The following is a 72,089-nucleotide window of genomic DNA, read 5'->3' as shown; positions in this document are numbered from 1 at the left end:
CCCTTGTTTGCAGTTTATATGCTATGGACTTATCTGGATCTTTCTCTATCAGTAAAGGAAAAGGAAAGAGATTTCCTTGTTAAAATGGGCTTGCAGCTCACCTTTCTGGTCAAGGTTTCTGGATCTTTGCACTCCCTAGTCAGAATTCTTGATGTTTGTTTAGCTAGTTTTACAATCCACCATTTGCATTTTGACTATATTTCCAGACACAGGCTTTCTGATCCTTTCAAGATTCAGTTTTCCCATTTTCTGTTCTCATCCTGATCTCTTGGTCTTAATTCTTTCAGATTGTTTCTTGTGTTTGTAATGATAGATTGCTTTTTGGTTACCATCCATTCTGTTGTAGTTTGACAGAGATTGATCTAGACCTGACAGCTAGTCACATAACTCCTTGTATCTTGGACCCACTTATCTATTTGCTTCTTTTTTATTTCTTTTTTAAAATTTTATTTTGCTTCTTAATAGTATTTTATTTTTTCAAATACATGCTAAGATACTTTTCAACAGTCACCTTTGCAAAACCTTATGTTCTAAAATTTTCTCTCTCTCTTCAAGACAGCAAACAATCTGATGCACATTAAACATGTGCAATCCATCTAAACATATTTCCATATTTGTCATGCTGCACAAGAAAAATCAGAATAAAATAAAAAAGAACATGAGAAACAAACAACAGCAACAAAAAGGTGAAAATACTATGCTATGATTCACATTCAGTTTCCATAGTTTTCCCTCTGGATGTGAGTAGCATTTTTCATGACAAATCTTTTGGAATTTTCTTTACTCACCTCATTGTTGAAAAAAGCCAAAATTCATCACAATTTATCATTGTATAATCTTGCTATTACTGTGTCCAGTGTTCTCTTAGTTGTGCTCACTTCACTTAGCAGTATATATAAGTCTTTTCAGGCTTTTCTGAAAGCAGCTTGCTTATCATTTCTTATAGAACAATGACATTCCATAACATTCATATACCATAACTTATTCAGCCATTTTCCAACTGATGGGCATCCACTCAGTTTCCAGTTCCTTGCCACTACAAAAAAGGACTGCTACAAACATTTTTGCATACGTGGGTTCCAATTTTTTTTAGGGCCAAGTGGGACATGAAAGAGTCATGGGGACTCAGTGGTTCTTATGAAAGGGGACTGGTAACTTATGTGAAGTATAAATAAGACAATATTAAATAAGTGCCACATTTTAAGAAAGATATTTACAAACTACAGTGGTTTATTAGGGGTCTGACTGATTAGGGGTCTAGGTACTATGCTATATGATGATTGAAAGAAACTTGGAACATTTCACCTAGAGAACAAAAGATTTAGGGAGGACAAGATAAAAGTCTTCAAATATTTGAAAGTCTATTAGTGGAAAAGGGACAGTAGACATGCTCTTTTGGTTTCAGAAGGTACAACTAGGAGTAATTGCAGAGCAGATATATTTTTAGTTTGATATAAGGAAAACTTCCTAACAGTTTTGCTGTTGTTCAGATGTTTTTCAGTAATGTTCAACTCTTTGTGATCCCATTAGTGTTTTCTTGGCAGAGATTTTGAGTAGTTGGCTATTTCCTTCTCCAGTTCATTTTACAGATGAGGAAACTGAGACATGTAGGATAAGTGACTTGCTCAGGGACACATCTAGGAAGTATCTGAGGCTGGATTTGAACTCACAAAGATGAGTCTTCCTGACTCTTGTCCTGGCACCCTATCTATTGTGTCATCTAGTTGTTCTTTCTTAAAATTAGATTGATTTAATAGTAAAATAGTAAGAATTGGAAGGTAGTAGTTTCCCTTAATTTTCTCCTCTGTATATGTGTGTTTATGTGTATTCACACATGTATATATGTATATATGTGTGTGTGTATGTGAAGTATGTGTATATGTATATATTATGTGTGTATATAGCTCTCTCTCTTCTCTGTCTCTCTCTTTCTCTGTCTCTGTCTCTCCTCTTTGTGTTTTTCTCTTCTCTCTACTTCTTTCTCTTTCTCCTCTATTACTGTTTGTCTCTTTCTCTTTCTCTGTCTCTGCTTCTTTCTGTCTCTGTCTGTTTATATCTCTCTCCCTCTCTTTCTCTCAATATTATAATACATCTATTGCCTACCATAGGGTTATCATGAGGAAAATGTTATATAGGTGTGTGGAACTGTTATCTTTATTTCTGACTGGGGTAGGGGGCAGCAACATCTTGAAATTATTTAATAGAATTTGAACTGAATCTTGAAGGATAAGTAAGGTTTCAACTGACAGAGAGCTAAGAGGTAAATGCATTCCAAGTATAAATGATGGTGTGCACAAAAGCATGCAGATGGGCACAAATTCCACACAGTGGAGCTCTTTGTATAGTAGGATTTTGGCCCAGGGCAACAAATTTAAATCTAGTTCTTAACCTCCTGTTGTACCCTCTTTGGCATTCTAGGGAAGCCTATGGGAAGCCTTCTTAAAATAATGTTTTTAGATACATAAAGAACATAGCTTCACAAAGGAAAGCTAATTTTTTTGAATCACAGTTATAAAAATGTATTTAAAAGTTCATGAGCCTTAGATAATGAAATCTTGATAGCAGAACCTTCCTGGAATACTTCCTCAACTCTCTTCCACTCCCCAGTTCTCTTTCATATCCTTTCAGTCTGAAGTCATATTTTATTCAGCTTGTTTCTCTATCCAAGACTGAACCTCAAGTGAGTTGACTTTTGCCTTGGTCCAGGTGAAAATTTTCCTAGCTGATTCATACTAACATTCGTTAATGTGATTTTCCTTGCTAGATAAAGGCTAGACATCTAATAGATTCCCTCTAAGGATGACATACAAATCAGAGCAGGTTTGGGCATGGATCCAAACAGTTTTAAGGAATATTTCATTTCCTCAGGAGGCAAGGACCTCTTGATCTTTGAATGAATCTAGAAGAGGGATAGAAACATTTATTTGATTGTGGTTCACCTGAATATTTTGTTTTTCTTCCTATTCATCAGCTGAAAACTCCGTGAGAAAGGCTATGATATATGAAGACATGATACAGGCCAAAGCTGTGAACAAGTCTCCAGTGAAGGTGGAGACTAGAAGGAATGGTGTTTCAGCATTTGTGAAAGCCAGAACACATAGAAAGCTCCAGAGGAAGCTTTTCCCAGATACAGCTCTTTTCAAAAAGTGGGGCGATAACTTGACCAATGCCCAGCAGATCCAAGCCTTCATACTCTTCTCCCTGTATGGTTACAATGCTTACCTCAGTGACCACCTGCCATTCAATCGATCCATTCCAGACACTCGTCCTCTCAGGTACATTAGAAATGGTATTGGTTTACCCATCTCTAAGCAGCCTCTTTTTAATTAGCGGCTAAATTTTTAGGGAAGTAGAGAAAATGGTTTGAAGAACAAGTAGAGTAGTAGAGCATGGCCTCTGGTTATCCCGGAACTATTTTGTTTCCTATTTTAGTGAGGAGTAAATGAAGATTTACCTTCAAAATTACACAGAAGGTAGAAAAATACGGAAAATTCATAAGGTGACAGAGATTTTAGAGTAGTTAAGATCTCTGAAATTGAGCAGACTGAAGCATACTATTTTCATTTGTTGTTGTTTTTTCTTTCTTTCTTGGGTTCTGTTTCTTTTCACAAATTGACTAATGTGGAAATATGTTAAAAAAAAAAAAAAAGGAAAGTAAACATCCACTGAAATATAAATAATCTCTCCCTCATGACCAGAGAGATTTAGATTAGCAAAAACATATAGACAAATTCCTTGGCTGTCACAGTTTGAATTTTTTATCTAGAAATGCATAGAAATTGTGCTTGTATGACTGAGATACTATTCAATTATGCCTTTTAATTGAGGGAGATGAATTAGATGACTTTTGGAGGTGCCTCCAAACTCCCAAATTACATAAAAATTACAAGATCTTTTACAGGTGTCTTGAAAAGAAGTACCCCCAACAACTTCCAACCCTCAGTGTTGTTATCTCATTTATGGATGAAGCTCTGTCTATTTTACAACGGGCCATTACCAGTATCATCCATAGAACCCCTTCTCACCTGCTGAAAGAGCTCATCCTTGTGGATGATTTTAGCTCAAATGGTAAGTGAAAATTGTCTTTGGAAAGGGCTAGAACTAATTAACTAGAGTTAGCTAAAAGAGAATGCTGGGGAGATAGAGAACACTAATGTGAATATGTAATGGTACCTGTTCATATTGAGTTCATTTTAATGAATTCCTATCTATGGGAAGGATCCTCTAGGAGTTTACAGAAGGGGAGAGATATAAGGGAAGAGGTATTGAACTGGTCACTTGCCAATCAGGATTCCCAGGAAAGGAGTACAAACAACATAATTAGAAAAGAGTTATACAGATTATTTGTTCAACAAATCAAGAAACAAAAAAAGAAAGGCAATATGGCCTCTGGATAATTAGAGAACTTATCTTAAAGTGAGGACCTAGATTCAAGTCTTATCTTTGACAAACAGTGACTGTGCTATCCTAGAAATCTCAATGTTCTCGACAACTCTCTAGTGCTATAGGGTACAACAAAAAGTGTCAGCTCTCATGGATAGAGGTTTTTTGTTTTTTATAATTTGTTTCTTATACCAACGAACGATTGGTTGTTCATTTAATTTCTACTGTTATTCAGTCATTCAGTCATATTCGATTCTTTGTGACTCCATGGACAGCACTGTCTCCCACTATCTGTTGAAGTCAATCCAAGTTAATATTCATTGCTTCCTTGACAATATCTTACCCCTCTGCCATTCTCTTCTCCTTTTGCCTTCAATCTTTTCCTTTTTTAAAAAATAGTATTTTATTTTTTTTCCAAATACATGCAAAGATAGTTTTCAACATTCACCTTTGCAAAACCTTGTGTTCCAAATTTTTCTCCCTCTCCTTTCTTCTCCTTCCTCCCCATGACAGTAAGCAATCCAATGGAGATTAAATATGTGCAATTCTTCTAAATATTTCCATATTCATGATGCCAAGGGGAAAAAAAAAATCAGCTCAAAAAAGAAAAAAAATAAGGGAAAAAAGCAAGCAAATAACAACAACAACAACAACAAAAAGAAGTGAGAATATTATCCTCTGATCTACATTCATAGAACACATAGTTCTCCCTCTGGATATGGATGACACTTTCCATCCCAGCTCTTTTGGAATTGCCTCAACTGTTGAAAAGAGCCAATTCCATCACAGTTGATCATCTCATAATGTTGTTACTGGGTATTTTTTTTGGCAAAATATTTCCATAAAAATCATGTTGTGAAAGAAAACATAGATCTTCCATCTTAACAAAAAAGAAATATCTCAAGAAAAATAAGAGAGAAAGAGAGGGAAAAAGGGAGGCAAAGAAGAAGAGGAGAAGGAGGAGAAGGAAGAGGAGAAGGAGGAAGAGGAAGAGGAGGAGAAAAAGGAGGAGGAGGAGGAGGAGGAGGAGAGAGAGAGAGAGAGAGAGAGAGAGAGAGAGAGAATATGTTTCAATTTGTATTCAGACACAGTCAGTTCCTTCTCTGATATGGATAGGATTTTTCATCATAAGTCCTTCAGAGTAGTCATGAATTATTGTATTGCTGAGAATAAATAGCAGTTGATCATTCCAGAATATTTCTATTACTTTGTATAGCATTTCACTTTGCTTGAGTTCATGGAGAACTTTCCAGGTGTTTTTTTTTTTTTTTAATCTGAGAGAATCCTGCTCATCATTTTCCATAGAACAATATATTCCATTATAATCACATACCACAATTTATTCATCCATTCCCCAATTGATGGACATCTCCCCAGTTTCCAGTTTTTTGCCCTGAGAAAAGAGCTGCGACAAACATTTTTTGTACATATAAGTCCTTTTCCTTTTTTAAAAATAAAAATCCTTTTTGATATTCATTCCTAGTAGTGGTATTGTTAGGTCAAAGGTTGTGCTTGAATTTATAGCCCTTTGGGCATAGATCATATCTTTTGATCATTTATCAATTGGGACATAGCTCTTATTTTTTATAAATTTGATTCAGTTCCATCTATATTTTTGAGAAATGAGGCTTTATCAGAGAAACTTGCTCCAAAATTCTTTTTACAGTTACAACTTCTAACTGTATTTTTCCCCTCCATTTATTTTATTCTTTCTCTCCTTTCACCTTGTTAATTCTCAAAAATGTTTTGCTACTGACCACTTCCTCCCCCAATCACCTTTTATCACCTTCCCCTCTTCCCAGATCCAATTTCCCTCCTATTTTCTTGCAGAGTAAGATAGATTTCTGTACCCATAATGAAAGTATATGTTATTTCCTCTTTGAGCCAGGTCTGATGAGAGTAAGATTAACTCACTCCCTTCTCCTTCCCCTCTTCCCTTTTATTGTAAAAGCTTTTTTTTCCCCTCTTTTTTATGGTAGATAATTTATATTCCACTTTTTCATTGTCCTTTCTCCCAGTACATTCTTCTTTCACTCCTTAATTTCATTTTTAGATATTCAACTCACACCTGTGCCCTCTGTCCATATATCCATTCTTAATAATGAGAAAGTTTTAGTGAGTTACAAATATCATTCTTCCATGTAGAAATATAAATAGATAAACTTTATGATATCCTTTCTTGATTACTTCCTTATGCTCCTCCTGAGTCTTGAATTTGAAAAGCAATCTTTCCTCTTAGCTCTGGTCTTTTCATCACAAATGCTTGACCTCTTCCCCTGAAAGATTATACTCAGTTTTGTTCCGTAGGTGATTCTTGCTTGTAATCTTGCTCTGGAATATCACATTCTAAGCCCTCTGGTCACTTAATGTACAAGCTGCTAAATTTTGTGTCATCCCGACTGTGGCTCCACTATACTTGAATTGTTTCTTTCTGGCTGCTTACTAGATTTTCTCCTCGACCTGGGAGTTCCAGAATTTGGCTAAAATATTCCTGTGAGTTTTCATTTGGGGATCTCTTTTAGGAGGTGACTGGTGGATTCTTTCAATTTCTATTTTACCCTCTGTTTCTAGAATATCAGAACAGTTTTTCATGATAATTTCTTGGAAAATTATGTCCAGGTTCTTTTTTTGATCACAGCTTTCTAGTGGATCAATAATTTTAAAATTATCCCTCCTGGATCTGTTTTCCAGGTTATTTTTTCCAATGAGGTATTTCACAATTTTCTTTCTATTTTTTCACTTTTTTTGGTTTTGCTTTATTGTATCTTGATTTCTCATAAAGTCATTAGCTTCCATTTGCTCAAGTCTGAGGAGCTCATCTTCCAGTGTCATATCTGTTAATCCTTTAAAATGGTCCTTGAGATTTTCCTGCAAAGATACTGAAATGGTTTGCCATTTCCATTTCTAATGAATCACCTTTTGCCAGAACTTTTCTCTATGATCTGTCTGTCTTAGGTATCACTGCAGGGCATAACTTATAGTTTCTTGAACCATTTAAATTCCTCTGCCATGACAAAACAGTGATCCAGGAGAGGGATTTAGTTACTATATAATTTTTAAAAATACTTAGGATTTATAGTACTTTAAAGTTTGTGAACTGTTTTACATATTATCTCATTTGATCTCATAACAACTCTGAGGTAGATGCTATGATTATCCCTATTTTACAGATGAATAAAGTAAAGCTAAATGACTTGTCCAAAATCTTGTAAGATCTTACACAGATCTAGTAAGTAGCCAAGGCAGGAATTCAAACTCAATCCAATACACTGTCTACTGTACCATCTAGCTGCCAAAAAGACAGAAAGTTCTTAAACAGTGACTTATAACTAATCACTGTAGCTTTAGTTCCTTCACTAGATGATAAAATCCTTGAATAGTCTTCAATCCCAATAAGTTTCTTTGTGATACCTCTCATAGATCAGCAATTGTTCATAGGCTACAGCCCCTTGAAAGTGGGAATCTATATCTCTAACTATTGGGAATGACATCCTAAATTACCCCCAGACCAAAAGCACTGTGTGCCATGGATTTGATTTCTTCATTCTGAAATAAGAATGAACAAAGACTTTTTTTTACTTGGTTATAAGGTGGGAGTTGAGGGAGTGGAATTGGGGTGGGGAGAGGGTACATTATTCAGATCCACTTAACTAAACCAGCCTAAAAGAAAAGGATAGATTTATATAAACATACATGAGTATAGACTTGTCAGGATTTAGCTGCCTTTGCTTGGTATAAAGAGGTAGAGAGGTTTAACAGTAGAAATGTTGTTTGGCAGGTTGGTATCATAGGAATCAGTTTTGTTTTTCATTGTGTAGGTTGTATATATATGACCGTGTATTATGTGAAAATATATCATGGTTGCATGAAAATCCTTCATTAGAAGTAATATTATTGCATCCAGAAATTCTGTAAGGATTGTTTTTGATTGACAGAGGACCTAAAGGTAAATCTAGACAAACAGATCCAGCTTTACAATCTCAAGTATCCTGGGCTGCTGAAGCTGATTCGACACACTGAAAGGAAGGGGGTAGCCTCCACTCGCTTCTCTGGGAGTCAAGCTGCCACGGCAGACATAGTAATCTTCTTGGATGCTCATATTGAAGTGAATATTGAGTGGTAAGTTGCTGTGGGTTTGTCCATATGGGAAATAGAAGTCATTAGGTTTACATTTCTTCATGGGTAAGATAGAGTAGAGATATAAGATAGCATTAAATTCCTATTATCTCCATTATAAAATGAGATTTGCCTGGATAAAACTACAATTCTCTTCATGGAAAAGGCTTGCAACCCCTGTGCTTGCCTTTGGAATCACCCTTGAATTAAGAACACTGCTCTGAGAAAGAAGTTTAGATTCCAACTACTCTACAGCCAATAATATCTCTTATGGCAGTAAACAGTGGATGATAGGACCTTTGTCTATCTGAACCTTCTAAATACACTGAATAAACAAATAATGTTGCTCAAGAGAAGGAGAAAAGTACTTAATAACGACTTGATATTTTATATGATTTTAGAAGAAATTTTCAGCCAAGTGCAAATCATCAAAAATAACTTCTATAAATTAAAAATGTAATTTTTAACATAAAGACAGGAATACCAGTATTTCTGGAAAGAAAATGGAGTTAGATTAACAGCAGCTTCCATTCAGGTACCATATATACAGGTACCCTTTTGTTAAAGGGGAGAACAGAAGATTGCTGTTGCCAATGAGAAACTGTTCTGCCCCAAAGAACAGAGAATGAGAGAACAGAGACAGTTAAGCAGGAGTTGTGTGGGAGTAGAAAGAACTATGTGTCCTTAAGTCTTATTCAATTTTTTTTTTTTGTTCTAATAGGTAATATATTAGTCCTCCAGTTTGTAACTCCAGCACACCTTGAGCGTTGGAGACATTATATTTTCTGCATTCCAATTTTTCTGTCTAATAGTGTTGTACTTTTAAAAAGGATAACCCAGTTAGATAACCCTAGGCAAGTCCCTTAACTTCTCAACTTCAGGTTCTTCATCTATAAAATGAGAGGTATGAGACCACTGTCTTTTAAGGTCTCTTCCAACTCTAAATCTATGATCTTATATGGTGGATTGAGGAGGTTGTTTTCTATTGTTAATGGGGTTGGATGTGACTTGCTAGGGTCACACAGATATTATATATGCAAAGTGGCATTTGAACCTGTTACTTTTTTATTACAAGTCCAACATTTAATTCACTTCTTCAGATTAGTTCACAAGACTAAATGCTTTTTCAAAATCTTTTTTTTTTCCTGAGTTTGAATTGGAGAAGGATAAATAATTTGTATATTATCTCATAGAGTTACAAGATAGCTATTGAATGCTTGATATCTAAGATATTACCAGTGATGCCCAATTGGGATAATCTGATTTATGAGAATCAACTATGCTGTGGCAGAGTATCTTCAGGCAATCCATGGTCCTGATTTAAATTTATGACCTAAGATCTCAGAGATTCCTGAGTCAGCTTTTGTATTGGTAGCCTGAATATCCTGGCTCATACCCAGAACTGCATGGTAGGAGAAAGTACAAAAGTGGAAGCTTAGGATACCTTTTTACTCTTTATTATACCTCACTGAATTTTCTAACCATAATATAAACTGTCTCTCTCATATTATCCTAGGGCAGAACCCATCCTAGCTCGGATTCGGGAAGACCACACTGTGATTGTGTCACCCATAATTGACAATATTCTTTTTGATACCTTGGAAGTGAATGAGTCTCCACTGATGCCTATGGGATTTAGCTGGAAATTGTTTGGCCATTATGACTATATGTCAGTCAACTCGAAAGATAACACTATAGCAATAAAGTAAGTCTGGAGAATTTACAAAAGAAAGGTATTCTCTGGGAAGTGGAAATACTAAAGTTGGGTTTGGTTTAACCAACCATCAGTGCTCCTTCAGTTATGCAGGGCCTTCAAGATAACTTGCGGTCCAGCTCACTGACTTTGGGAAGGACTGACCTTAAATTGTTTTATTTTGTTTTTAAAGATCTCCAAGATACTAATTTTCTAGTCAGATTTTCCTTACCTTCTCCCATACCAGCCTTGTTTCCCACACCCCACATCTAAATCCCAACCTTCTCATTCCTTAGAAGAGAAATACCACTTTTGACTCTTATGTATTCATTCAGGAGTCCTGCCATCATGGGTATCTTTGCTGCAAACAGACTGTTCTTGGAGAAGATTGGATTCCTAGATACCGGGATGCTATTTTATGGAGGAGAAAATGTAGAACTGAGCCTGAGGGTATATTTCTTCTATTCTTTCAGTTTCTGTTGTAACTCCAGTTCGACAGGGCTCAAACTGTCATTTAATTTTTTCAAATAGCATTCTATAATATATATTTGATTGGAGTTGGGAATAATCTGTTTCATTAGCATTCTTTCATTTTTAATTAAGTGTTAGATAGTTTTATAGTTATTTTATGGCATTTAAGTTTTGGTCCTCTTACCATCCCTTTTTCCTTTTCCTTACACTTTTCTTTAATATTTTTTATTTTTTCATATGTACTTTGTTATTTTATCTAGTCCTATAAATTGTACAACTTACCCAGTATCTTGTATATTGTAGATACTTAAATGTTTGTTGAATTGAATTTAGTATCAAAGTATCATAGATTGAAATCTGAAAGAGATGTCAGAAGTCATCTGATCCAATGCTCTCATTTTATAGATAACAAAAATAAGAAAGACCTAGAGACATTAAGTGATCATCAGTTGTGGAAATGAGGATGAGAGAGTTTGGAGATGGAGTTTAGAATCATTGGGTAAAGTCCCTTTTTCTAGTAGTAGAAACTAGGACAAATTTCATATTGTCAAGTGACCAAGAATCTTTCAATTTTGTAGCTGCAATTGTTGTCTGAAGTGATCTCTGAGCCCAAGAATATAAAATCTGACACTGCTTCCATTTCTTCTGCATCTATTTTACAGGAAGTGATGGAAGCACTCGCCAAGATTTTAGAGATTTTTTTAATATTAAACTTCAAGTCAGCTTTTACACTTTCCTCTTTCACCTAGAACTTTCAATCCAGAACTTAATCTTTTGCCCTCTCCATTATTCCATTATTGGTTTGAGAGAGTTCCTACAGAGTTTGAGTGCACTTCTCCAGCTACGTGTGTGTGTGTATGTGTGTGTGTTGTGTGTACATATACATTGGAATAAATTCAAAAGGACTAGCATTATTAGTGCGCTTCTTAATTATCTCACATGACACATTGTTATGTATGTATCCTACATTGTCAGTATCTTATGATATCATTCCTTAGACTAGGATTTATATAGAAAAATAGATAAGAATCGCACAGAATGAAAAAGTGTGGGTCAGGTCAAATCAGTACCATAGGTAGGAAGTTCCATATGGATATAATTAATCTATAGGTCAAATATAAAGGCATATCTGCAAGGGAAAGCAAGAAGAATGATTATTTGAAAGACAGTACAGAACCACTTTTCTATCATCTCATAGAGACTTTTTAAAAATAAGCCAGAGATAACCTGCACTTTTTGTATTTTTCCTGATACTAGAAGGGATCAACAGGGATCTTTTTTTCTTATCAATGAGGAAAAGTTTCTTGCAAGAGAAAGGATTTCATGAGTTGTTTGAAAGAGAGGGAAAAGATTTATAGGATAGGTTTTTCTAGAAGAGCATCACAAGAGAAAGTTTAAAAGTGGAATTTGAATGAAAACTTTTAAAACTAAATGGTACTTAAATGTAACCTTGTTTTGGACACTATATTTTTATTTATATATTTTAAAAATTGTATTTATTGAAATAAATATAAAATAAGAAAAAACAGAATAGAAAAATGAAAGACAGAGTAGGAAAAAAAACCAAAAGGAAACAAAACATTGTCATGTGCCCAACAGAACCTCAGAGAAGATTCAAAATCTGTAACAATAAGTTTCCATTTTAAGAATGCATGTATAATAGTAGAAGAAATTATATTAAGAATGTTCATCTTTTCTTTGCTTCCGTATAGATTATTCTTTTGTTCTCTGTTGCATACTTTTTTTCTTTTTTGGGGGAACAATATATTTTGCAATTTACCAAACCTCATGTGGATACATGGTTGTTTTTTGCATGTAGGCATGGCAGTGTGGAGGGAAAATTGAGATCTTACCATGTTCTCGGATTGCTCACCTTCAACGAGCCCACAAACCCTATTCTCTGATTATTTCACCCCTCATGAAACGCAACGCTCTTCGTGTAGCTGAAATCTGGATGGACAACTACAAATACATGGTGTATTTAGCTTGGAATCTGCCTTTGAAGGTTTGTAATGAAATTCAAAATAAGTAGGGACAAGCAGAAGGGTAGAAAGAGTGAAAAGGCATGAGCAAGATTTGTGGGATATTCTCCCTCTTCCAGAAAACCATCTTATGGAATAATTGATTTCACATTTATGTGTGACAAGGTATCAACTCTGAGACATCCACAGGGTTATTAAGCAGGCCCTGTCTTCCTATGAATGATATTATGAAGGAGGTCAGAAATTCAGAGTTCTGCCATTTGCCATTATTATTTAGTTACCAGTTTATGAGAATAGCTAGTTTGGTTCAAGAATTATACTGTCCCAAAATAAAAGCTGCCTGGTATCTATATTTGTACTTGGAGCAGGCTACTGTTTGTCACTAGTCATATTCAGAAGTGTGTGTGTATCAATGATCTAATGGGCTTAATCTGCTTACCCTAAGGTCTATTTGTCATATTCAGAGTACCATGACTTTTACCTGATGAAAAAGAAAATTTTGGAATGGGATCTGATGAGATAAAAAAAAAAAATCAAATTGAGAGGAGAGCTAGAAATTGTAGTGAATAGCTGTGAATTATGTGTTAAGGTAATGTTTTTAGGGAATGTATGTTATATTGGATATATATTTTCCTTATTCAAAATCCATTGCACAGTCTAAAATATTGGTAATAGATTATTATTAATATATTGTTTGTTGTTTTTCAATCATTTCAATTACATTCAAGTCTTTGTGACCCCTTTTGGACTTTTCTTGGAAAAGATACTGGAGTGGTTTGCCATTTCCCTCTCCAGTTTAACTGAGGCAAGCAGGGTTAAATGACTTGCCTGGGATCACCCAACTAATAAGTGTCTGAGGCCAGATTTGAACTTAGGAAGATGAGTCTTCCAGGCTCCAGGCCTATCACTGTGTCTCTGCACCTCTTAGCTGCTAGCATATCATTTAAATATCATTTATTCATTATCCCCTGAAAACATTGGCACAATGGGAAAACTGTATATTCTCCTCCTTAGGAGGATCCTTCTTGTCTTCATCTATAGTAGATAAAGGGGAGAAGGTACTATTTTATCATGTTTCTTTGATCCCTTTGACAATCTTGTGAAGTCTATGAACTCTTCAGAATGATGTTTTTAAAATAACAAATAAATTTTAAAAAGACAAAGGAAATAAATAGTATTGAAATGTTATAAAAATATAATCCCCCACAAATTCATGGACCCCCCAATTAAGAATGGCTACCTCTATAGTGAACCAATTTTTCAAGAATGGTCACACCTAGAAATTCACATATGAGAAGATAAAATGAATTAAATTACATAAATAATGATATTCAACTTTAAAAACAATTACTGATTGAGTTAAACTTGATAATAAGATATATTATTATGACCAGTTTAAACAACTAGTTTTTATAAATGTCCTTTTTTATGGTTTTCTTTGATATTCTTTCCTTCTCCCAAAGATCCATCCCACATAATAAAGACAATTTTTTTTAAGGACTAAAATGAAAAAAAAGGAAGGGGGGGAATTAGTATGATTGATCAATATATTGAAAAAATCTAATAGTATGTGTAAATGAGCAACTCTTTTGGACCTCCATCCTCTGCAAAAAAGGCTCATATTTCTTCTTATAAGCTATACTTATTCTTTGTAATTTTGCAGCATTCACTTTTCATTTTGGGGTGGAGGTGTTATTCTCAATTTACATTGCTTTCTTGACTCTGATTATTTTATCTGTGTCATTGTGTGCTTTTCTTTTCATGCTTTTCTGTATTCATTCCATTTATGATAGTAGAGTGATAGCACATTATATTTATGTATCACAGTTTCTTTAGCCATTCCCCAATCAGCAGACACAGAAATGTTCATTTACACAAGGACAATAAAGCTTAGGCTTTTCTGGCTTACTACTTGATGTGTGCTTGTTAATTAAAAAAAAAAAAAAAAAAAACCACAAAACTTATCTAAGAATTTCAACTAGTTTCCATGTAACTTGAAAATTCCATGCTGAATTTCTGCACTCCAAAGTCATGCCTTGTTTTCTTACCCCTTGCTGATATCCAAGAAGATTGAATTGACTTGGCCATAAAGTAGTATCCATCCATCCGTCCGTCCGTACATCCATCCATCCATCTAAAAGCGTTTATTCTAAGTGAAGGTAAAAATAAATTGAGCACAATGCTGAATTTAGGAGATAAAAGTAAAAACAGTCGCCATGCTTAAGAAGCTTACATTCTAGCAGAGGAGATGACATGCATATATAAAAGCCAAATGTGCAAGTACATTGTACAGAATACATAGTACATAGAAGGTAAGTTTAAAAGGAAAGTCCTGAGTAGCTGGGAGCAGAAATGGAGAACTTTAAATGCCAAACCGAAGTTTGAAGTAATGGGCAGCCATTAGAGTTTATTGAATGTGTGTATGTGGATGTGTGTTTGTGAGTGATATGGTTATATCTGTGCTTTAGAAAAAATAACTGTGTTAAGCATGTATTGTAGTGTGAAGAGACTCAAGACAGAGAAGCCAATTATTAGATTATTTTAGTAGTTCAAGTGATGAGCAGGTGAGTGGAGAAAAGAGAATAGATCTAGGAAATGTTATGTAGAAAGAATATTTGACAACGAATTGGATTTGTGTGGTTAAGTGAGAGCAGGGGTGAGGAGTTTAGGATGACCCTGAAATTGCAAGCCTGGTTCCTCTGACAGAATTAAGGAAGTTCGGGAGAGGGATAGGTTTTAGGAGAAAGATAATGAGTTCTGGTTTTAATATGTTGAGTTTGAAATGCTTATGGAATATCTAATGACTCATGTGAAATATTTAATATGCAATTGTGAATATCCAGTAAAGGAGATTGAGAAAGAGCAAATCATTAAGAAAAGAACCAAAAGGGAATAGTGTTGTTAAAAAAAAAAAAAAACCACACACACACACACATGAAAATCAAAAACTTATGAGGAATGAATATTCAAAAGGAGAAGGTAATGAAGTATTACATGCTTCAGAAGTATGAAAAAGGATGAAGACTGTCAAAAGACCATTAGACTTGCAAGTAAGGGATCATTGGTAACTTTGGAGAAAGTAGTTTCAGTTGAATTGTGAAGTCAAAATCCAAATTTCAGAGAGTTTGGAAGAAAGTGAGTAAAAACATATATAAACTATATCAAATTGCTACTGTTTTAGGAAAGGAAAGGGAGGAACATTTGGAATTCAAAATTTTGTAAAAATGAAGGTTAAAAATATTTTACATATAATTAGAAAAAATAAAATAGTATTTAAAAAGGAAGTGAGTGGAAAAGAAGTGAAAACATTAAATATACAGAAGACAATTTCTAGGGGTTAGCTCACTAGAGATAAGAGATATAAGATCACAGTTAGCACAGATGATAGGATTTGGAGAGGGCAAGTTTTTTTAAAGTATGGAATTGACTTGGAAAATTTAATAGGCAGTAAGGAAGGAAGGTGTATGTAGAGAAAAAAATGAAGATTAGAGAAAGAATGGGCATGATTATGGGAGCAATCTGTTGAAGAATTTGTTAAAGGTTGAGATCACAGATGTATGTAGAGGAATTGGCTTTTGCAAGATAAAGGGTCATCTCTGTGTGAGAGAAGAATAAGTTAGTGGAGGAAGACATCTGAAGGATATGAAGGATATGAAGTAAAATTCTCGGTAAAACTTTATGCTTTTTGAGTTTTTGGTCAATATGAAGTGAAGTGGGAGATATAAAGTGGGATACAAATACTTGGAATAGTTCTTGTGGGAATGAGAACAAATTAAAGAGGAGCAGAAGGTTTACTTTGCAGCAGTTGAGATTAGGTAACACAAATTTGTAGTGGGTCCAATCAACAATTTCATGTCATTTTCCAAACTCCATTCAGGAGCATAAGAAAGGGAGGTAAATGATGAAATAATCCAAATTTGGGTGTTGGCAAGTTCACAGAACAAGGAAACAAGGAATTGGGATGTGAGAGCAGAGGATAGCATAAAGTTGAAATGGTTCACCAAAGAGTAGAGAGTAGGAAGGGAAAAGAGTATATAGTTAGAGTAAGGGTGATAGTCTGAGAAAGTGCTGAGGGATGGAAATACTGGAAGTATTGGAAGTCATAGTTAAAATGAAGAATAGGATTAGGAATAGAAGGTATAGGAAAAGATGGAATGATAAAAGATTATTACTATTCGAGTACTTCAATGTGGAAGTGAAATGTGTAGGTGCTGGCAAGATTAAAATTATGTTAGCAGAGGTAAAGTAGAAGTATCAGTCATGAGATGATTGAAGAAGTAGCAAATTGTACACAATAGAGTTGCAGTTTCATGAGCAGTCATCTTTTTATTGTACTATGTTATGGAAATATTTTTTAATTCTATAAATTAAATATTAAATAGATGAAAAAAAATTGAGGGAGTATCATTCTATCTATTGAATTCCTCTAGTATGAGAACAGAATTTGGAATAGAGAGGGAGATTTTAAAATAGCTACTAAACTCCCTAAGAAAGCAAGAATATGTCCTAGAGGTCCATGGATAATAGCCACCAAAATCCGGATTCAGTGATAAATTTGGATAGAACATCTTAAAAAAAAAAGAGTTTGCTAAGTGATGGCAGTAGAGATAGAGAGAATTGGGAAGTGGCAATAAGGAATAAAGAATATTCTGTTTTCCCATACTCACTGGGATCAATGAATTGTTATTCATGAAAGAAAATAAAAGGATGGCCTCTGATGCTATCATCTGGAAGGATTTGGGTTTTGGTGAGTTTGAAGATGGGAGATGGAAGAAATAAGAGAGAAAGAGGTTTAAAATGAAAGCCAAAATTTGTTATTTGTGAATCTGGAATCTAGGATAACTAGTGGCCTTTTTAAAACATGTGAGCAATATGGCTCTAATCTTTATTTAATCTTGAATGAAATTGTGACCATTGCTTATGGAATGATCTTTAGAAAAACAGGCTTTTTCTTAAGGTAAAGGACATGAAGCTTTATGAGCAATGTAGAATGGCCTCTCCAAAGCAGATGTGGCAAATATTCATGATGTCAAATGAGCTGACATGGATTTCAAGGCTACAAGCTACTGCTGCTCCCCTCTTCCCAGAAAAACTCCAGAAACTCCTGAAAAATACTCATTTGCTTTAAAGAATGACCACTAATCCTGATAGGGATCAAGGGGTTATGTATTTGAAGGCATGAGTAGGTCTCTGAGGCATATTATTTATTTGTAGAATCATGGAATAGATTTTGGAGAGGTGTCTTCTAGGATAGAACTCCGCAAGAAACTGAAGTGTAAAAATTTTGACTGGTACCTCAAGAATGTTTATCCAAATCTTATGCCACTTCAGAACATTGTTGGCTATGGATCTGTGAGTATATAAAGTCCCAAACGTTCCTCTATTATTTAATTTATTTTCTTGATCTTCTTTTTAAAGTTTCTACTTAATTATCAGTACTCTATTGCCTCCATGATCAGGATTTCCTTTCTTTTTTAAGAATACTATTTTACCTCCCATTTTTGCCTTAGGCCCCACATTTTTATCTTTAGTATCCCAGCTACCTAGGATTTTGTTTAAGAAATATCCATCATCTAATTTTAAGCAAAGATATCTTCCCAAGAATGCCTTTAGGAGTGGGTGCTGGGGACAAGTGAATATTCCCATGACATGGGAGCACCAATCCAGCAACACTCTGTTAACAACCTTGTATCTTTCTCAAAAGCTAGAAAATTGTTTCTGGCCCCCATATCTTTCTTGACTTTTAGCTAGATTTCCTCTTGTTACTCACTCAACAGTATGAGAATGAAAACTCTAGACAGTATTATTTCTTTCCTGTCTATACTCACCAGGAATGGCATCTTTTTCTTCTACAGATGAAAAATTCTGTGAATAAAATGATCTGCTTGGACCAGGGAAACATCCAAGGAAACACACCAGTCATGTATATTTGCAATGGATTCAAACAACAGGTATTCTTCATAGATGAACATCCCACCATAGGTTGCAACCTATTATGGCTCAGCCTCTTGAAAGTGTTACTGGTTTTCATCAGGATTGAAGGGATCTGGAATTTGGTTTGGGGCTGGGGGGAGGGAACATGCAGGGTGAAGGAAATCAATAAATCAAAAGATCACTCCATAAGCAAAGGTCACTCCATAAGCAATATTAGCCAGATCCTGGATTAGATATTGGGCATATAAATATAAAAGTGAGACTTCCTGCCCTCAGGAAGCTTACATGCTACTTGGGAAATAAAGCAAATGTCAGGAAATAGTAGTTGGGGGTGGGGGGTGGGGGGTGGGGAGGGAGAAGCATGAGTCTAATCATAGGCACTATGAGTGAAACAGTAGTTTGTGATTCTCTTGATTATTGATTAGATTATTGTTCCCTAAACAAGAACTGGAAAGTGAGGGGGGCCACAGTATATGTATAGCAACAGGGTATATGGTAAGATTTCCATGCTGGCATCTTTTATATCTAGGTATTTGACTATGAGATAAAGCACAGATTGGGACCAGCAAAATATACAAATTGACATAAACAGTGATTCATCCTCAAATTTAGTTTCCCTTTGCCCCAGGGTGTTTTAAAACTCAATATCTATACTTTAAATAGCACTTTGTACAAAGTACACTTAACCAGTTGCTTAGCAAATCAGTGAAGACCTTCTCCAGACCATGATAGAATGATTTTGTCAGATTCATGTGGAGAACCTAGGATGAATAGGCAAATATATTGTAGTTCTATTTTTTGTCCAGAATGAGAGCTTTCTAGTGAAGGGCATATATGTATTATCTCTTCTAGTATAATAGTATCTATTCTCTGTTTCTTTTCAGTTTGTATACTACCACTTGACTGGAGAACTGTATGTTGGACAGCTACATGCAGAAATATTTTCAAATGATCGGTGCTTAACAGATCCTGGAGAAGGATGGAAGCCAGAATTAGTATCATGTCAAGAAGCAATACTGAAAAGGATGTACATGTATTGGGATTTTAAGCAAGTAATTATAATATTGTCTTATTTGTATGCATGGACAAGCCATTTAGATTTGATATATAGAACATAAATTATTGATGGTTTTAAAGCAGTTTTTGAGTGACATGATGAAATCTAGGTTTTAGGAAAATAGTTATTTATAGCTTGGATTGAAAAGAGGAAATAATGCATGTGGGGTGGAGTATGTATGTGGAAATAGTTAGGAGGGTGTTTAAGTAATCCAGGCATGAGAAGATAAGAAATTCAAGTAAGGAGATCACAGTGGAAGTGGTTTTATTTTTTTTTAAAAAGATTTTATTTTTTTATATTATTTTTATTTATTAAAAATTTTCTATAGAACTACTTTTACTCCCAGAGAGTGATTTAATACAACAAAATACAACAAAAAGTATTTTTAAAGAGAGAATAAAAGGAAAAAATTAACATAACCAATTAATATGTTAAAAAATTCTGAAAATATGTACAATACTTATGCACCTCCCACTTTTATAAAGGAGTGGATTGGGAGTATTCTCTAATATTTCTTCTTTTGAGTTACTGATTAATTTTTGTAAATTTTGCAACATTCAATTTTGATTGTGTGTGTGTGTATGTGTGTGTGTGAGTGATATTTTTTTCACTTACAAGGAATATGTTTTGGAGACATTTCAGGAAGAATTCTGACAGACTAGATTGGGAGGTCAAACCATGAAGGAGAAATTGATAGTTATGACTATAAAAGTCCTACTTTTTGCTGTAAAAATTTAATTGCCTATGTTCAGTCATTTTTTATAGTCCTATGTCTGATTGTTCATGACCCCATTTGGGGTTTTCTGGGTACCATTTCCTTCTCTTGTTCATTTTACTGATGAAAAAACAGTGCCAGGCCTGGCGATCTATATTTTGTGCTACCCAGCTGTCCCAAGTGCCTAAATATAGATCCTTTTAATCCCACAAATAAATTACATACTTTTTAGTGCTCCTTTCTCAAGTATTTCTGCTCTGGCTATCTTCCACTCTTCTCTAACTCCGACCTCATATTAAAGGATCCCAACATTTATGTTGATGTTCTTTGAAACTCCTTAACCTCCCAATTCTTTGGTCTCTCCAAATCCTATGACCTAGTCATGTACTGCACCTCTAATGCACATAAGAATAAACACATCTTGGATCTTACCAAGAAGACATTTCTTCTAAAACATGGACCTATTTGCTGCATTTGACGAGAAATCTATTTACGTAGATTATTGAAATATTTTACTAATTAATTTTCATGTTTCAAACCTCTATGTATTATGTTATATATAGCTGCCGACATAATTTCTCTTAATTATAGAACTGACCATTTCACTCCTGTATCCAATTAATGCAAGTGGTTGCCTCTAGGATAAAATATAATTTATTCTACCGAGTTCTTAAAGCATTTCACAATCTGGTTCTATCTTTCTTATATCTATATCTATATCCACATACATGTACAAACACACACAAACACACATATATATCCCCTACTTATACTCTGCATTCATCCCAAGGTAATTTTCTATTTCAGACATAGCACCTTCTATCCACCCACCTGTATGACTCTACCACAATTGGAATATAATTCCTTCTCTTCTTTCTTCAAGAGTTCAGGTACCATCTTTTGCATGAAGTTTTTTCAATCCAAGAACTTGTTCCCGTCTTGCCTCCTTCTCTATCTAATATTTAATTACTTTGTATTTTTTCTATTTTTGTTTATTCTGTATGTGTGCTATAACAAGTTTATATATGTAATAAAATTAACATAAACATATACACATGTGTGTATAATTGTATATTATATAAATTCAAATAGAGAAGAAAACAAATACATACTCAAATACACATACATATTTATTTTCTTCATTTGGATATACGCTCTTTGATAAGAATAATTTCATTCTTTGAATTTGTATCCCTAGTGCCTAGCAGAGTGCCTAGAATATAGTAGGCAATTAATAAGTGATTTTTGATTGATTGGAGACTTACTATATTGGACTCATTGTGCTAGGCAATGGGGGTACAAAGATAAGAAGCTCTCTGTGTCTTTAAAAATTTGTGATTTATGGGAGAAGAAAAAATCCACAACCAAATATAGAATGAGATCATAAGCTCAGTGATTTAGAGCTGAAAGGAAGGTTAGAGACTATCTAGTTTAATACCAGGGAATCTTCATGAGTTCATATCCAGCTTCAGACACTTACTATCTGTATGATTCTGTACAAGTCCCTTAACCATGCTTGTCTCAGTTTCCTGAATTGTAAAATGGGAATAATGATAGCACTTACCTCACAGAATTGTTGTAATTATTAAATGAGAGACTATTTGTGAAGCATTTAGCACAGTACCTGGCACATAGTAGGAGACATATAAATGCTTATTCCCTTCTTCCCTTCCCCTATTTGACATTTGACATCTTTATAATTTGACCTCTTATTATTTTTTCAGTCTTCTCACTCTTCAGCACCCCTTCAGGCATTTTATGATCCAGCTATAGTTCCTACATCATAATCTTCCATCCATTTCTCTTTTCCATGCTTTTGCCCTGAGTATTCCTCATGCTTGAAATGTTTTCCCTTACCTCTGCCTCTTAGTTCCCCTGGCTTCCTTAGAGAATAAATTTGAATCCTACCTTCTGCAGCAGTTCTTTTCTTGTTTCCTAACTTCCTTCCTGTTTGATATTCTGCTCATCTAAGATCTATATCTCTTGTATTATTTAGTTTTTTACATGTTACATCTCTCATTAGAATGTCTGCTCCTTGAGAGGAGAGATTATCTTTCACCTTTTATTATATCCTCAGTGCTTAGTATAGCACACAATAAGCACTAATGGTCTAGAGAATCCTGGGGATCTCTGAAATCCTTTTAGAGGGTCTACAAATTCAAAAATAGTTTTTATTTCCAATATAGTAAATGTCTATAAATATAATCCAGATAAACAAAAACGCTTTGGAGATATCCTCACTAATTTTTAATAGGATAAAGATACTGAAAACAAAAGTTTGAGAACCACTGGACTAAGTTATGGGGGATCAGATCATTTTAAAGAAGCGTTTTTTCAGCCTCTGTCAGAGAACTATGGGTAGTTAAAATATTGGGACTAAGGCAGACTCAGAAGCTGCTTACCTACAGATTCAGAATCAGGCTGGGTTCATATTATAATTTGAAGTCAGCACTTCTTTTTTTCCATCTCTCCACATCCCTGGCTCTTTTGGAACATCTATATACTAGAAGCTTTTGACTCACTTGAGACCCACAGTGAATGTACTGGGGAATTTTTTCTTCTCCATTTGAATTTCATCTAAAGTAACATCTTAGGGAATGTGCGAGTCTCTTACAAGCAGTTTTAGCCATAGTAGTGACCATGGATATGGGAAAAGGAGAGTTGGAGGTCTGGAATATTTCAGTGTTATTGATTCTTGTCTCTTCTTATCCAGGGAGCATCAATCACCAACAAGTACACTAATCGATGCTTAGAAGTCAGTAAGCGTTCCCCAGTTTCCCATGTACTTATCCTCCAGAGATGCACCGGACAAAAATGGAGTATCCAACATACTGTCAGAAATTGGGAGAGCTAAAGTTCCCTCAGTAAGAATGGAGCTGGAAGTAATAACATAAGGCCCTGGATTTAAGGATAGACACATGTCCCTGATGAGGAGACTCTGCTTTCAAATCTGTTCTGAGCAGGATGCCATCTTCCTATATGTGAATAAAAGTATTGTTGACAATGTGATGGAAAATGAATGTCATAGTGGTAAATGAGTTATATGAATGTTAAATGAAAGAAATGCAGCTTGTGATGGGATTAGAGGAGGCCAAGAATGCTTTGTTTTCCTATGATCCAAAGAATGCCTTAGGATCCATTCCAGAACTCTCTGTTAAAGATTCACTGAAATGCAAAATCTTGTGAGATTGTTGCTTTGTTTGGGAAAGTGGAGCTGTCAAAAAACAAAAAACAAAAAAAAGCAGTGTAAAATCTGTTTCTTTGGGATCTGCTAGGGTTATTGAGTTCACATATACTATAGTTAATCTTTTTTCTTTATGTCCTCCCTTGGCTCATTTATTCAGAATCATAGGACAGTCTTTGTTCTATTAGAGGGATTATGTCCTTTCTTTGTCAGAAATCAAGGGCATTCCTGGAGAAATACCAGTGTTTCTTCTGGTTTTAGCAAACTTTATATTCACTAGCCCCCTCTCCTCTTTATAGAAATGTGTCTGGTCAGAGTTCATCAGAGCAAGGTATAACAACTTATAAAGTCTCAGGTACCCATCAAATCCAAGAAGCACCACCCCACTGAGTAGGATTTTTTGTGCCCTTAGATAACCAGGAAATAGGAAGATCCCCAGGAAGAATTCTTGTCACAGGTATGTAATCACAATACTGTTAGTTATTCATCTTTTGGGAAAAGAAAGTTTTTAGGTCTATGTTTTATGTGACATATTTTTTATGTTCTATGTTTTATCTTAGACAAAGAACTTGCAAGTAACTCAAATTCTCCCAAAGTAGAATATATTGTCTTAGGAGGTGGTAGGTTCCTCTTTATTAGAGATATTGTCAGACAAAGGCTGGACAATGACTTTTCATGTGTATTATAGTGTAGATTCTTTCTTATTCAGGTACAGGTTAGAGAACCTAACTTTTGGGGTCTTTTACAATCTTGAAATTCTGTTATTCTTATTGGCCATAATAGTCTTTATCAAACATAGGCATTCAGCTGGTGGCATCTATATGGTTTCTATCATAATTTCCAGAAAAAAAAAGATAATTGGATCCTTTAAGTTTGATCTTGGAAAACCCATAACAAAATTTTAGATGAACTATGTCAGAAAATAGACTTCTTTTTATTCTCTTCTCTATTTCTCATCTCCCCAAAAGATAAAAATCTAAACATCTATACCAAATGTTGATATGAAAATGTGCTCTTCAATTAAGTGTAAATATTTCTTTTTCTCTGAGGACAAGGATGATGCTCTAAATAGATATAATCCATTGTACTATAGGCATAAATGATATATAGTTTACTTTTTTCCTTTTGAAGTTGAGAGGAGAAGATGGCAGATGAAAAGGAAATAGTTTTTAGTGAATTCTGTCCAAGAAAGTCAAAGTTAAGGCTGAGAGGGTATTTCTATGTTTTTAGAGTTTTTCTTTTAAATTCGTGTCACTTTATTTATTCTCATAATTCTTCCAGAACTTCCTTTCCTTGTCTTGGTCAAATTCAAGGGTGCTTGAAACAGAGTTCAAAAAATCAGAAAAAATTTAGATGTTCTCAAAGCTCCAGTTTAGGCTTTCAGGGGATTCACAAAAAATGAACTCCTGTTGGGATTCAGTAAAGAATCTTGTGTGACCCTGAGCAAGTCACTTAACCCCAATTGCCTCAGGGAAAAAAAGAATCTATTTCTATAATCCTGTAAATTGCATCTCCTGATGGCTTTTGTTCAGGTAGTATCATGAATATATGTTCAGATATGCACTCACTATCATGCCTCCTCTATCATATCTGTTGCCATTTCCCATGACTTATCCCTTTAGCAAATTTAGAAAGCTCAGAACATTTTAGTATACTAAAGATGTCTTTATCAGCAAATGGTGGGTTGTCCTGGGATAGGGGAGGAAGAAAATAAGTATAGAGCAAAACAGTGAATTCTAGATTCCTCAGGATTAAAAGTATTAGATAGAACTCTTCAGTGGGAAGATATTTTGAAACTAAAGGGAAAAAAAATGGCTCTATGATGCCTTTCTCTTCATGCATTTAACTGTTTTGGTAATTAGGGAGATAGAACCCTAGACTTAGAGTCAATAAGATTCAAATCCAAACCTCAGATATTTATTAGCTGTTTGATTCGAAACAAATATTCTACTTGGGTCTGTCTCAGTTTTCTCATTTACAATATGGGCACAGTAGTTAGCATCTACCATCCTACAGTTGTAAGGGCAAAATGAGATATGTATGAATTGTTTTGCAAACTTTATAGAGCTAGGTAAATGTTTGCTGTTATTTCTGTTATTATTGGTCAAGTGAAAAAGATGAAGCATAAAACTGGAGGATAATTTACCTAGAATCATATAGCATGAGTATAGTGGAAGGAATATATGCTATTGGAGAAGGTATTTTGAAATCTCTTAAAGAATTTCCACCAAACCCAGAGACTTGATTGGCCTTTTTTTTTTTTTTTTTTCCTGGAAAGCTTCCTGGTTATCTAAGGGCATAAAAAATTCCCATTAGGTAGAGTCGGTGTTTCTAGAGTAGGAACTTTGAGACCCCAGTTGTAGCCATTCCTTGTTCTTACAACATGCTGCCCAGGCACATTTCCATAACAAGGAGAGTGAGACTTCTACTTACCAAAGTTACAAGGACCAATGTAAAAGATCCTTGCTGGGTTAGGACAAAACTGTTCAAGCACCGAGGGATGTCTCCATCCCCAAATCAAATCTGAACTAAGAAAAAGCTAGCATAAGATCCCTCTTATGCTCCTGTGCCTTCTCTTGGAGACCTGACACTGTCAGAATACTGCACTACCTACCACTACCTATTCTACTCTACTACCACTGCAGCTTTTCACTAAATTCTATCTTAGATAAAGCTTTCAAATTGTCGGGAAACTTGTGGAATATCATACAAATTAACTGGAAATGTGTGATGGCAAACAGCAACAGCAGTTGGCTGCAAGAACATTCCATTGCCTTCATGAGTACTCTAGAAGTGGAGAGAGAGAAGGAGCTTTGGATGTAGCTCCCGAAACATGGTACTGATAGGAAAACAGTTGATGCTAGCTTATGGTTATATTAGCCAGATTCTACTACAACTAGAAGTAATGATCTTTCAGCCCCACCCAAGCCTAAAGTATCTTGAGTATCCCATAAAGATCCCCTACCTTCCCCTCAATGGAATATGAAGGATTATTAGACATTGCCATTACCAGTGGATCACAAGATTCCATAGAGGGTGTTGGAGGGAAGACCACTGAGACAAGAGAAATCATAAGCAGCTTTTGGGAGCTGGCACCTGTGTGACACTAATGGCATGCTGTGAATAGGGCCAAATGGAAATCTTTGGCATTGCCTGAGCCAATTTGTATAGTTAGCACCAAACAATACCGGGTCAATCTTAGCAATGCCTTTTGTCTCTATTTTGGTGACTGACTGCACTCGGTCCCTTTCATCTGGAGATCAAATAAGTGTACCTTTTCCACCCTTCCCTGATACTACCCAATACTGACAACTTAGTAGGTTGAGACCTAAAAGAGGTCCTATTTTCTGATATCATTGATGTCTACCACTATATTAATAATATTGACTGAGCCAGATGAGACCACAGTGGCATAAGTAGAATATGAAGGGAAAAGGAAGGGAGATTAGTCCTAAGAAAATCTAGGACCTAGACTGCCCAATCAAGTTTGAGGAAACAGAGCAGATGGGCAAACTCAAATAATTCCTGATATAATACATAATAAAGTATAGGCATCCACTTCTTAAGAGTAAAAGAAAAGCTTCTTGGATTCCAAATTTCAAAGAACATCCTCCATGTGGGTATGCTATTGAAGTCCTTCCTATCCTGTGAGGTTCTTGACCTGCCTTTAACCAACCAATTGGCTCTCTCTCTTCACCTTTGGGTAAGAGATTTATCTCTGCTAAAGAAGGACTTTGGCACCATGCCTCTGAATATCTGAATTGTATCCACCTCCTAGGGTCCATGTTGGAGATAAAGTAACCTGAGAAAAAGTGAGAGTGCTGTCTGGTCCCAGTAGTTTCTTTGATCTGACCTCCCAGGAACATTTATCTGATATGAATACACTGCTTTTGGATATACCTTCACTTAACTCTCTGCAATCTTTACTTGTTCTATGTCACAGAGCTACTTTCCCTCCCCTCCCCTCTCCTTCCTTCCCCTCTCATCCCCTCTCCTTCCTTCTGTTCCTTTCCCTCCTCTCCCTCTCCTTTCTTCTCTTCCTCTCCCTTTCCCTCCCTTTCCCTTCCCTCCTCTCTCTTCCCCTTCTTTTCCCTTCCCTTTGTTTTTCTTGTGTGTTATTTTTTTTGTTTGTTTTTTGTTTGTTTATTTTTTATAATATTTTGCTCTGTGGAGAAAAAAGGTAACTGATGTGTGATTTGGATTTAGAGCTGACACTCCTCCTTCAATACTTGCCCTAATACTATTAAAGTGGTAGGAGTTCTTCTAGAACAATTTTAACAATGATAAGTAATAAAACATTCATACATTGTTTAAAGTTTAAAAAAAAAAAAACACTTTACAAATAACATTTGACCTTCCTGATACTTTGTAAAACAGAGTTTTACAAATAAACAGAGGCTATTGTCTCTATTTTAGATGAGGAAATTGAAATTGATAGAGATGAACTGGTAAGTATCTGATGAAGTATTAGAATTTAAATCTTCCAAACAATCAGTCCACCAGGAACTGAATCTATTAAGGTCACTGCAAAATAAACTGTGTTATTTTCTTTTCTAAGCTCTATCCCATACAATTTTTATTTTATTTCCTTAAAAGATATCAAAGCTATCTTTGAGACTTAATTGTTTAGGGGACCAATTTACTTGAACCATGCATGTTGTTTCCTGGTATCTAAGTGCAAATGTCAATGAATGAAAAGTCAAGAGAAATTTCCTTGATAATGGCAGACTACCATGGTAAAAGTCGAGGTAGAGAAGCTTTTCCCCAATGAATCAATGCTTGATTTTTTGCTGAATATGCTTTCCCATGCTTTGGCTAAGTAAATTCCTTTTTGTAGTTGTTAGACTACCTGCAAATATCTTTTTTCTTCTAATCCCAAACCTGAACCAGGGTGTTGTCCTGAGTTTTCCCTACTCTTCAATGACCAAGTATACTTCATAAAGAAGCTATGGTCATGTGGTTACATGAGGGATAATGAAAGTATAGTTCTTTTATTCTACTGGTATTCTTATAATGTCAAAAGAAATTGAATGAGGCCTTTAAGGTTTTGTATGAACTCTTGGATAAGGTCTCCCCCTGACTACTTGTTCATTCTTTTCTGTCTAAAAATGCCCATATCTCCCTTACCCTAAAAAATCTCTCACTTAAGCCTTTCCATTACATCTTGTATCTCTTTTGCCCTGTGTAGTTATATTCCTTCAAAAAGCGATCTACTACAGTTATCTCCACTTTGTCTCTGCCCACTATATTCTTAATCCTTACAACAGGTTTCTGATTTTCAAAACTGCTCTCTCTAACGTTACTAATGATCTCTTAGATGCCAAATCCCATGACCTTTTTTCTAAATTCATTCTCATTGAACTTTATGTTGTCTTTGACACTGTTGATTCTATATATTGTCTTCTCTAGGGTTTTGGAACACTGCTTTTTCCTGGTTTTTCTCTTAAGTATCTGAAGTTCCTCTTCTGTCTTCTTTGCTGGATCCTTTTCTAGATTACAATATATAACTATAAGTGTCCCTTAGGATTCTGTCCTGGAGCCTCTTCTCTTTTCCCTCCATGCTATTTCATTAGGTGATCTCATCAGGTCCAATGAATTTAATTACCATCTTTATGCTGATGATTCTCAAATCTATCTATCTTGCCGCAAACTCCCTGCTGACCTCCAATCTTGCATCTCCAGTTGCCTTTTAGACATCTTAAACTTTATGTCTAGTAGGCATCTTTTTCTAAAGTAACATTTGATTCCCCCCTCCCCCCCCCCAATTACATGTAAAAACTTTTTTTAACATTTGTGAATAATAGGTGATGATGATTTGATTGAAATTTAGAACTTCTACTAAACAAAGTCAGACACATGGTCAACAATGGCCCTTGACTGTGACCCTAACAATAACCTTACAAGGTAGACCCTTCCTATAGTATTATCCTACATTTTATAGATGAGGAAATTTATGTTCAGAGAGGTTGTGAATTGCTTATAGTCATTTAACTAGTAAGAATTATGAAGGACTTGAATTCAGGTCTTTCTGTATCCATGCTCAGTACCTTTTTCATTATACCATTAGTAGAAAAAATGAATTGAGACAATTCCTCTGAAATGTATCCTTGGGAAGGGGGAGGCAAATTCTACTTGGTCATCCTCTACTACAGGTTGGAGGGACTCTAAGGCCCAGGAGACAAGAACTTGTGGAGTTTGAAGGTCCTTGAGGGTTCCTTCTGCAAAAGAAGGAAATTTCCCATTTTATCCTAGTTTACCACCTTTTCATATATAGTGCTTGTGTGTGATAACTCTCTGTTAGTATTCCAATCTACTTCCAATCTACTCCTGCCAAAGGAAAAAGAAGTATCAATCAACCAAGTTGATCCCCACCAACTTCTTCTTTTTCTTCCCCTGCCCCCATTAGATCAATATGATTTCTGAATCCCTGCAAAGTGTATCTGACTGCTCTAGTAGTGCTTGAGAATGTGCCCCAGCATGTTCTAAAAACTTGACACTACTCCAAGAAAATCTGAGTTATTTTGGTTTTCTTGAACAGAAGACATGTGACTCCTTAAATGTCACAGTGTAGGGCTTGCAGGACACAGTCTTTGCTGAAGCTTCCCTGAAGATGATCCCCCAGCTCTTGCTGATAACTCCTTGAATTATATAGAGAGTTGCATCAGCTGGGGTGGTAGGTAGAAGATGGCATTAAGAGGAAGGTTTCCAAGAGTCTTCTTCATCAGGGTGGTTCTGATCTTTGTCCTCCACATTGCTCTTTTGTTTTTTATCAAGAGAATTAGCCACATACTGAAGATGGGCATATCTGAACCCTTTAAGAATCCCTTGCTTGCTTCTTCATGGGCCATTACAAAGAAGGAAGATTTTGAAGTTCTGGGTAGGTTTACCATCTGTAGCACTTGGAAGCAGTATGTGTAGGAAAGTGCCATGCCTAAGGAAAAAGCTAATGTAGCAATGGTTTACACTTGGATGTGAGCCTGGGATTCTTTAAAAGTATTTGCAAAGATAGGTTTTCACTCCTTAGTTACTCATTTAAAAACATTGTTTAAATGTGAATTTGTTTTATGTAAATAGGAACGTTTAATTTTTTTTTTTTGCTGTCTATAATGCAAAAAGTACCTAAAAGAGGCTATTTAAAGTGTAAATGAAGAGAATCTCATATAACTAGAATCTGGGTTAGAGAAAATCCCAGAATATAAGGGGAATAGAAAACAGGAGGAAAAGAATTATAAAACAAACATTTTTGATTTTGAACTCAATGAGTAAAGAGAAAATGCTTTAAGCCATTTAATCTTTGCATTTTCCCTATGTGCTTTGCACAAAGTAAGCATTTAATAAATATTAGTTGAAGGAACTTGAAGAAAAGAAAAGTGGGTTGTCAATAACATGATAACATAATGCATACAAACCTTTCTCTTTCCCTCTACACAGAGATGAATGAGAGCAGAAAAAAAGAGGAAGAGCTGGATTGGTTTGGGACTGAGTTAGATGGCTGAGAAAAGGCAGAGATTTGTAGGATTGTAGATTTAGAGCTTGAAAGGATCATAGAAGCTAACACATCCAAGCCCCTACTTTTTTTACAAATGAGAAGACTGAGATAAAGAGGTCAAGTAATCCTGTGTCTCTGGGATGACACAGTGAGTGTCTGAGAAAAGATTTGATCTTTGCAAATATCTCATTTGATTCTCACAATACAGAGGTGCTGTTGTTTAATCATTTTCGTGACTGACTCTTTGGGACCCCTTTTGGGGTTTTCACAGAAAAGATACTGGAATGGTTTACTATTTCCTTTTCCAGCTCATTTTATAGATAAAGAAACTGAGGCAAACTTGCCTGCAGTCACAGTTAAATGTCTGAGGCCAGATTTGAACTCTGCTCTTGCTGACTCCAAGTCCAACCCTTTATCTCCTGCACCCCCTAGTTGCTCTAATAATCCTGGGAGGTAGGTGCTACTATGATCCTCATTTTGTAGTTGGGGAAACTAAAGGAGACAAATTTCCTAAGGTCACATGCTTGTAAGTGACTGACACCAGTTTAGAGATCATCTGATCCAGCTCCATCATTTTATATATCCTTCTGTTTGTATAGCTATTGGCTATGGTGACTGTTTGTTTTGGGGGGGTGGGGGGATGGGAGGGAAGTATAGAAATGGACTGCTGATTATTGCTAGTGCCCACCCTCTGACTTTCTGAAGCACTGAGAAGAGGCATCCTCAGGGAGCAGAACTGGTTTTGTTCAAGATCTTGACAATTCATTACAGAAATTAAGGAAAGTCACCTTCTGCTTCCAAAACACCTCCCTGCATTCCTCTCATGGTATCCTTTTGAAGTTCTGTTAGAGAAATATTCTTTGGGGTTAAAACCTTGAATCTTCAGAGATTCCCATTAAAAGACAAATATCCCTAGGGGAGAAATCACATTTACCACATAAGAAGCATTAATATGTGATGGTGGGTTTATTTATCATATTAAAAAAAAAACCTGAAAAGATCAATATCCTGATAAGGCTTTGAAGAAATAGGACACAGAAGTGATGAAGTCCCATGTAAGAAGAGTTTGTTTCCTTTATTGTATTAATATGCTCAGCACCCACCACAGTGTTGGCACATTGTAGACATTTGAAAGATGCTTATTGATTGATGGATGGATGGCTGGAGCTAGCAGGATGATCCTTCATAGCCCTATTTTATATCCTTCAAGACCTACCTACAATCTAATAACAGAACTCAAGAAGCCCTGGGCAGTTAGGGGATAGAATAGATGTCCAGATGATCAGTACTTGCCTCAAATGTTTTGTTTCCTCTCTCTCTCTCTTTCCTTTCCTTCTCACACAACCATGGGCAGATGACTCTATGAAAGAGGTCATAAGACTAATCAAAATGAAGCAGGCACAAGTACCAAAGAATCTCAAGGATGAAGAGAAGAATGGCCCAAGAACTTGGAAATTCAAGGATGGAAATAAGGCAAAGGACAAATTTCAGAGGAAAGTCTTTCCTAACTCAGCTCTTTTCAATCACTGGGGCAATGACTTGACTGAGAACCAGCAGATTGAGGCCCAGAGTCTCTTCCTCGAGTTCGGTTACAATGTTTATCTCAGCAATCAGCTACCCCTCAATCGGTCCATTCCAGACACTCGAAGTTCCAGGTAGGACTGGATTAGAATCAATCTAACTAAGCCTGAAGAACCTATTTTTTTCCTTAATGTATGAATGGAAATTTAAAGTAAAGGGTGCTAGTTTGAGGGCAAATTCTAATTTTGAGAGATTAGGAAGAAGTTTGGATACAGTATACAAAAAAGTTGAAGGATCACACAGTGGGATTTGGGAGTCTGAGTAATATTTTTATCTCATTTTTACAGCTGAAGAAAATGATGCTGTGAGAAATTAAAGCTCCAATAATAATAATAACTAGCATTTGTATCATTCCTACTTCCCAAAAATTATTTCATTGTTAGGGATTAAATGGCTGCTCAGGGTTATGGAGTTGAATGTCTGAGGTAAGAGTTGTGTTTAGTTCTTCCTGACTCCAGGTAAGAGTGCTATTCACTGAACCAACCAAAAATATATTGATGAAAAATGTACTATTCAATAAAAACTGTTGGGAAAATTTAGGAGGAATCTGGCAAAAATTAGGTACAAATGAACATTTCTCATCATATATCAAGATATGCTCCCTGTAGATACAGCCTTAGAAATAAACAGTGACATTAAACAAATTATAGCTGAATGGAAGAAATTGCCTGTCAGAACTGTAGATAAGGGAATAGTTGATGATCAAACAAGATAGAGAAGTTGATAAGAGGTAAAATGGACAATTTTGATTACAAAAAAGTTTTTGTACAAACAAAACCAATGTGGCACAATGGATAAAAGCAGTGGACCTGAAGCCAAGAGGATCTAAGATCAAATCCAAACTTAGACATTTAATAGCTTTGTGTCCTGTTTTCGACAGGCAACTTAGCCTCTGTCTACTTTGGTTCCCTTAACTATAAAATACACCTATAATAATAAATGAGCAGCTAGGTGGCACAGTGGACAGACCACCAGACTTGGAGGAAGACATTAGTTTGAATCTCTACTCACATATTTACTAGCTATGTGACCCTGAGCATATCACTTGTTCCTGTTTGCCTCAGTTCCTCACTTATAAGATGAGCTGGAGGAAGACATGATAGATCACTCCACTATCTTTGCCAAGAACACCATAAATAGAGTTACAAAGAGTCAAACAGGACTGAAACAATAACACTATCATTTATATAATAATACCTACTTCACAGGATAATTTTGAAGATCAAATGAGATAATACTTATAAAGTATTTAACACAGTTCCTGACACATAGTAGGTGCTTAATAAATGCTTGTTTCCTTTCCCCTTCTCCTAAAACTAGGATATAGCCTGGAAATTGGGATAGCAATCTTTACAGGACATTTCTTTTATCAAAGTAATTTCTGGGATTATAAAAAGAATTGAGTCAAATTTATAAGAATGAGTTATTATTGAATCTGACCCATTGATAAATGATCAAAAGATATTGACAAACAGTTTTCAGTTTTAAAAAATATAAGAAATCAATAAAATATGAAAATGCTCTAAGACTCTAATAATTAGAGAAATAAAAGTTAAAATAACTGTTTAACATTTTACACCTATCAAATTGATTAAATTGACCAAAAAACCCCAAAACAACAACAACAACAACAACAACAAAACCCAAGATACCCTGAAGAGAACGCAGGAAAATAGGAAACTAATGTGCTATTGGTAGAGTTATGAACTAGTTTAGCCATTCTGGAAAGTAATTTGAAACTATGCCCCAAAAGGTATTTAATGGTGTTTAAAGATATTTAATGACTTTAACCCAGCAATACTGCTATAAGGTCTATACCTGAAAATGATAAAAGGAAGAGAAAAAAATCCATATGCACAAAAATATTTATAGCAACCCTTTTTTTTATAGTGGTAAAGAATTGGAAAGTATCTGGACAAGTTATGGTATGTAAATGTTGTGGAATACTATTTTGCTGTAAGAAATGATGAAGGGTGTAGTTTCAGAAAAATTCGAACTGATGCAAAGTGAAGTGAGCAGAACCAAGAGAACAATTTATACAATAATAACAATATTATAAAGCTAAACAACTTTAAAAGACTGAAGAACTTTGATCAGTAAAATGACCAATCATAATTCCAAAGAATTCTTGATAAAGCATATTATCTATTTTCAGAAAAAAAAAGTTCAACAGCTTTCTTTCCTTCCTTCTTTCTATTCTTCCTTCTTTTCTCCTTGCCTTCCTTCCTTCTTTATTCCCTTTTTTTGCCTTACTTCCTTTCTTCTTGCTTTCTTTTTTCTTTTCTTATCTACGTTCCTTCCCTCTTTGTTTGCTTCTTTCTCTTCTTCCCTCCTTCCCTCCCTCCCTCATTCCTTCTCTCTCTCTTTCTCTCTCCCTTTTTTTTCTATTCTTTTTTGTTGATCCATGTAATTAGACTAATAACAAAAATGATAATCATAATTTGATCTCTTACAGATGTCTTAAAAAGGAATATCCTGCTCAGCTTCCAACTGTCAGTGTCATTCTCACAATTATGAATGATGCAATTTCAACTATCCAACGTGCCATAACCAGCATCATTTACCGGACTCCTCCTCACCTGTTAAAGCAACTCATCCTGGTCGATGACTTTAGCCCAAATGGTGAGTGGCATTCGAATGTGGAAAAGTGGGTTGGTTTTGTTTCTTGCTTCAAAGTTATGTAAATCTTACACAGGGATTTAATTATAACTTTTGGTCTATAATACTTTGACTTCTGTGAGGAACTTGGAAAGGACCTAGAGAACAGCTACAAATATGATGAAGACTTAAAATGTATGACTTATGAACAAAGGATGAAGGAGTAGGAAAATTTATTTTACAAAAGAGAAAAATGAGTGATGACAAGAAATTTTCAATCTGTTTATAATTTCCAAAGGTTATGGCTATAAGAATGGGTCCTTGAAGCTCTCTAGAGAAAAAAAAAAGTACATAGGTCAAAACATCAAATATTTGATCTAGATTTAAGTTCCCTCCCCCCCACCCCCGAGGCAATTGAGGTTAAGTGACTTGTCCAGGGTCACATAGCTAGGACGTGTTAAATGGCTGAGACCATATTTGAACTCAGGTCCTCCTGACTTCAGGGCTGGTGCTCTATCCACTGCACCACCTAGCTGCCCCATAAGTAATAACTTTTTGATAGTGAGGGAGGGGTATTAAGTATTTGAATGAGCGACTGAGGAATACTCTGCAACATCTTGCCCAGAATCATAAAAGATTTGATACATTTTCTTTGTTCTAGTTAGCTGACAGATGATATGTCAAAGTCTTTTTTTTTTTTTTACCCTATCATTCAGCAACTGGAAATGTTAAATTCTTTCCCTTCAAACCAGTACCCACACTCTAATTCTGATTATAATAATCATAGGCCAAAATAAACGGCATTTGTGCTACTTCTCTACAATTCCATTTCCAGAGAAAATCTGAGAGAAGAAAATAGGAAGGAAAAGTAAAATTCTTCATCTTATAAAAACCTTTTTTTATTCCTGTTAGCTTTTCACAAAATAAGCAGGTGTTAAGCAGCAGGAATACATGGGTGATGATGAGATCAGAGGTAAGAAATATCAAGATGGTAGAATGTGGTATGTTGTGGTCCACATTCAGTTCCCACTGTCTTCTCTTTGAGAGCAGATGGCTTTCTTCCAATGAAACTGGAAAGACTCTTAATTTCAAAGTTCAAACCCTTATGTCCTTTTATAGTCCCTTAATTGTGAGTGTTTATCCTTGGGATTTCTGCCTTGTCTTCATACATTCCCTCTTGATGAATTTATTCAATAGTTTAAATCATTACCTCTAAAAGATGATCCTCATATATATTATTAGTCCTCTAATCTATCCCAGAATACCAGCAGTCTATTTCCAACTGCCTGCTTGAATGTCCTGCCGGACTTCTTATCTTCCCATCAATACCAGCTTCTCTGTTTAACTTTTCTTTTTTCTGTTGATGGTACTGTCATCCTCAATATCATCTAAATTTTCAACTTTGAAGTTAAATTTTGATTCTTCTCTCTTCTTCAATACTGTACAACCAGTTGTCAAGTTTAGTTAGTTCTTCTTCCACTTTCTCTTGAATTTGCTTTCTCCTCTCAATTCCCTCTACAACCATCCCATTATGGGTTCTTCTCTCTTAGACTATTACAATAATTTCATTTCCCATTTCTTATAATACTCCTTTTCAGATATATCTTTCACATTCCTTCCCAAGAAACACAATGTAAAAACACAATCATCTCCTTCCTCTATAATGTATAATTATGTCAAATATATGTCAATTATTGAATTAAATCAATGAACCAAAATTTTACCTCTTTTGATGTTTTATACTTTTGTGGCCAAAAAGAAGTACAATCCTTCTACAATCCAGATACTCAAAATCTAAAAATCAGTATTATTCCAGTATTATTTTATTCATTATATTTTTCTTTCTAGTACCTAATACTACTTCACACACAATTTTCATTGTTGTTAAGTTATTTTTCAGTCATGTCTGACACTTCAAACCTCAGTTGAGGTTTTCTTATCAGAGATACTGGAGTGATTTGTCATTTCCTTCCCCAGATGATTTTACATATGAGGAAACTAAGATAAACAGAGTAAAATGACTTGCCTATAATCTACTAACTAGTAAGTGTTTAAGGCAGGTTTTGAACTCAGGAAAATGAGTCAGGAAGACTCAAGGTCCGGCATTCTATTACAGACAGTTCTATCTACTCCACACGCACAGTAGGCCCTTAGTTCCTATTTTTTGACTGATTGATTTGTATCCCCCGATTCTCATATCATACCACATAAGACAGCACTCCAGTAGTATACTAGGAAATATTTATCAATAGGCTCTCAAAAAAAAGTATATATAAGTTTACTATCTATTATTACTATTCCTCCAACACTTTAAAAAGTTTTAGACTATATCTATTTATATATCTAATTTATAATTATATTTTATTACTATATAAATAATATAAACATATATAAGTAATGAATATATATATATAAAGTTGTATATGCACATGTATGTATATACATGTATATAATATATGAATTTATACCCCAAAAATCTTAGTACTATTTACTAGAGTCAAAAGCTTAAAATTGCATTAAGATTTTGAGACATTATGTATGATGGAAATTAGAAGTCTACAAGCTAGAAAAGTCTTGTAGAAAGTGAGATTTAAGCTAGATCTAGAAGGAATCAGGCTACAAGAGGTGAGGAGATAGAGAATTCCAAGTGTGGGAGATGGCCAATGAAAAGGCACAATCATACAGTGTTGTGTTTGAGAAACAGGAAGTAGTGTACCTGGATTATAGATTATATGAAAGGGAGTAAGGTGCAAAAATAGGAAGAGGCTAGGTTATGAAAGACTTTAAAGTTAAACAGCAGGTCTTAAATTTGTTCCTGACAGTAATAGGGAACCAATGAAATTTATTGAGTAAGGAGTGATATGATCAGTCCGTAGTTTTAAGAAATATCACTTTAGCACCCGATGAACTGGAGTAGAAAGAGACTTGAGGAAGGGAGGTCAAGCAGAAGGTTATAGCAATAATACAGGCATGAAATGATATAGTGTTTAATCGGAATGACAACTCTAAGTGCCAAAAAGGGGATATTTTTTATTTTATTTTATTTTATTTTTAATTTTTATTTAATAATTACTTTATATTGACAGAATCCATGCCAGGGTAATTTTTTTTTTACAACATTATCCCTTGCACTCGTTTCTGTTCCGATTTTTTTTTCCCCTCCCTCCCTTCATCCCCTCCCCTAGATGGCAAGCAGTCCTTTATAATGTTGGATATGTTGCAGTATATCCTAGATACAATATATGTTTGCAAAACCAAACAGTTCTCTTGTTGCATAGGGAGAATTGGATTCAGAAGGTATAAATAACCCGGGAAGAAAAACAAAAATGCAGATAGTTCACATTCGTTTCCCAGTGTTCTTTCTTTGGGTGTAGCTGCTTTTGTCCGTCATTTATCAATTGAAACTCAGTTAGGTCTCTTTGTCAAAGAAATCCACTTCCATCAAAATATGTCCTCATACAATATCGTTGTCGAAGTGTATAATGATCTCCTCATTTCACTTAGCATCAGTTCATGTAAGTTTCACCAGTCCTCTCTGTATTCATCCTGCTGGTCATTTCTTACAGAACAATAATATTCTGTAACATTCATATACCACAATTTACCCAGCCATTCTCCAATTGATGGGCATCCATTCATTTTCCAGTTTCTAGCCACTACAAATAGGGCTGCTACAAACATTTTGGCACATACAGGTCCCTTTCCCTTCTTTAGTATTTCTTTGGGATATAAGCCCAATAGAAACACTGCTGGATCAAAGGGTATGCACAATTTGATAATTTTTTGGGCATAATTCCAGATTGCTCTCCAGAATGGTTGGATTCGTTCACAACTCCACCAACAATGCATTAGTGTCCCAGTTTTCCCGCATCCCCTCCAACATTCATCATTATTTTTTCCTGTCATCTTAGCCAATCTGACAGGTGTGTAGTGGTATCTCAGAGTTGTCTTAATTTGCATTTCTCTAATCAATAATGATTTGGAACACTCTTTCATATGAGTGGTAATAGTTTCAATTTCATCCTCTGAAAATTGTCTGTTCATATCCTTTGAAGGGGGACATATTTTAGAAAGAGTATGATGGTAGAAATGACAAGACTTTGAAATATGGATATTTGGGGTGAATGAGAGTGAATCATCAAAGATGTCATTAAGATTGTGAGCCCGAGTGATTGGGAATGTGGTTCCCTGGCTGATAATTGGAGAGTTTGGTATAGAGAAAGGTTTGGGGTGGAGGAAGAGATAATGAGTTTTCTTTTGGATATGCTAAGTTTCAGATCTCCTTTTAGTTCTCTAGATCTAAATGTCCATTAGGCAGCTGGTGATGGGAGACTTTAAGTTGACAAATTAGTTTGTATTTGGTCCTCAGGAAATCATAAGTTTTTACTAATCATTTATTAAGCAGAAAAAGAACAGAATCACTAAATTTAAGAAGCAGAAGAGATCTCAATGGCCTAAGAGTCCAATAGATATATGAAAAAAAAATCAGTATAACTGATCACCCACCTTGGTTAGATCACTACTTTAGGGATATCATTTTGGAAGTTGTGTGAAAGACAGATTGTAGAGAGCCAAAATTTGAAATAAGAAGACCAACTAAAAGACTATTACTATAGTCCAGGAAAGAGATGATGATAACTGATGTATAGAGTGGTGGTTGTGTGAGTATTAGTGGAGTTGTACACCAGACTTACCAAATAATTGTAAATCAATAGAAAGCATTTATTTAGTACTTATTCTATGAGTGGTCTACATAGCAATAAATGAAATCATGGGAGTTGATGAAGTCACATAGAAAAAATGTAAAGAGAAATGAGGGTCCAAACACTTTTAGGCTTGATCCATAGTTATAAGAAAGCATATGGATGATGATCCAGCAAGTTGAGACTGAGAATGGGCTGTGATTTTAGTAGAAGAATCAGGAGAGAGTAGTGTTATGAAAATCCAAAAAATAAAGACTATCCAGAAGGGTGATGCAGTGTGTCAAGTGATTCAGAATGGTGAGAAGGATGAGTATGGACAAAATGCCAGAAATATATGAAGGATTTCAAGTGAGAAGAGCCCCTACAATGGAATAGCAATTTAATTGTGGGTACCTGGTGGTAAGCATCCCTTTACATGGACTCCTATTCTTTCTCTGGATTTATACTCTTCCACAAATGCAATAGGTACATACAACAAAGCTATACTGATAAATGTTGGAATCTTTACAAACTGTTAAGTCATTAGAGTTGATAGAGATAATAATTATCTAATTTAGCATGGTTTAGTATCATTGATCTGATCTTACAAGGAGATGTTTTGGGCCAGAACCTGAAACAAGGTACTAAGTAGAACTAATTGATACAATGCTTGTGTTCACATCTTTAGAGAGCTCATATAAGCAAGAAGTATTTAAATACTCATTGGAGTTCACAAATATGGAAGATTCACAAAGTAAACTTTGTAACTTTGTGAATTCACACCTCCCTTGAAGCTCTTAGGGCCAGAGAGCACTATGGGAGAAAACCCATAATCCCATTCTCTCAGAAGAGATCATATATAAGCCCAGTCAAGGGAGTTCAGCTGAATTAGATTGGAGAGGAGCACTCTGGGACAGACACAGAGCACTCTGGGAGACTGAGAGCCAGAAGCCCTCTCTCGGAGGCAAGAGAGATCCATTCCATTTTCCACCTGGCTGGCTGGAGGCTGAAGAAAGCAAAGGACAATCTGCAAGAGCTCTTAGAACCAAGCAGAGAGAAAGGCCTCTACTGCATTTGGGTGATTATTACTTTTAACTGAAACTAAGGCTGCCTCCAGAAAACATCCCTGAGAAAGCTACAGATAAATAGACAGACACTTATAGAAACCCAGAAAGAAAACACAGGAAAAATGAAAATTCATGTGTCTAAACAATCCTAGACTGCAGACTTCAATGTTATTGTTTCTTTCAGGAATATTTATACTGCATGAAAATGCTTCTCTGTTAAAACTGCTTTATTGATGAGAATCACTACTTTAGAAAATACTTTCCTTTTATCTCAAACATAGCATTTATAAACTTTTCCAATTAGCTATTATCTTTAAAAGAAAATTTAGAAAGTACTAATTATTAATTAATTTGGTTCTCCTATAAGGCAGAAAATCATAAAGATCATTTCTTTTTCTATTTCTGAACTTTACTGACTAGACTAGCAAATTATTTTCACCCTAAGAAGCACATTTCTGGTTCACCAGAACAAAAGGATAGTACTGCTTACTTTCATATATGGGGGAGATGATATATGTGTCCTTCTGAACCATACCATCAAGGTTCATAGAGGATCTCCAATTAGACAAGGCCAAGAAATAGTTCTATTATGTCTTGGTGATTTAAAAAAAAAATGGAAACAGAGGGAAAGAGGGATATATATCACCAAATAGGGAAAGAGGAAGGAAAGGGAGAAAGAAGGGAAGAAGGAGAAATTAGAGGGAGAATAGGTAAAAGAAAACAAAACAAATGCTAAAGATATATATGAGTATTTATAGCTCTTTTTTGAGATTAAGAAGAATAAGAATCTGAAGGGGTGCCTATAAATAGGGGAAATAGATGAATAAATTATGGGATATAAATATGGTGGAATACTATTATGTATAATTCTTTTTAAAGTAATTTTATTTTCCCACTTACATTTACATTTTTACATTTATTTTTAAAACTTTGAGTTCCAGATTCTGTTTCTTCTTTGCACCCCTACTCCCCTTTAAGAAGGCATATGTGAAGTTATGTGAAACATTTTCATAAAAGTCATGTTGTGATAGAAAGCATAGATCTCCCTCTTACCCTTTTCCCCTTCCCCCCCCCAAAAAAACCCTCAAGAAAAAGAAAGTTTTTTTGAAAAGAGTATGCTTCGATCTGTATTCAGACACAGTTAGTTCTTTCTCTAGGTATGGATACCATTCTTCATTATAAGTCCTTCAGAGTAGTCAAGAATCATTGTATTACTGAGAACAGCAAAGTCATTCACAGTTGATAATCCCACAATATTGCTGTTACTTTATGCACAGTACATTTTACTTTGCTTGAGTTCATGGAGCACTTTCCAGGATGAGCATTATTTCCCTACTTCTATCATAATCACATACCCTAGTTGTCATTCCCTAATTGATGGGCAATCCCCTTAATTTCCAATTCTCTGCCCTGAGAAGAGAGTTGCTGTAAATATTTTAGTACATATAGATCCTTTTCCTTTTTAAAAAAATCTCTTTTGGGATCCATGCCTAGTAGTGGTATTATTAGGTTACAGGAGATACAAACACCCACATGTGTGTGTATATACAATATTTTAGTCCTTTGGACATAGTTATCTTTTTATCATTTATCAGTTAGGAAATGGCTCTTTTATATATAAATACACATAAATTTGACTCAGCTCCCTGTACATTTGAGAAATGAGGCCTGCATCAGAGAAACTTGCTTCAAAATTATTTTTTTCAAATATTTTTGCTAATTGTATTTCTCCCATTTATTCTATTTTCTCTTTTTCCTTTCATCCTGACCTTCTTCAAAAGTGTTTTGTCCTTTCATCTTTTCATATAGAAGCTGCTTAATCTTGTATTATCCTGACTGCAGCTTCACCACATCTGAATTATTTCTTTCTGGCTGCTTGCAAAAATTTGTCTTCGACCTGGTAGTTCTGGAATTTGGCTATAATCTTTTTGGAAGTTTTCATTTTGTGATCTCTTTCAGGAGGTGGTTAGTGGATTCTTTCAATTTCTACTTTATCCTCTGGTTCTAGACTATCAGGATTGTTTTCCTTGATAGTTTTTTGAAAAATGATGAATAGGCTTCTATTTTGATAATTATTTTCAGGTAGACCAATAATTTAAAAAATTATTTCTCCTGGATCTATTTTCCTATCAATTGTTTTTTCACAAGATAGTTCACATTTTTTCTATTTTTTTTTCATTTTTTGGTTTTGTTTTATTGTTTCTTGATTCCCCATAAAGTCATTAGCTTTCATTTGCTCAATTTTAATTTTCAAGGAGTTACTTTCCTTCATGAGCTTTTGTATCTCCCTTTCCAATTTGGCTAATTTTGCTTTTTAAGACATTCTTCTTCTCATTAGCTTTTTGTATTTCCTTTTGTACTACTCTTACTACTCCTTGCATTTTTTTCCTCTGTCTCTCTTACTTGATTTTCAAAATCCTTTTTAAGTTCTTCCATGGCCTGAGACCAATTTTTATTTTTCTGGGAGCTTTGAATGTAGGAGCTTTGTTACCTTCTTCTGAGTGTGTTTTGATCTTCCTTGTTACCATAATAACATTCTATGGTCAGAATCTTTTTCTGTTGTCTGTTGTCTGCTCATTTTCCCAGCCTATTATTTGACGTCTAACTCTTTGTTAAATTAGGACTCCATTTCCAGGATGGAGTGTGCACCATCCTAAAGTGTTTTTAGTGATCCTTCTAGAAATCTGACTACAAGTACTATTTTCTACCCTGGAACTGTGAGGAGTGTTGCAGTTCCACACTCCACTATGGCTGTAAGTTCTAGTGAAAGCAACAGAGTCTTTCTTCAGTGCTAGAAAAGAGGCCTCCTGTGGGCTGAGGCCTCAGGTCGCTACTGACCACTACCCATGCCCACTCTCTCACTCTATTGACAAACCTTTCCATCTGACCTTCCAAGGTGTTTTTGGTGTCTCTGGGCTGAAAGGTCTGGATGTCACCGGTGCTGCAGCCAATTCAGAATTCTAATGCCCATTCCTGCTTTGCTGGCACCTTAATTGAGTCCAAGGTTAGGGCTGTGCTCATATAGCCTGTTCTGGGACAGCATGCTGGACTCCTACCCTAGTGCTACAGGCTTTTCCTGCTGACCTTCTAAATTGTTTTTGGCTGCAAAATGTTTTTCTCCATCTTTTTTGTGTGTTCTGATGCTCCAAAATTTGTTTAGAGTCATTATTTAAAGTCATATATATATGTGTGTGTGTATATTATATATATATATATATATATATGTATGTGTATATATCAATTGATAATTGATATTTATATAGAGAGTATTTAAGGAAATTTAAAGCAATTTGGGGGAGAGCTTGCCCTGCTTTTACACTGCTTGACTCCATCTCCCCTTATTGTGTTGAACTCTGAATGGTGTAATATCCAACCAGATTCTAGAGGACTAATGAAGAAAACATGCTACCTACATTAAAGAGGTGAAGGACTTAGAATCAGAATGAGACAAATATATTTTAGGACATGGCTAATGAGAAAATTTGATATGTTTGATGTTTGTAATACATTTTGTTTTTCTTATCAATTGGTGTGTGTGAGGAGGTCATGGAAGGGGTGTTGAGAAAAGTTGGGTTGGGAGGGTAAAAAAGAGAATTTTGGTTGACTAAGAGGAATAAAATATTTTCTAGAGACATAATAAGCTTTATAGAGTGTGATTCTTGTGTCTTGACTAGAAGGCAGCAAGGTGAGTGGGGGTAAACAAAACATGTATACAAGTGGATATGGAATAATTAGAATTGAACTATTTTGGTGAAGAATCAGGCACTTTCTCCTTTTTCAAGAGAGAAGAAAGTATGGCGCAACACGCATTTAAAGTTAGTGGTTCATTATTGTGGGAATTTTCTCAGCTGGTATTATGGAGATTGACGATATTGATATATGTACATAAAATAATAAGTGTTCAAGTATTGTATTTCATTGGCAGAAGAACTGAAGGAATATTTGGAAAAACAAATCGAGATCTATGACTTAAAATACCCCAGACTTCTGACACTGATACGCCACAACAAGAGAGAAGGCATAGCTACTGCTTGGTTTTCTGGCTGGCAAGCTGCCACAGCAGATGTGGTTATCCTTTTGGATGCTCACATTGAAGTGAACATTGGATGGTAAGATTCCTTGGGGTTGTCGTGCTTCTCAGGAAGGGGAATAGATGATGACAAACTGGGAGAGATGGGTTGGAGGTTGAAAAAGGAAAACAGGAAGCCCAGAGGAGAGTGGATTTTTTGTCTCCAAGATTTTGATTAGCCAGAGGATATCAGTGGAAAATGCATTGGACCTGGAAGTCAGGAAACTTGAGTTCTGATTCTAAGTTTGACACTGATTACTTTGTGACCTTCTAGGGCAGAGCCCATCTTATCTCGGATCCAGGAAGACCAAACAGTGGTCCTGTCACCCATGCTTGACAAAATTCATTTTGATACCTTGAATGTGGAAGAGAATGCATTAGCTGCTTTGGGATTTGACTGGGCTCTCTGGAATCATTATGATCCTTTGCCAAAAGATTGGTATAACTTGAAAGATGACTCTGCACCAGTAAAGTAAGTCAAGGGAAGAGAGACTTTGGTTAGTGAATTGATATGTGTTTGACATTTCTTCTTCACCAAGCAGTGATGATTGAGTTTGTGTAATATGAGAGATATCACACATTGAGTTGAATCTACATTACTAATTTGAAATCTTGTCTCTAGCCAGGACTAAATCTTAACTGTTACCCAATCTTCAAATTCTCCCCAATCTTCCGCACTATGTATTCTTACAGGAGTCCTTCCATTATGGGACACTTTGCTGCAGACAGACTCTTCTTAGGAGAGATTGGATCCCTGGACATGGGAATGAAAGCATATGAAGGAGAAAGCGTGGAGCTGGGTGTGAGGGTACATTTTCAGTTTCTTTTCAATTCAAACCAAGAATGGAAACATAGTGGTGGGGATGATGGAAATTCTAGAATCATTGGGCGTTGTTGGATTTCCTCTGTTGAGGAGGAGGAATAAATATCCATGTTGTTAGATCACTGAGCTTTGAGAGAATCAGGATTTCCTGGGGGAGACTTTGAGGGATTAGGGATTGCTAATATTCTATTATGGGGTGATAGTGATGGGATAAAAGTAAATTCAGAAAACTGATTGAGGGATTTTGCTTTAACTCAAACACATCCAGATTTGATGCAGACCTTTATTTGAAATTTCTGTCTTGGGTTGCTTCAAAAAAGATGGACTGTGCATTTCTAGAATTTTCAATTGCTCATTGGAGTTGATCACCTTTTTAGGAAAGTATTTTTGAAATAGTAGTCTTGATTAGTTTCTTTTGCTATTAAAAAAAGAATCATCCTGTTGGTGACATTAAATATATAAGTGAATAGGAATTTCTTTCAGTGTTAAAGTATATTATTTTTCCCAAAATAGAAGAGATACCAGTATTATAGAAGAAATACTAGTATTAATTTTGAGAACTGGTGATTTTCTTGAAGCTAATGGGAGAGGAAGATGAATAATTGCAGTGAATCTTGAATATGTTACTAATTTTTTGACTGAGGGTTAGGTGCCTCAGGAAGTTCAATCCCTAGAAATTTTATCTGCCCTACTTTTTAAAGAATATATTAGGGCCTTGCAAATTGATTCCTTTCCTCTCCCTGAACCTGTTCTGTGTGATCTAGACTCAGTGACACAGATACTCTAATATTCTTTCTTTTACATCATAATGATAATGATGGCTTGTAATTGTATACAGTTTTGTATTTTTCAAAATACAAAATAGTATGATCAAAAACAATAACATTGGACACAATGCCAATAAGGAGACTTGTGATACTAACTAGCAAGCAATTTTATTTCTTCAAATCTGCATCTCAAATTGATATAATAATTGAAATAACCGAAATAATAATTTTTACAGCAACTAACTCAAATGGTTAGTTTCTTATAAATTCTTATATAATGTTGTCAAAATGTAAGTTATTATTTATCCTCACAACTATTCTGAGTATTAGAGAGAAAATTTAATATATATAACAAGTTAAAGAGACATTCAATGACTTGCCTGTGATCATACAATAAACCAAAGTCGAGATTAGGAAAGTCCAGGTTTCCTGATACTTAAAATATTTTCTGTAAAATATGGAGAAGAAACTTTTAAAATTTTATTTTATTTTTAATTTATGGAATGAAACAAGCATCTTATATGCAGTATAATAAAACATGATTGCACACAAAACTGCAAATCTATGTACAACTTGTTATTCTTTTAAAAAATATAATGAAGCTATGATATAAAAGTCTTTTTTGTAAAATTATTTTGTACATGTATTTACATATCAGTTTTTTCTCTGGATGCAGATAGCATATTCCTTCAGATGAAATTTTTTATCCTTCTTCTGTGATCCCTAAGTGTGGATAGCTGGAGAATGAAATTTGAGGAGACATGTGAAAAAGACAGAGCAAATTTGGCTAGAAAGAAATAATGGATCAAATGAAGGGTTATATGCTTCTGGGGCAGAGGGGTTCCAGATAAAGCCCCTTAATCCTAGAGGGCAGAATGGCATTTTGTGTAGAACATTGATTTAGCCAAAAGATCTTGCCTCTACTGCTTACTAATCAATTGAATCTATTCAAATCTCAGTTTCTTCCTCTACAAAATAAAGATTTTGATCAACTTACATAATTTTTGTGGGCATTATAAGAGAGAATATATGAAAAGTTTTTGAAAACTGCATACCTATACAAGGATAAATTGCTTGTATTTACTTTTTTTACTACAACAACAATGACCACTACTATCACTGTTACTACTACTGTTCTTGCTGCTGCTGCTGCTACTATTATTGCTGCTGGTGCTGCTGCTGCTGCTGTTACTACTACTACTTCATTCACTATAAAACAAATAAAAAACTGAAGTCATACTTAGGATTTAGGTTTGGTACCTCATGGCTAATGAAGATATGATAATGAAATTGAGTCCCATGAAAAGTAATAAATGCCTAATGCTAAGTTTATATAATACGTGATACAGTAGCTTTTTAAGTCTGAGATGCAATATTGTCAGTTCTTCAACAGATTTCACAGACTAGTAGAAAATACAATTCACTAAAATGTTTTTGTGGTTTTTAAAGTATATTTTCTATTAAATATCAAAGTTCTTAAAATTGACATTAAACATCATAAAAAATCACTATTTAATTTATGTTGACAAAGGTCATCTACCTAGACAAAAACTTTACAAATCATGAGAGATTTTTAGACAATAGAATGCATGGAGTTGGTAAGAGGGAGCAGGTAGGTTAGGATCTTTGCCCTAGTGAAGAGATGTATGGTCTGAAAATTGAAAACCATGAGTCTAAAAAGGAGATTGGCAATGTTTTAGAACTGACTTAGTAGATCAGCACTTATTAAACACAAAATACAAGGTACTAGTAATAACTTTCCATTTACCAAATCATTATGGATTTGAAATATTGTCAGTCCGGGAAGCAGAAATATTATCTTATTGCAAACATTTTGATGTTTGTTTGAAAAATATAACGCCTTCTGAGCAATTTAGATATGACTTCTGTTTCCTCTATGGGCTGGCGATCCTATGAGCCAATTTTGAAGAAGGCAAAATAAAATATTGCAAGGAAACTTGTAATTTATCATTGGAATTAAGAATAGAAGAAATTGTGAAAATCAGGAAAATCTTAAGGACACTAATACGATAAACGAAGAAGAAGAAGAAGAAGAAGAAGAAGAAGAAGAAGAAGAAGAAGAAGAAGAAGAAGAAGAAGAAGAAGAAGAAGAAGAAGAAGAAGAAGAAGAAGAAGAAGAAGAAGAAGAAGAAGAAGAAGAAGAAGAAGAAGAAGAAGAAGAAGAAGAAGAAGAAGAAGAAGAAGAAGAAGAAGAAGAAGAAGAAGAAGAAGGAAGAAGAAGAAGAAGAAGAAGAAGAAGAAGAAGAAGAAGAAGGAAGAAGAAGAAGAAGAAGAAGAAGGAAGAAGAAGGAAGAAGAAGGAAGAAGAAGAAGAAGAAGAAGAAAAGAAAGAAAGAAAAATTCTTCCTTTAAAAAAACCCAAAACTTTCCCTTTCATAAACAGTATGGTTCTCTTTCTCAGAACTTAAGCTACTCCTCTCTTCCTTTTAGTCTGGCAGAATGCTCCTATAGAAAATTTGGCTATACTTTCTTTGAACTCAGTGAAATAAAATAGTATAATTAGAATGGTTTCATGTTCTTGAGGCTTTACCTTTCTTTTTGCATCTGTTTTCCTCTAAGGGCTGTTTATGGAGATACTTACAGAATAGGCACCCTAAAATTGTTGGTCTTTGGTCTTATTGTTTAGTAAATACTCAGCACCATGAAGAATAGGCTACTATGAATCTGGACTATTGGGAAAGATAGAGATCACATATACAGTAATTTATCTTCTGGGCTCCCCATTTACCTTAGAAATATGTCATAGTGACTTGAGTGGGTTTTGTACAAGTAAGCTTGGATTCAGCTGCACTAGCAGAGTGTGTGTGTCACTAGTAATTATCTTTATAGAGAATGAGCTTGACAGTGTTTCAGAGATTACTAAATCAGATCCTCTCACTGATGAAACACGACCATTATTATCTGTGGCACCTATACCACTTGGCACAACTCCACAACATGATCATAGACCAGAAGTCACTCTGAGGGAATCATGCACACCCATGCCATCCTGAAAATACGACCCTCCATGAAGGCTCAGACACATGTGGGAGGAAAAAGATTCAGGAAGAGTAAACCATTGTAGCTTCATGAGTCTATTGTACCCCAAATCATATCTAACTCCGCTCTATCCCTCCTAGCACTTGTTCTTTCTGTATAAATAGTATTGAAACAACAATTGAAGATCAAAACTCTTGGTTTTCATGGTTTCCCACCACTAAAATTCATTCGTGACATGTCACTTCAGGGGTCTTTGGAATACTGAAATCCCACTGAGCCAGTATTGTGGCTATATCTACTTCATCATATTATTTATAATTGACTTAACACAAATAGCAAGCCATTATCCCTTTAAAAAAAACTTCTAGTTTTTTTCCATCTGTATGGTCTAGCATCTGACCTGATCTGATAAGATTAGGGAAATAATTTCTTCTCAATGAAAGATCCACTGAATAATCTTTATTTTCTTTACTTTTCCAGGCAGTAGAGAGTAACCACAATGTCTTGCACATAATAGATATTTATTGAATTATATTGAAGAAAGGGAAATATCAGTAATTCTTTGACTTATGGGAGAACTACAATTTAGTATATTTATAGAAGTTGTTATTATTCAGTCATTTTTGTTGTGTTCCCATTTGGAATTTTCTTGGCAAAGGAATTGAAATGTTTCCTATGTTTTTCTCCATTTTATGAATAAGGGAAACTGAGGCAACAAGGGTGATGGAACCTGCCCAGGGTCATACAGCTAGTACGTGGCTGAGGCTGGATTTGTACTCAGGTCTTCCTACCTCCAAGGTTAGCACTTTATTTACTGTGCTACTTAACTGCCACATGTTTATAAAGGAAGATGTGGGAATTGCATAATTGAACTTCAACTTTAAAGAAGCTATTAAAATAGCATATAAAGTGAATTAATCAATATTACATGCAACTTATAAGCAGGACGGGGGGAAATGAACTTGTATTTTAAAAAAAGGATAGCCATCTCTATAATCTGGTTGATAAAAGAAAAAAGTTACATGGTAACTTTAATATATTTTTAAAAGGAATAGCAAGTTGTACACAATAGATTTAAAGTTTGATTTACAATTAACTCTCTCACCCTCCCCATTCTGCTATGTTGTGGGAATGCTTGTTTTTTCCCCTTAAGTTAAGAATAAAATAAATTCAAAAAAATTTAAAGGGTTCATAAATGTGCTCTATATGCAAGACTAAATGTACTTTACCAGGCTATGACATAGATGTAACTTATCTTTCTGCAGGTGTGGCAGTGTGGGGGCAAGATCGAGGTCTTACCCTGCTCCCGGGTTGCTCATCTTGAGCAAGCGCACAAACCATATGTCCCCAATGTGAGGTTAGCAATGAAGCGCAATGCTCTTCGTATTGCTGAAATTTGGATGGATGAATACAAACCTATGGTCTATTACTCATGGAATCTGCCAATGAAGGTATGTCAGGGCCTTGCAGAAAAGAAGAAAAAAAAAATGACAGGGAGTGGAAGGACACAGAGAAAAGAATCCAACCCAGCCTCAATCTCAGGGAATTCAACTATTCCCTTCTCCACAAATCTGAATAAGTGGTACCATGCTGGAGAGGAATGACTAAGTCTTCTGAGCAGATTCAATCATGGTACAGAGAGGGACTTATCTGAAAAATATAGTTCATTCACACATTCGAGATAGTAATAAATATAGTTTGATGAATACAGTCAGCAGTATCAGTATAGTGTCCATTTGTCTATGTTTGTATATGAATCTGTTACTAACATCTGTACATGGCTTGTACACAAATGCCTTACTTGTTGGTTTGTATTGCATCTAACCACAGAGGTTCACTTTTCATAAAAGAAAGGAAAATAATCCTGAGGAGCCAAGATTCCTAGATGGGAAAATGCTAGAAGGGAGAATTTGAAAGGGAGTGGAGCTGTATAGCTTAAGCTTTGTGAAACTGAAAGAAAAGGTAATTTCTTTATAGAACCATGGAATAGATTATGGAGATGTGTCTTCCAGAAAGAAACTCCGAAAGAAATTGAAATGTAAAAGTTTTGACTGGTACCTCAGAAATGTTTATCCAGATCTGAAGCCATTTCAAAACATTTCTGCCTATGGAACAGTGAGTATCATAGTTGTTGAAGCTATAGCATATTACAGTGAACTCTATATTCATGTCCAGCTATCTTCCAAAGAATGCATATCAGTGTTCTTGAAATTCTTTCTGGCTGATATATTTTTATGACATTTGATTTTACTTCATCTTGTGTGCCCTTCAATTTGTCTCACTCTTGACCCACAGTCAGGATTTCTGTCTCCAAAAATCTTAAGGACTTTGGGATTCTAAAATTAGGAATATTTTGCATTTTTGCATTTTATTTCTATAATTTCCTACATATCACAAAATCCCCAAATGTTTTTCTTTTCTTCTTAGATCTTAGATGATCCAGTTCTTTAAGAAAGCTCATTCACCTGACCTCAAGCAAGCATTTGCTCCTACGAGCACTTTTAGAATACAGGACTGGGAACAGTTTGGGTAATCCCAGGATATGAGTTACTAGAGAAGTATCATCCTATGACCTTCTCACTGGTCATGCAGATGTCTCTGTCTCAGCTCACAAATATTTTGTGTGTTTTGTTCCAACAGATGAAAAACTCTTTGAATGAGAAGTTCTGCCTTGACCATGGGCCTATCATAGCAGATGCACCAATCATGTCTATGTGTAATGGCAACCATACACAGGTAGAGAATACAGAATTTTAAATATGAAAGCGACTTTGGCAATTTGAGATTTGGATACTATTTATTTTAAAAGTGTTTTATATGAATAGTCATCCCACCATAACGTGGATTTTATTGCCTCTCAGTGCCTAGCATGATGCCTTTAATATTGTAGGTACTGAGTAGGCATTTATTGAATTGAATAGATTATAATTGTTGCTTAGTATTAGTCAGAAGCTAGGGGACCAGAGCATCTAGGATGAAACTAATACCAGACCTTTAAACAAAACTTTTCCTTAGCTTTGTTAAGGAATCAAGTAGAAAAGATGGTTTTCTTTCAAGATAAATAATATTGTAAGATAGGCGTGGATACCAGAGTGACATGTCAATGAATTGATTTTTCTATTCCCATATAGACTGTGCTTTATTTTCTGTCTGGAGAATTGCATGTGGGAATGTTAAATCCTAATTTCAGATTGGGTGATCATTGCTTGATCGACTCTAATCAAAGTCAAGAACTGGCTTTCAAGCCATGCTTTCAGGCAGCTGCAAACGGATGGCACATGTATTGGGATTTTAAACAGGTAAGTTTTCATCTATGTTGAATGGGGCAGGGAGGGGGGATGTTAGATTTACTCTGTTTGGGCTAGAAAACTATTCATCATTTTTGATGAGGGAAGGGACATGGTGAAAAAACTGAATCTGACAATGATGTATAGTCTGGGTTGGAGAATAGAACAGACAAGTGATACAGAGATCAGTTAAGTTATTTCGGAATTCAGGCATGAAGGATATGGAGGACAGCTGGGACAATGAGAATAATAATATTAAGAACTCACATTTATATAGTGTTACTATGTGTCAGGAACTATATTGTTATTTTGATTTCATTTGGTTCCATACAAATCCTGGGAGGTAGGTGCTATTATTATCTCCATTTTATGGATAGGGAAACTGAGGCAAACAGATATAAAGTGACTTGCCTGGCAAGGCAAGTCTGAGGCAAGTTTAGAAATTTAGTCTTCTTGACTCCAGGTCTAGTACTCTACTCCATCAGGAAGGAAAAATCCTGATAAATTAGAACTCTGAGTCAAAGATAATGAAGGAATCCATTCAAAATGGATGCATATAAATGTTTTGTTAAACAAATTACCAAAATATAGGATTTCAATTTAATTTAAAATATATGTTATGAGATTTAAAATAATTCTAAAAATAGAAGAAATAGTATGGCACAGAGGGAAGAGTATAGGATTGGGAGTCAGAAGTCCTGGGTTCAAAGCCCATTTTTTAAATTAACCATCTATATGTGGGTGAATTGCTTAATCATTCTGGACCTCAGTTTCCTCATCTAAAAAAATGAGTGTTGGACCAGATGACTTCTAATTCTAATAGCTGGAATTTATGTAGCACTTTCAAGGCACATTGCAAAGGTATCTCATTTGATTCTTACAATGCTAGGAGGAAGGTGCTATTATTCTCATTTTACAGACAAAGAAACTGAGATTAAAAGAAGTTAAGTAATTTGCCCTGAGTCTTACAGCTAGTAAGTGGTCAAGGCTACATATAAATGTAGTTCTTCCTGACCCCAAATCCAACCCTGTATGGTACCTCTTAGCTTCTTCTAAAGTCCTTTCAACTATAAATCTGTGATTTTAAGTCTCTAGGTGTAGACCATTGTGCTAGAAATAAAGTCCATATAAAGATATGTAGAACATAGTACTTATCCTAATATTGCTAAGTAGGAGACATAGGAGAAGTCTACCAGGCTTCTTGTACTGGGGGACAGTAGAATTGGATCTTGAAGGATAGATGGCATTTCCAAAGTGTCTAGATTTAGGGAGCACAAGCAAAAAAGAAGAAGGAGGAGGAGAAGGAGGAAAAGAGGGAGAAAGAGGAGGAGAAGGAGGAAGGAAGAGGAAAAAGGTAAAGAAAGAAAAGGAAGAGAAAGGGGAGGAAGAAGAAGAGAAGTTGATTTTGGTGATGATAACAATAGCTAATGTTTGTTCACAAAACACTTTACATATATTTTCATTTAATCTTCAAAACAGTTTTATGAGGCAGATACTATTATTATTCTCATTTTACAAAGGAGGAAACTGAGGCAGACAGAGGGTAATTGTACATGTACCCAGGGTCACACAACTAGGACAGAATTAGAACTCTGACCTTCCTTACTTCAAATCTTTTTAACATACTGCCTACTATTTCATCTACATTAGGAAGTTGCAGACTGTGGGGGGAAGATTTTAGGAAATGTGAGACACTTTTCTATATTGGCCCTGTCCACGGCAGAGTTAGGAACAGACAGACTATGGATGTAGGATAAGAAAAATACTGGACTGACCAATAGATCATTTAAACCTTTCCTCTCAGGGGAGAGCAATCACCAACAGGACCACCAGGAGATGCCTAGAGATTAAAGAGAATGACTCAGGATCTTATGCTCTCATTCTCCAGAAATGTACTGGGCAGGGGTGGAAGATCCAGCATATTGTCAAAACCTTGGAATCGGTATAACTCCAAAACCAATTAATGACTTGCCCCAAATGAGTTTGTGCAGTGAAGGCAACAATCTAAGGCCTTGATTCATGCAAGTCAGGCTACTTTTCCCTTAAAAGGTATTGCAATTATTCTCTGGATATAATTGGCTGAGGACTAGAATTCTGATCATTGACAAAACCTCCTGGTGAACCTAGAATATTGAGGAACTGGAGCTGTTCCTTTGAGCTCTGAATCTTACACCAGTAACAGGACCAAGAGCAGCCTGAGGAAGAATCACTTGCTCAAATCAACTGCATCACCAGGAAATTCCTTCTTTGCTTTAAATGTCCTCCTGCTATAAAGAAATAAACTTCATTTGGTTAAATATTAGAAAAACTACAAGTGTGTCATTTAATTTCAACTTGAATCTAGTTATCTTTAGCCTATACTTGTTTATCCTTAATTTACTTCTGGGAATGCTAGCTCCTACTTTTGAAGGGTTTTCATCTTTGCTCCTGTTCTGAATGGAATATGCATTATGACCTTAAATAAAAAAAAAATCATAGACATGGAATCTTAGTATTGGAAAAGTCCTCAGTGTCCATATATTTAAACCAAATCTGAAAAGAAATGCTCCACTGGTAAAAACAAACAAACAAACAAACAAACAAACAAAGTAAAACAAAAACCCTATCACTGCTGATTAATTAATTAAAAGAGAGAAATGCTCACTCCAAATACTTGGCTAGTAATTGATCATTCAAGTTCTTTTTAAAGACCTCATCTTGCTGAAGGTAGCAATTTCATTTTGGGACAGGTAGTTCTAATTGTTAGGCAAATGTTTTGTTTTGTTTTAAACTTAATTTACCATTTTTTCAACTTTTACTTATTGCTCCTGGATCTATCCTTAATAAAAGATTTAAATAATAGTGGAATAATTAGATGATTGCTCTAAATTTATAGAAAAAGAAGAAAAGCAAACCCCCCCCAAACATGAATTTGAGTTGCTACTATTATTCTAAAATTTGAAACAACTGATTCAGTGAAATGTAAGTTCCTTATGGCTAAAAATCATTTTTCATTTTGACATAGTATTGGTGAAAATTAGATGTCTCTAGATGCAAGCAAATAACATTATCACAAACTAAAAAAAAAACCATCATAAATCTGAATTTTAGGTTATTTAAGTTACATTTAGTTTACTATATCATCTAGGAAATACATTTTTACTGTATTTGTTTTAAAGGGCATCATGTGGAAAGAACACTAAATATATGAATATGAATGTAATGAGAGTGACCTGGAGTGTTGAGGATAGGAAATGGAATGTGAACTGTTATTTTCTGGCTGATTCTAGTCAAAGTGACCATGTGGACACTTGTGACTAGCCTAGTCTTTGCCATGATGTCACAGGGATAGTGACAGGAAATCACAAAGAATTCTTCAATTGGCTGCTGAGTCCAGAAGATTTGATGACTCAGAGGTTGCTTGGCTGAAAGTCTGGATATATAAAAAGGGGTGACCTACTCCTTTATCACTCCTTTTTTTTCCTTTGCAGCTGTGAAAAAGTGGGATTGCTTTGATCTGACTCTGCTCAGCACTCTGACTACTATTGCTCCACCTAACTTTTTCAAATTGAGAAAAGGATTACCAATGAAGAAGCTGTTATCCCTTTGGCACGCATATTCTCTCTATATAGTTTTTTATAATCATACCGAATTAAGCCTACTCTTCCCTTTTTAATTAATTTTTCTCAATGATCAAATATCCTCTTTCTCAAAAATCCACTCATACCTTCAACCAAAAAAAGAAAGAAAGAAAAATAAGTCCCTCTTATAAACATGTATAATCAAGCAAAAAAAAATTTCCATTATTATTGGTCATGTAAGACAATAAAAGAACCTTATTCTGTACTCTGAATCTTTCACCTCTCTGTCAGGAGGTGAGGATAGGTTTCAACATTAGTCCTCTGAAGTGGTTGGTCATGCCACTGGTCAAAGTTCCTAATTCTTCCAAAGCTGTTTGTCTTTACAATGTAATTATTGTATAAATTGCTCTCCTTGTTCTTCTTTCTTCACTTTGCATCAGTTCATATATGTTTTTCCAGGTTTTTCTGAAACCAAGCCCTTTATCATTTCTAACAGAACAATAGTATTATATTACATTTGTGTGCCTTAATTAGTTTAGATATCCCCCAATAGATGGATACATGCTCCACATTTCCAATTCTTTGCCATCTCACAAAAAGCTATGAATATTTTTATATATGCCTTTTTGAGTTTGTTTTGGTTAGGAATGATCTTTCCTTTAACTTACCATTCCTCTAATTTCTCCTTGTATTTTCTTTTCTTATATCTTGATTGAGTGAAATGTATTTCTATAGCCAACTGTCTGTACATTCTTCCTTTCTTTGACCAGTTAAGATGAGATTTTTCCCCCCTCTAAGGTCACACAGCTACGATGTGTTAAGTGTCTGAGATCAAATTTGAACTCAGGTCCTCCTGACTTAAGGGCTGGTGCTCTATCCACTGTACCATCTAGCTGCCCCAATCTTTTTCTTTAAGCTTTTTTCCTACATTAAAGGGAAAATGCATTTAGAATGCTGAAACCTCTCAAGGTTTTTAGGAATTCTTCTAACATAAACTTACTTTCAAGTAGAAATTGTGTATGTATATGTGTGTGTGTGTGTGTGTGTGTGTGTGTGTGTGTGTGTGTATGCTTATATAACTCATTGAGTTTAAAGATCTCAACCTTTTAAAAACGTTCCTTTGGAATAGTCAACCAATCAGTCAATAAATCAATAAAAATGTATTAAATTATGTGAGGTACAGTTTGAGCTCACCCTCAAGCAGAAAATACAGTGATCTCAATAACAGAGCATGAAGAAACAACTGTTTCAGAAAAACAATAAACCAGCACCATGAATAAAAAACCAAAGCAAACTGGACCTTCCACATTTCTTCCAATCTCTTATAAAATATGAGTTTTATGGTTTTAGGGGATTAACATTGTTAACGGGAAAGTCTAGCCCTTTGTCTCTTGTTCCAATCCTGCATTTTTATTGTGCCAGATAGCTTTCAGACCTTTTGAAATCCATAAAGTTGCTGCCAGTCATGAACATATTCATCACAGCTTATTCCTTTATGTAAGATTATGAAAGAATAAGCACACACACAGAGAAGTAGCCATATGCTCATAGTCTGTGTAGATGCCAGATGGGAAATAGGGTAGCTACTCCCTCCCCAATTTGACTTTAGGACCAGATCAAAATGGTTGATACACTTCACAATTGCAAAGAAAGTCAGAGCTAGGGTACTGATCACCCCTTTTGTGTTGTCATAAATAAGATTTTAACAAAAGGGCAAACTGAGGAAGATCTCCAAGCAAACTATTTATTAGCAGTGACATGCTAGCTGCCAATAAATGGATCATTTATCTTTATTAATACTAAGAGGACAGTTCCCCTTATATGGGATTTTGGGGAGCATAGGACAAAAAACAGAAAAAATTAATGACATAGAATTAAGGACGAAATAATTGGTTACAAAGCTACATAGGGAGCAATACGATTGGTTGGAAGTTTGACTAGCAATGAGTCATGAGTTTAAGAAGATTTTTTGTTCTAAGCAAGGTGAGAGATAGTGACCTAGACTTTTGAACAGCAAACTAAACATCCTTTAAGAATAGCTTTTGGCATAAAGTTATAAGTCCCAAATTCCCTTTCTGCTCTGACACATTCTCTGAGATCAGTTAAATTCCTTGAGACAAGAAAGATCAGTTTTTAAACTTAACCCATTTTATGCCAGGTGAACTCTGATCAACAACAACAACAACAACAACAACATGTTTAAGCAGTTACATGATAAAATCAATTACTTGTAAATAGGACCAATAAGAAAATGATACAGAATCAATTTTAATCTTCTTAGTATATTCATTGAGTTCTGACTAAGCAGCCAATTAGGCAAGCTTTGGATTGACCACAGAACTGCCAGAAATGCAATTTGCTCATATTCAGGGTTAGGGGTGACATATAGGAGAAAAAGAGCCTGCTACAAAATTATCATGAAGACTGGTTTGCTAGTATTTTTTAAATCTTAAATTAAAGTATCCTATTTAGTCAGGACTGATTTGTTTTTCTTTCATCAACACATGTTCAGAGTAAGATATAATGAAGTTTCTCATCTCTAAGGTGAATTAAAAATGAAACTATCAGATGAAAAACTAAGTAATTCTTGTAGATGTACAATGAGCCTCATGACTGATTATGTGAGGTACAGTTTGAGCTCACCCTCAAGCAGAAAATACAGTGATCTCAATAACAGAGCATGAAGAAACAACTGTTTCAGAGACACAATGAACCAGCACCATGAATAAAAAACCGAAGCAAACTGGACCTTCCACATTTCTTCCAATCTCTTATAAAATATGAGTTTTATGGTTTTAGGGGATTAACATTGTTAATGGGAAAGTCTAGCCCTTTGTGTCTTGTTCCAATCCAGCATTTCTATATGCTATGCCCATCTCTGTTTCTAGCCTTGTCTCTCGTATATAAGATGTATAATTGTATATTTTCTGGACCCCAAGTTTTGGAACCCTTGGTCTAACAAAGGACATTCAAAGGACATTTTGAAAATCCTCATTAAAATACTATCTTTTTTCTTTGAAATGAGGAGTCACATGAGTGTTGTGAGTTTAGTGTTTTCCATGGTAGATAGGACAAGTTTGATATAGTTTTAGTATTTTACCTCAAAGAGTGGGATCTAAGCAAGAACTTAATAACATCTCCATAATTGAACATTCTTATAACTCTTCCATTTCCAAGAAGATGATAGAAAAGTATGAAAAGAAAAAATGAAAGAAAAAATTAGGTGGTGTTTGATGAGGGAAACTTCTGACTTGGTTTACAAATCTATAAACTGAGCTACATGTGGGAGTAAATATTAAAAAGTTTGTTTCTTCTCTTTCCCTCAATTAGTTAGATTGTGAGTCCAGAAAAAGTTAGGGAATGAACTTTCAGATGATTTTAGTTCTTAGGGGTAGGAACATGCCTTTCTAATCTGCATCAACACACATGTGGTAAATATTGTCAGGGCTAAAAATACAGATACAAAAGAAACTAATCTTTGATCTTCAAGAGCTTGTTTGGGAGTGGTGGGGAATATAACATATTCACAGGGGGTAAATACAACCTATAAAAAATGCGAGTGATTGGGGAAAGTAATTAACAACTGGTGGTAGCTAAGTGGCTTAGTGGATAGAATTCTGGGCCTGGAGTCAGGAAGATCTGAATTCAACTCAGAATTCATACACATACTAAGTCCTTTTTGTTTATCTTAATCCAATGGAGAAGGAAATGGCAAACTGCTCCCTATTTTTGCCAAAAAAAACCCATGGATAGTATGGTGCAGGAGGTCATGAAGAGTCACACAACTGAACAGCAATAAATCTCTGGAAAGATGACCATAGAACTGAGCCTTATTAAGAAATGAGGATTCTAAGAGGTGGAGGTAAGGTGCAAGGGAGGTGGGGTTGTGGATCATTCCACTCAAGGGGAACAGCCTATATGAAGATAGATCCAGAGATATAAATGGAATGGAATGGTACATATGGGGAGTGACAAAGAGTTCTGTTTGGCTATATAAGGAATGTATATGATGAGGAATAATATATAATCATCTTGGAAAGGTGAGAAGAGATCAGATTGTGAAGGGCTTTAAATGACAGAGGACTTTGAATTTTATCTCTAACTCAAGGTGGATCACCTGAGCTTATTCTGAAGCCAGAGAAGAACTTCTTTTGTGATGTTCAAAATCCCAAAATGTGAAAACTTAGCCCTTGGACTTCCAGATTCTACATATTCTCTCCACTCCAATTTCTAATTTACTTAAATTTAGAACAATTACCTGATCTTTGATTGAGAGTCATTGACTGGCCATGTATGTGCCAAGACCATTAAGTATACTAGTTGGCAGAGTTGTGTAGAATGGAGTCAAGGGCAATTGTATCATGTTCAGGTCAGATTGTAGAAGACTTAGAATACCAACTACAGAGTTAGTTTAGTTTAGGCAATGAGAAACTATTGAAATTAAGTGAACTAAATCAATGTTTGTTGAAATCACTTGTGGATATTTTTTAAATAAAATATTTATAAGAACCTTTTTTGATAATATTAAGAAACTTGGCCAGTTGACCAAATCCATACAGTAAATATGAAATATGAGTTGGGGTCTGGTTAGGAAGGTAAGATCTAGGACAATAATTTAAATGCCCTCACTTCCAATCTGGGTTTCTGTCTATTGGATCATATTGTTTCCCTATAGCTAAGTTAGATGAAGATGGAAAGAGTTCAGAGAAATAAGTGAATCAAACTAGTGTCCCTTAAGTGTGTTGTTTACAAATTCTATTTGATCTTGATCCTCCTGGGAGTCAAAAGGAACTTCTGAATGAAAAATTACATATATGTGGTAAATGAGCAGTATAGAAGTAGGATTGATGGCTCCAGGATGAAGAAAATATGGAATAACGCAAGAGAAGAATTCAGTTCACTTATTACACACTTATTAAACACTTACCATGTATAAAGAAGCATAGTATATATATTATGTGTACTTATTTAAAATAATGCAAAATACTGGAGATAAAACTGTAGCACCTGGGTTATCATCATCCCTAAGTTTAAGAGTGGGACCTCCGGGAATGGCTATCCAAGATCAAAGTACTTTATAGTTCTGTAGTTCTAAAACCATAGCTTATGAGCCCCCACATATACATTTACCTTTAACAATCAACCAGAGGACATGATAAATTAAAAGCAAAGACACTTAATGAAATGAAAAGTAGAAACAAGGTAGTTCCCCATAAACCTGAAAGAGTAGCATTCTTTCATGAATCACTGTAGAATCACTGAGAAGAGTGCAGTCATAGCATGAAAAATACAAATGGAAAGTGCATCTATAAAAAATATTGATTCAAGGAAACATGTGTTCAGGACACATGCATTACACTTTCAACCCTGCAGCACCATCATCTAGTGATGGATGCTATTACATCGTTAATGATAGTTCTGCTTATCATTGATTTCATAGTTTCTCTTGGACATGTTTCATGTTCTTTGCTCTATATTTTTTAGTTAGCTGTAGACTCTATTGGTTATTATTCTGTTATAGTCTCTAATGGACACTATTCCAATGTAATATCATTCATTGCCTCTAGTTCATCTGAAATCCTTGGCTATTTTTTCTTTAAAGAGGAGTGCATATTGACATGCTTTCTTAGTTTAGAGTTTATAGATTCCCCTCAGCTTTTTGATAAAGAAGTAGAAAATACTGGCTCTAGGATTAACTAAAAAAAAAAAAAAAAGCTTTCATTTTTCTTGTTTCCTCAGAGATTTAGTTATTCCTCTGCTATTCTCCATCAGCCTCAGGTATCAAACTCTTTACAACAATGCATAGCATCTTTTCAACTACAATAAAATAGCATTTTGCTTCTCTGGAAATTGTCCCTCTACAGAAAAATCACCAATTTGGAGGGATTCTGATTGTATGTGTGTGGATCTTTTAATTCCTTAGGTAAACAGAAAGCTGTGTTAAAGGAGTCAGAGGCCAAGTTCCATAGAAAAAAACTTCATTGACTTTTAGGGAAAACTAATCTTAACTGGGAGAAATCAAGAAAATCCTGGTTCACTTGTTAAAGAACAAAAACACTGTTCCTGCCCTCAAGGAACTCATGTTCAAATCATGAAGATAATATTTAAATAATTAAATATATCCAAGATATATTCAGCTGTCTTTATGTATATTAAAATGTTCTTTTTTTAGAAGGAGGAGGAATTATCCATCAGATCAGATTTTTTTAAATTGAGAAAAACTGAAACAAAAAGAGAAATATGCAAAGTACTTTCACTTGAAAGGAGAGAATTGAGATGGGTAAGTCATATCTGTTTTATTTACCCCATTTGATAGATAAGTAATTGAGGCTTAGAGAGCTTAATTGATGACTATGGTCACATAGTCAGTATCTGAGCCAGAACTTAAAACTATCTTTGAAAAAAGAGACAAAAATTTATAAATATATGTTCTAAACTTAAAACAAATAGGAAAATTTAATGAGGCCACTGTTTTTAAAGAGAGAGCAACCATTAATTCTGTTTATCAAGGAAGCTTAGGAAAACTGCTAATTATGTGCTCAAGACATAAAATTCAGTGATCTTGACTTAGCAGTGTTTAGAATATATCTATTATAACAAAAACAAACTGAACTATCCCTCTCCCCAACATATTCTCAAAGTGAAATAAAAGAAGGCCTCCTTATCTTCCCCAAAGTGAAATCTCATAATCAGACTATCGCTATCACCTTAATAGAATTTTATACCCCTGTATGTGTATGTATCTGTGTGTATGTGTGTAGGGGGGATAGGATAGACTCCTTTGGCAGGCTGAGAAAGCCTATGGAGTCCTCAGAATAATGATTTTAAATGCAGAAGATAAAACTCATAGTATAATTTTTTAATTATATCAAACACAATTATAAAATACTTTTAAAACAAGCTCATAGTTCTCAAACTAAGAACTCCTTTTCTGGAATCACGTACATCTTCACATAATATAATGCACAATTTGTTCTCCTTCTGAGAACATAAAATCCCACAATGAGAACAAAGTGAACAATTTTCTCAGTGACAAAAACATTAAGAAGCTGCCTTAATTTTTTTCAGAAAAACAATGGGCCAGCAAGGACCATGAAAAATGCAAATAAGTCGGCATCCTTCCTTATTTTATCATCTAATCTTTATCCATAAAATTATTTTTGGATCCTATAGAAATTCTATGTTCTTTCCACTAAGGAGCACTCCTGAGCAACATCTTTGGTATCCCTTCTCTCAAAGGAGCATTATTCTTACTCCCTAGCTCCCAAGAAAAAAGGAAGGCAAGGAATTGAAAGGAACTTAACTTCTTATTTACTTCCATAACTGCCCTAGTTTACTTATTAACAACCTGGGCAGATTATTGAAACAAATATTTATCTCTTGTGTGTGTATGTGTGTGTGTTTTCCCCAGGAATTTGCTGGATATAGAATTCAACCTAAATTGACTGGATTGTGATTCCAGAAAGCTTTGTTAAGTCTCTGATAAGAATGCTCTTCCTGGAAGGTAGAAAAATTGACTTTTGAATTGACTGTGGCAAATCCTGGGCAACCATTAAACCAGCTTTTCTCCCCTTTGGCCTGGAGTCAATAAGACCTTGCCTTAAAGCTGTTAAACTCAAAATAAGAAAACAGGAGATGACTTATTTTTGCTATGATTATCCCACTTTTCAGCACTTTCTCCAGACTGCTACCAAGCTTCTTTCAGGGTAGGGTAATTTATCCTTCTGCCCTTTGTTCTTATACTTTGGTATCCTGAATAGCAAGAAAAAGAAAGAAAAAAGGGAAGACAGCTGCATAGGTAGATCAGGAACTTTTCTTTTTTTTGGTGAGCTTGGGAGGAAAAGGAGATTCTAATTGTGCCAGAAGAGAGGAGGATTTGGAATACAAAGTAATAGAATTGGTCCTGTATGTGTAACCTTTGATATAGTGAAGTGATAAGAGGTTTTGTAACAAAGCATTGGCATGGGGATATTGGGTGTAAGGCAAGAAGAGATATGAGGTAAAATAGTCAGACTTTATTTACCTCAAATAAAGGATTCCCTTGTTAGATCCCATTGCTCTTCTACAATTGGGTGATGAAATGGTGAAGATTAAGACCATTTTGAGGAGTAACAATTTAATTATAGTGATCCTCTGCTAGTTTATCCTTTAGCGGATCGTCCTCCATTTATCCCTATTGAATCCAGGTGGGATTGTTTCTATGAATTGTTTTTCTAGATCCTTTTTTTTCTCTAATTCCTCCCTCATCAGTCCCCACCTCTGTATCCACTATCCCCAGACCTGCTATTCCTTGATAGATGTACACTGCTATGTCTAGTCTTTAGAGTGGTTAAGAAAGCTGCAACTAACCAATTGTGAAGCATTCCCTTAGCTTATTCCCAAAAGTCTGCAAGGTTTAATTGGCTGGTTCATAAGTGTTTGAGAATCTGTCCCAGCATATTCTAAAAACTTAGCATGGTCCACTGCAAAAGCTGAACTGTGTCAGGCAACTCTCTGAACAGGAAATACTTGTCTTTTGGGGGTGTCATAGTGCTGCACGTAATATGACAAGATCATTGTGGAAATTGCCCTCATCTCTTTCTGAACCTTCCCCAAAGGTCCATAGAACTGAACCAGTAGGAACAGGTGGATAGAAGATGGTGCTAAGAATAATGTTCCCAAGGACTTTCTCCAAAAGGCTAGTTCTGGTCTTGACTATCCAAGTTATTCTGGTCATTTTTATCAAGGGAATCATCCACAAAATAAAGATAAAAAGACATCACAGAAAGCAGAATGTTTTGTCTCCTTCCTTGCAAGATAATACAACACACAGGTCTTTTGAGAAGATGACTGTTTATGATCTAGGTAAGATTACACATCAACTAACTCCTTGGAATCATAATTTGTGGGGAACTGCTTTAGAAGCCAAATTCTGGCATTGGGTTGGGGAACTTTCCATATGCACATAAAGATGTCTATTTGTGCTTCAGTTAAATAATGAAAATCATTATTCAAATGTTCCCAGGTCTGATAGAGAACTTGGGATCTTTATCCAAGTGGCCATGTGCCCACCCAAAGTCTGTCAGGCTATATCATATGTGCACAACAAATCTTCACATGAGGAAAGATGAGGGAATGGGTGAAAAAGTTGCCAAAATGATCAGAAGAGATTTTCATTGGAAAGTTTCATTGGAGATTTTCATTCAAGGACTTTCAATGGCAGCTGAGATTGGGAGAGTCCCTTTCCCAGTATTTAAAACCTAACCATGTAATTATGAAAATACATATGAAAGAATTGTTCATGTTTAACATATGTTGAATTGCTATCTGTGGGGGGGAGGGGAGGAAGAGAGAAAAAATTTGGAACACAAGATTTTCAAGGATGAATGTTAAAAAACTATCTTTGTATATATTTTGAAAATAAAAAGCTATTTTTTAAAAAATTAGTCATGGTCCCTTAAAGGGTTCTCCACAAAACTTGGTGCGGCAGAGAGCAGAAAAAAATCTCCATTAAAAATAAAATGTGCTATAAATGTTTAAGTCAGTACTCATAGTTCTGCTTACTACTAGACCATAAGCTTTATATGGGCAAGATGGTCCCTTATTTAAATTTTGTGATTTCCCCTACACTTAATATAGAATTCTACCTATAATGGGGGCTTTTCCCCATTTTTTGACGTTGTTTAAGAAACATGATGAAAATTCGAAATGGTGACAGGGGGAAGCAATGTGTCCCAACATGGAAAGAGCTAACCTTGTAGTCGGGAAAGTTGGGCTCCAATCCTGTCTTGAACACATTATGTGACCCTGGGCAACTTCCCAGTTGCCTAGAAAAGTCTTTGAAAATCTAAATGCTAGATATATTTTCTCCATGGCCCAATTCCTTGTACCAATGAAATAATAACAGATTAATGATTAATATCAGATCTGACTCAAGAACATATGAAAATGAAGTGGAATATGTATCCATTCCACTGTTATAGATAGGAGAGAAGCTCTGAGAATAGAAGAGTAGTTAGCAGAATTGATATAGCCATGGTAGGGTCAGTGTAGGACACTAACAGCATAGCAGTAGTGTCAGCAAAAAAGCAAAACAAATAAACAGGAGCAGGAGCCAATGGTTCTTCTTATACATTAGGTTATATTTTGATAGAATATTTAGGATAAATGTTCTTGTCTTTGTAAGCCCAAAATGTAGCATAGTGACTAGAACATAGTGAGTGCTTAATAAATAGTTATTGATTGATTGATTGATTGATTGATTATAAAAACACAGGTTTCAGAGCTGGAAGGACATTAGATTTAATTTAACACCCTATTTTTCCTTCTGCTTCTGTTCTTCCTAGATGGTCTGTCTCTTGATGATCTAGAGTTGCTTTATCTCCTGGGACTGTCATCTAACTCTGGAAATAGGCAGCATAGACAAGACTCAAAAAGCTCGTCAAACCCATTTCTCTTATGCTCTACTTGAGTCCCTTTCCCAGTATTTAAAACCTAACCATGTAATTATGAAAATATGTATGAAAGAATTGTACATGTTTAACATATATTGAATTGCTAGCCGGGGGGAGGGGAGGGAGGGGGAAGGAAGAGAGAAAAATTTGTAACACAAGGTTTTCAAGAATGAATGTTAAAAACTATCTTTGCATATATTTTGAAAATAAAAAAGCTATTTTTTAAAAAATTAGTCATAGTCCCTTAAAGGGTTCTCCACAAATGGTTTCCCCAGTGGTCTTCCTTAATGCCAGAATTTTCAGCATTAGATATTTATTTCTTTGGGTTAAACCATGTTATCACCAGAATTTCCCCTTAAAATTCAAACTTCCTTGGGTATGGAAACATATTTAGTCTTCCGCTAGCGCTAAAAAGTTAGTGTGAATTTGATAACTTGGTCAGAGCTAGTCAGATCCAAATCCTGACATTATGGGACACCTGACAAGTAAGGTTCAATAAACATAATGAGAAGAGTGCCTGTGCCTAGAGTAAGTACTGATATCAAGGCTTCTGAATCCCTGAAATAAAAAATATTTGAGAAACTGGGATGAATAGATAGAGTTGTATAGATGATTGGAGTTTGCCTGAAATATTCTCTTTGTATTTCCTTATGTTCAGATAATTTTATAAGAAACTCTGTGACAGAACCGAAGATAGAGCAGTCAAAGAATATCACCAGAGAAACTATAAAGCTACAGGTTGGAAAGAATCATATGCAATCATTGGAACCCAAGACTAGAAAGAAGGCACAATCCAAACGTTTGAGTGAACTTTATCCAGATTCAGAACTTTTCCGTAACTGGGGTGAAGGCCTGTCAGAGTCCCAGCAGACCAAGGCTCAGAGCCTTTTCATGAAGTTTGGTTACAATGTTTATCTAAGTGACCAGTTGCCTCTGAATCGATCTTTCAAAGATGGTCGCAATCCCAGGTAAATCCCAGGATGGAAAATCCATCTATTCATCCTGAAAGAGCTTCCATTCAAGGTTATACAATTTTGAGAATGCAGTGTTGGGGGCAAAGTATATGAGTATAAATAGTATAAAGTATGAACTGAGTGAAATCAAGGCTGAAAGAAAGGTCTTATAGTAGAATAGTGAAATATGGAAAGAGAAGTAATGTTTTCTTATCTGTTTTACACATGAGAAAAGTAAGTTTTGGTGGGATTAAATGGCCATGAAAATACAGAGCAAGCTGACACAAGACTCTATCTATCTATCTATCTATCTATCTATCTATCTATCTATCTATCTATCTATCTATATATCTATCTATCATCTATCTATCTAAGTTCTATAGCAAGATAATTTCAGAAAAGCTTGAAAAGGCGTCCATGAACTGATGCATAATGAAGTTAACAGAATTAGGAGAATGCCGTCCACAGTAATAGCAATATTTGAGGACAATTAACTGTTGACTTAGCTTTTTTTCGCTTTTTCATTTTTTAATTCATCTTGTGTAAAATGACTAATATGGAAATGTTTTACATGACTGTATATAAAATACTTTTTTCTAAACTATCCTAATGTTTATAAGTAGAGGTTTGCTGAAAGAAGTAATATATATTATAGCTTTCAAAGAATCTTGAATAATTTTGGACGGAAGACTTTTTGCTGAAAGAGTACTTTTAAAGTAGCATTTTTAAACTGAATATAATTTTTTAAAAAATTAACAAAGATAAAGCAAGGTGAATTCTTGAATTTGTGGCCCAGACTTCCATATAATTCCTGACTGTCTTGTCACTATGGCTTAAGTCTCTCATTATTTTCATTCCACAAAGACACTTGGATTCTAGCACTGGGTTCTTCAGCTCTGATAGGAGAATGCTTTCACCCTATCTGCATGGAGCCCAGGCCTTCCTTGTAATCTCCCTGGTGATGCTTCCTTTTCTGCAACCCCTTCTTCACATTGAAGCATTTCTGCTCAGAATTTCCACTTGAGGAAATAACCAGGCCAGACAAATCTCACTTCTGTCATGGCTACTCTCTTGACTCTCCAGATTTTTCCACCTTACCTCTCCCTTTCCATTGCCTTTTAGTTGCTTTTTATGTGTTGTCTCCCACCATTAGAACATAAGTTCCTTGAGGGCAGAACTACCTCACTTGCTTGTTTTTATATTCTAAAAGATTAGCACAGTATCTAGAACATAATAAGTGATTAATATATGCTCTATCTTATCTATCTAATCTACTGCAGAATAATGTTTTTGAAAGGCTGCCTTTTTCCCACCTATAATTTTATACAGAATATGTGAATAACCAATGATATATTTTCTATAGATGAGAAAAAAGACATATATCAGTAGTTATTGATGCTTCCTTGGACACTTTTTTTTTAAGGTGTTGTGTTCAACATTTTTTATTCTCTTTTGATATTATCCCTGCTTTCAGATGCTATGTAAACCTACATACAAGTACATAAGCTTGCAAATATACATATAAGTACATTGCATATAGATATATCTATTCCTCAGAGTCAGAAAAGCATGGATATAAGTCCTGTTTCCAATATACATTGATTGTGTGACCCTAAAATGATAAATTAATAGATAAATAGATGGATGGACAGATAAAGACTTGTGAACATAAGTATTGTGATACAAATGAATTCATATGGGGATTTTTCTCAGAGGGAATTCCCTATAACACAGACACACAGACACACTCACACACACATACATACACACCCCAGAGTGTAAATTCACAAGCTTTTTCTTATTATATATAATTAAAACTATGTGGTCTTTATTAATTTGGTATCTTTTGTTAATAAAATATTTTTCTGTTGTACAACAGACAAATTTATTATTCTGTTTTCCTCTAGTTTTAAAGTGGCTTTGGAAAACATGTGGATTAACTGTTTGAGTGACCACAGAACTAGAGGAACAAATGAGAAATGATTAAATTTTCATATCTGTGAGACTTAGAGAATGGCAGAGCTACTGATTGAAACAAAGAATGTGCGAAGGGCAGCTGATATATAGGCTGAAGAAAAGGAATTTATTTGGGGATTTAATGAATTTGAGAAGGTAGAATGACATCCAATGGAAATGTCCACTGAAGGTCAAAGAAAAGGATGCTGATATTAACTCCAGCATGAATTTAGACATATTCAAAGATCCTGTGGCTGTTTTTGGGGACAAATGTTAGAATTTATTCTTCTAAAGAACTAGGGCTATAATAGATGATTATCTGTCAGGGGTGATTAAGATGTCACAGACAGAGGGATGGACTAAGTGACTTTTAGAGATATATCCTAAGTTATGTAGTAATAATGCATCGATATCATTATTGATAGTTTATTCTCATAAAGGTGTCTTGAAAAGACATATCCTCATCAACTTCCAACTGTCAGTGTCATTCTCACAATTATGAATGAAGCAATGTCAGTTATACAACGTGCCATCAACAGCATCATCCACCAGACCCCTTCCCATCTGCTGAAGGAACTCATCCTGGTAGATGACTTCAGTTCAAATGGTGAGTTGAATACTGGGAAAGGATTTTGTTTCTGTTTTTTTGTTCTAAACTAGTTTGGTTCACATAGAGAAATTGGAGAGGTAACAGAAAAGAGCCACATATATGACAAAGGGATTAGAGTATATAATTTATGAAGAAAGAATAAGGGAACAGAGGAAATGCAGCCCGGAGAATAAAAGGCTTAGAGTTGATAAAAGTTTTCATCTAGGAATCTGGTGACAATACTCAAAGATTCTGATTCAAAGTGTAATTTGCCCAACGTTTCTAGGTCCACTGGGGACAAAATTACAGCAACAAGGATTATAAACTAGGTATAAGGATTTTCTGACAGTGAGAGATGTTAAATACTGGGTTGTATGTGTGAAGGAGGCTATACAATCTGAAATTACCTAATCCCATTCCTAGTCAATTCCCCTAATATCCTAAGGATGTTTTTATAATTGATCATTTGAATGTTGAGAAAAGGGAATGATGAGTTGTTGCTAAAAGACAATCTGACGGAAGCTCATGCTTGATCCATCAGTCTCTGTAACTAGGGATCAATGCTCCTTGCAAAAGGCAAGATGATTCAAGGTTTTGTTTTGTTTTGTTTTTGGACCCCTATTAAACCATAGGGCAATATAAATGAGGTCTCTGTCCCATACAGTTAGATAAGTAGACTAGCTTTAAAAGAAATCAAACAAACTCAGATGAACCTCAAACACAAAAGGGATTAAACAATTGGGTTAAAGTTAACTGGAACCAAACCCTAACGTCCCAGTAAAGCCCTTCAGATAGCATATGAAGCCCTGGGGATGTCTTCTTGAGCCTCTGACTCTGGTACTAGTGGACATCATAGTCTCCTGCAAGCCCTTCCCCACAAAAGGGATTCTCTTTCTGTCTCTTTGTCTCGCTCTTTCTCTCTCAGTCTCTGTCTCTGTCTCTGTGTGTCTACCTCTGTCTCTATTTCTCTCTGGGTCTCTCTCTCTCTGTCTCCCTGTCTTTCTCCCCATGGTCTGTCTCTCTGTGTCTCTGTCTCTCTTTCTGTCTGTTCTATTTCTCCCTCCTTTCTTCCCTTTTTCCCTCTCCCTTCCTTCTTCCTTCTCTCCCTCCTCCTCCTTCTCTCCTTCTCCTCTCTTTCTTTCTCTGTCTCTGTCTCTCCTCCTCCTTCTCTTTCTTTCTCTCTGTCTCTGTCTCTCTCTCTTTCTCCCTTTCTCTCTTCCTTTCTTTCTCCCTCTCTCTCCCTTTTTCTCTCCCTTTCCTCCCTTCCCTCCCCTCTCTCCTTGCTCTCCTTTTTTCTTTGTCTCTCATTTTTCCTCACAACAGGAAAAAAAATCTTAAAAATAAATTTTAGGTATGACATATGTCTAGAATATCTTCTTACAAGGATTAAAAAATCTTCTTCTCAAAAGTAATATCCAAAGTCAAAAACAGGGATAGGACAGGTATTTCTTTCTTCCAACACAAATGCAATACTTATAATACAAAAGAATCCTAAGCATATCTTAATGTTTAAAAAATAAAATAATAATGATAATATGTAATATAATCTCCTAAGAGATGAAGATAACTTTGGGGATAGCTATTTCACATTCATATTAGATCTATACTATCTGAGCAACTTAAAAGTTCAAATCTTCTGGTTAGCCAGGAATAGCTCCTTAGTTATTCCTTAAAGAAGTAGCACAGACAGAAGCATCTCTT

At 35.3% G+C, this 72,089-nt stretch overlaps 3 protein-coding genes across 8 annotated transcripts in view; all 3 read left to right on the top strand.

Annotated features, from left to right (window-relative positions):
- The window catches only part of LOC127539322 (probable polypeptide N-acetylgalactosaminyltransferase 8), a 27,581-nt gene extending 4,052 nt beyond the window's left edge, over positions 1 to 23,529 (top strand). The window contains exons 2-12 of one of the 3 annotated variants that reach the window (XR_007947903.1): positions 2,972 to 3,275; positions 3,902 to 4,068; positions 8,319 to 8,502; positions 10,016 to 10,204; positions 10,528 to 10,642; positions 12,483 to 12,668; positions 17,860 to 17,997; positions 18,501 to 18,596; positions 19,464 to 19,631; positions 21,159 to 21,241; positions 23,065 to 23,161. Coding sequence is in view for 2 of the 3 variants with exons in the window: in XM_051963476.1 (XP_051819436.1) it covers positions 2,972 to 3,275; positions 3,902 to 4,068; positions 8,319 to 8,502; positions 10,016 to 10,204; positions 10,528 to 10,642; positions 12,483 to 12,668; positions 17,860 to 17,997; positions 18,501 to 18,596; positions 19,464 to 19,631; positions 23,065 to 23,205 (1,688 nt within the window). In the remaining variant the exon portion in view is untranslated. Of the gene's footprint in view, positions 1 to 2,971; positions 3,276 to 3,901; positions 4,069 to 8,318; positions 8,503 to 10,015; positions 10,205 to 10,527; positions 10,643 to 12,482; positions 12,669 to 17,859; positions 17,998 to 18,500; positions 18,597 to 19,463; positions 19,632 to 21,158; positions 21,242 to 23,064 lie in introns of all 3 variants that reach the window. The other 2 variants (XM_051963476.1, XM_051963477.1) reach the window with 2 other exon arrangements.
- A 6,583-nt stretch (positions 23,530 to 30,112) lies between these two features.
- LOC127539321 (probable polypeptide N-acetylgalactosaminyltransferase 8) lies at positions 30,113 to 56,886 on the top strand. 4 transcript variants are annotated; one of them, XM_051963475.1, is made up of 11 exons: positions 30,113 to 30,412; positions 32,379 to 32,679; positions 35,061 to 35,227; positions 44,878 to 45,061; positions 45,296 to 45,493; positions 45,715 to 45,829; positions 50,876 to 51,061; positions 51,588 to 51,725; positions 52,251 to 52,346; positions 52,742 to 52,909; positions 56,368 to 56,886. In XM_051963475.1, the coding sequence occupies exons 1-11, from the start codon at positions 30,220 to 30,222 to the stop codon at positions 56,371 to 56,373; spliced, it is 1,752 nt and encodes a 583-aa protein (XP_051819435.1). In that variant the 5' UTR covers positions 30,113 to 30,219; the 3' UTR covers positions 56,374 to 56,886. The 4 variants fall into 4 exon arrangements, with proteins under 4 accessions (XP_051819435.1, XP_051819433.1, XP_051819432.1 ...); XM_051963473.1 differs by lacking the exon at positions 56,368 to 56,886 and adding an exon at positions 54,679 to 54,768; XM_051963472.1 differs by lacking the exon at positions 56,368 to 56,886 and adding an exon at positions 54,702 to 55,205 and having other exon boundaries at positions 30,115 to 30,412.
- Positions 56,887 to 65,068: 8,182 nt separating this feature from the next.
- LOC127539323 (probable polypeptide N-acetylgalactosaminyltransferase 8) overlaps positions 65,069 to 72,089 on the top strand; it is a 34,265-nt gene continuing 27,244 nt past the window's right edge. Inside the window, exons 1-3 of the mRNA XM_051963479.1 lie at positions 65,069 to 65,301; positions 67,549 to 67,858; positions 70,240 to 70,406. Coding sequence (XP_051819439.1) covers positions 65,094 to 65,301; positions 67,549 to 67,858; positions 70,240 to 70,406 — 685 coding nt within the window. The 5' untranslated portion in view covers positions 65,069 to 65,093. The remainder of the gene's footprint in view (positions 65,302 to 67,548; positions 67,859 to 70,239; positions 70,407 to 72,089) is intronic.

This window comes from Antechinus flavipes, chromosome 5 (genome assembly GCF_016432865.1).
Source record: "Antechinus flavipes isolate AdamAnt ecotype Samford, QLD, Australia chromosome 5, AdamAnt_v2, whole genome shotgun sequence".
Lineage (NCBI taxonomy): Eukaryota > Metazoa > Chordata > Mammalia > Dasyuromorphia > Dasyuridae > Antechinus > Antechinus flavipes.
Note: the sequence above shows the minus strand (reverse complement) of the source record. Positions and strands in the feature narration are given on the sequence as shown.

Bases quoted from the DNA above. Each gene is read 5' to 3' on its own strand.
- LOC127539321 (XM_051963472.1), top strand. From the start codon at position 30,220: ATGGCATTAAGAGGAAGGTTTCCAAGAGTCTTCTTCATCAGGGTGGTT. The intron at 45,062-45,295 runs GTAAGATTCCTT...GTGACCTTCTAG, and splicing joins ATTGAAGTGAACATTGGATG to GGCAGAGCCCATCTTATCTC. The intron at 45,494-45,714 runs GTAAGTCAAGGG...GTATTCTTACAG, and splicing joins GATGACTCTGCACCAGTAAA to GAGTCCTTCCATTATGGGAC.